The sequence below is a fragment of the Rhinopithecus roxellana genome, chromosome 9, assembly GCF_007565055.1.
Source record: "Rhinopithecus roxellana isolate Shanxi Qingling chromosome 9, ASM756505v1, whole genome shotgun sequence".
Taxonomy (NCBI): domain Eukaryota; kingdom Metazoa; phylum Chordata; class Mammalia; order Primates; family Cercopithecidae; genus Rhinopithecus; species Rhinopithecus roxellana.
In genome coordinates, this window is record NC_044557.1 from 49,791,149 (window position 1) to 49,863,237 (window position 72,089).

At 39.6% G+C, this 72,089-nt stretch overlaps 1 protein-coding gene across 2 annotated transcripts; it reads left to right on the top strand.

Moving 5' to 3' along the window:
* The first annotated feature begins 3,695 nt into the window (after window positions 1-3,695).
* ATP6V0D2 (ATPase H+ transporting V0 subunit d2) lies at window positions 3,696-59,375 on the top strand. Of its 2 annotated transcripts, XM_010375395.2 has the most exons (8): window positions 3,696-3,961; window positions 19,058-19,229; window positions 44,620-44,798; window positions 46,618-46,697; window positions 48,069-48,146; window positions 55,096-55,272; window positions 56,450-56,524; window positions 57,963-59,375. In XM_010375395.2, the coding sequence occupies exons 1-8, from the start codon at window positions 3,832-3,834 to the stop codon at window positions 58,122-58,124; spliced, it is 1,053 nt and encodes a 350-aa protein (XP_010373697.1). In that variant the 5' UTR covers window positions 3,696-3,831; the 3' UTR covers window positions 58,125-59,375. The 2 variants fall into 2 exon arrangements, with proteins under 2 accessions (XP_010373697.1, XP_010373698.1); XM_010375396.1 differs by lacking the exon at window positions 48,069-48,146 and having other exon boundaries at window positions 57,963-58,448.
* Window positions 59,376-72,089: the final 12,714 nt, after the last annotated feature.

Consider the following 72,089-nt stretch of genomic DNA (forward strand, 5'->3'; position numbering starts at 1 on the left):
GAGTGAGACTCCTTCTCAAAAAATAAATAAATAAATAAAAGTGATTACAGTGGTTTTTGTACAATAGTCCCTCCTAATCCACCCCAATGGATGCCAAACTCTTTATATACTATGTTTTTTCCTGTACATACATACCTGCGTAATTTAAAGTTTATCTATAAATTACATGCACTATTCTTGCACGCTGAGTTCATTAAGTAAAATAAGTGTTACGTGAACACAAAACAAATGTCTTGACACTTGGTTTGATAATTGAGATGGTTACTAAGTGACTCACAATCAGGGGGTGCCTATAGCCTGGAGGACAAAGGGAGGATTCATGTTCCGGCTGGGGCATAGAGGGCTGGCGAGAGAGAGATTTCAGCACATTGTTCAGAATGACACCAAGTTTAAAATATATGAATTGTTTATTTCTGGAATTTTCCATTTAATATTTTCAGAACATCATTAATCATGGATAACTAAAACTGTAGCTTCCTTTCACCAAGTACTTAGCACACATGCCCACTTGTGCTAAGCATGTTAAAGATTTTATCTTATTTAGTTTTGGCAACAACCTATGAGGCAGGTGTTATTATTTCCATTTTACACATGAAAACACTGGCTATTAGAGAGACGGAGTCACAAACCCATGCCCATCACACTCCAAAGCCCACTCTCCTGAACATCACTGGTAGTTTAAACACTGGAATGACAATTTTGTTATGTTTTCGCCGTAAGGACCCATTTATAAAGAAACTCCAGATCTTGTCATTCTTTTCGGTTTCCTCTCATCTCTTATGAGCTTGATGGCATTTATGACAAGTACCTTTAGCAGGAGTGAGACATTTTTACTTCTGCCAGGCGAGAAGGACAATGTGAAGGGAAAGGGGAACAGTTTGCTGCCTTAATTTCATAATAGCAAAAAATGTGGGTGACTATTATTTTAAAGATGCATCGAAACTTGTGGTCTACATATAAATGTAAAATATGGCAAATTGGAAAGTTGTTTTGCACACATACAACAACAAAATCCCTCTTTTTTTTTTTTTTTTTTTTTTTTTTTTTTTGAGCATGTTGACCTGCAGGACTGGATCTAGGCAAGACTGTGAAGATGTTGTGGTGTGCATGTGTAACAACTAGCTGTCCATAAAAATGTATGGCATGTTTATTTTCAATTTTATTGATGCAAAGAATGTGTATCACCCAATTTATAAGTAACAATAAAATAATACTTTTTCTTTGAAATGGGGTCTCACTGTGTCACCCGGGCTGGAGTGCAGTGGTGTGATCTTGGCTCACTGCAACCTATGCCTAGCCAGCTCAAGTGATACTCCCACCTCAGCCTCCCAAGTAGCTAGGACCACACGTGTGCACCACCATGCCTGGTTAATTTTTTAAAATTTTTTTATGGACACTAGGTCTCACTATGTTGCCTAGGCTGGTCTCAGACTCCTGACCTTATTAAGCAATCCACCTGCCCCAGCCTCCCAAAGTGCTGAGATTACAGGCATGAGCCACTGCGCCCAGCCAAAAAAATACTCTTCATTGTAAATTCCAATTCAATAGTGAATTGATTTTCACAGAACGTTTTCATTGATTTTTTTGTTTGTTCAATTCTTCTAACTGTACCCAACCTATACTTGCAATTGACAAATAAGTGAATATCCAACATAAATGCTGGCTAATATTTCTATTTACATTAATGAATAACATGAAAGTGAAACAACGAAGACATATGTCAAAACTTCTCTTGTTCTTCATAAAGTGAGTGGCTTCCTTGCTGAATCAGATAACAGTTTTTAAATACTAATAGAACATTTCCTCAAATTTGTTGCAATTTACAATATAATGACTATAAACGTTACATACTTTTACTTTGTTTTATTAACATTTTCTCCATCTTTTTCTCAAGACCGGACAATTAACCAAACAATGAATCAAGCCCTGATTTGCAACATTTGCCTATTTTCAAATGGCAAATGGTATAAATACGTCATTCCTGCTACGGTCTGCTGCAAGCTACCATCATTATGCTATTAAACTCGGAGTTGAGAAGAGACACATGACAGCATGTCATTATATAGAATATCTACCTTACAAATACAATAGCCATAATCACCTCAAGTGCACAAATAATAGTAAAACATAGTAAAATAATTAGGAAAAGATAAGCGTGGTGTTTATAATTTATTTAAGTTGTATTAGTTTGAACTCTGTAAAACTGAGGATATGTAACTGTCTTTAGACCACAGAAGTGATAAAGAAGTGATTGATTCAACATAAAACACACTCAGGGTGTTTAAGGATGGTGGAATTGTGGTGGGTGAATAGAGAATGATAACATAATGAGAGCCTCTACTATTTATTGAATACTTTCAAAGTCTGGGCACTGCGTAAAGGTAAGTTTGATTCTCTGTGATTTTCAACAATCAAAGCAGAATTTACATTGATTCCATTTTATCTAGCTTCTCCCAAACAGTTTGGAAATACCATGATAGAGACTGGAGAATTTCTGGGACTTTAGTTCCAATTAAAGATTTGACACAATATATATGAAACACTCTATATGTAAATAGCATTCAGGATATTTGACATAATTTTTTAACTAAATACAATATATGGGAGAACAAGCACTCCTTTTGGAGCATGAAACTCAACATAAGTCCCAGCTTCATTAAATACTTACTGTATTGCCAGCTATGCGTTTGAGCTGCCTCACAGCTTCTGAGGACTGGTTCCTTATTTGTGATTTTAGTAATAATATTGTCTGTGCAGATCCACATCGCAGAGTAATCATGAGATTCAAGTAGGAAAAAGAAAATAGGGTGTCTTATAAACAGTCCAATTTTGCAGAGGTAGTGGCTTATTATTATAGAATCATAGCCTTGTGTATCTGCTTCCAGGACTGTTTTCTGGGCTGTGCCCTTTGACTGGCTAGGAGGCAGCTACGAGCCTTTGGCAATTTTAGGACATTTCTGACCATTTGTCTTACAATGGTGTGGCAGAATTAGGTTCTCATGACTCTTCTGCCTAGTCACATTTGATTTACTTATATAATTATAATAATAATAATTATTATTATTATTATTTTGAGACAGAGTCTCACTCTGTCCCCCAGGCTGGAGAGGAGTGGCATGATCTCAGCTCATTGCAACTTCCGCCTCTCAGGTTCAATCAATTCTCATGCCTCACTCAGCCTCCCAAGTAGCTGGAATTACAGGCATGCACCACAAAGCTTGGCTAATGTTTGTATTTTTGGTAGAGACGGGGTTTCACCATGCTGGCCAAGCTGGTCTTCACCTCAGGTGATCTGCCCCCTTAAGCCTCCCAAAGTGCTGGGATTACAGGTGAGCCACCATGCCAGCCTAAATTAAACTATTTTTATTAAAAGACCTTCTCTTTGTTCATATTGATAGTCTTCAAAAAATTTTGGGTTAGTGTAAATTACAGTTGAAAGCTCAGCTGGTGGTAGGAATGTTTACAAAACATTCAGGTGTTTGAAGCCTCCCAATAGCAATTCTGGGAAGGGTCCTATCTGTGGGAGAGTAAGATTTGAGCCTGGATCCTCCCCTAACTCTCATATCTTTTTTTCCCAATGGTGGTTTGTTGCCTGGGTTTACTTGGGTCATCTGGCTGATTCATTCTTGCTGTAAAAACAGGGCTGAGTGTGCTTTGTTGAAAGCCACTGAAACCAGAGGAAACTAGTCACACAAACCCCGACTATCACCTGACAGATTGCTTGTGCTGCCTGATAATTACTCGCACTTTTCCCAGGCTAGTGCACGTCTTCAGGGGCCGTCCAGGACTACAGAGCTGTTTCACCCTACCTTGGCTTTGATCTCTTCCCCCATGCTCGAAGGTGCGGAGCTGTACTTCAACGTGGACCATGGCTACCTGGAGGGCCTGGTTCGAGGATGCAAGGCCAGTCTCCTGACCCAGCAAGACTATATCAACCTGGTCCAGTGTGAGACCCTAGAAGGTAAGTGTAACTCTTCTCACCCTTTAAAAAGAAAAAAAAAAAAAAAAAAAAAGGAAATGATGACGCTTTCCAGAAGCATGGAGAAAAAAAATCCCATAATCCTGTGGTTTGAGAGTTCTGAGCAGATCCTTATTCCTGCAGTCCAGATTTCTGGGGTCCATAAACTTGAATGAGGAAAAAAAATACATCTCTATTTTTAATCTCTAAGTGAAATATAACATCTTTGATTACGAATGTAGGCAACAAATCACAGTGGTTAAGATAAGTAGTATCTGTGACACTGTCACCAACAAAAATTCAATGTTTTCATATCCCTTTAAAGTTCTTGCAGATACCTTGAAATGTCATGTACGTTTTCTCTATTTTGAAGTTAGATATTACATGCATCCTTTATTATTTATTTATTTATTGAGATGGAGTTTCACTCTTGTTGCATAGACTGAAGTATAGTGGCATGATCTTGGCTCACTGCAACCTCTGCCTCCTGGGTTCAAGCGATTCTCCTGCTTCAGTCTCCCAAGTAACTGGGATTACAGGTGCCCACCACCTGGCCCGACTAATTTTTGTACTTTTTAAAGAGATGGGGTGTCACCATGTTGGCCAGGCTGGTCTCGAACTCCTGACCTCAGGTGATCTGCTGCCTTGGCCTCCCAAAGTGCTGGAATTACAGGGGTGAGCCACCGTGCCCGGCCAGATTCTTATACATTTTAAAGACATTTTGATAACTATGTCTAAAAATATTTGGTTTCCTTTGTAATCCTGTGTATTTTCATTCTATATATTTATAAACATTATTTGGAGAAGGACTTCTCCAAACTGCCAAGGGATCTATGGCAAAGAAAATATATATATATTTAAAACCTTGTTCTATAGAATTTTTATTCTATCACATTTCTCAGTATCTATTAATTTGAGAGTTTGAAGTTTACCTTTAACTGAAGTTTAAAAAAAAAAAAAAATCAAGAGACGTTACTGGTGGGGCCAGCCCTGGATTCAATAGTCCTGGATTTGACTTCTGTCGTGCCTGGGTAGGTGACCTGTGGCTCCAAGCCTCTGAGTCACAGTGTTCTCAGTTATAATAAATAAGTACTCAACAAGTGGAAACTGTCTCTAAACCACAATTTTTTTCCAAAACATTACCAAAGATTCCACATCTGTAAAAGTATTTTTATTATTAAAAACAGCTACACTCACTCATTTTGAAACATACTTATAAAACCCATATAGGTCAATAATAAGGTGGTTTAACGCTTCCAGGTTATTCTAGAAAAGACAAGAAAGCGGTAAGAATAAAGCCTCCTAGGAAGGGCATTAAAAGACAAAAACGAACCAATGAATCTTCTAAAGGTGACTTTGCAGCCTCCTCAAGTAGGGCTGAAGGGTCCTGAGGCCACTTGTTTATAGTTCTGACCAGTTAAAGCCAGCGTTCAGACAGAACCACCCAAGTTAGGACAAACCCTGCTCTTTCATTAGCATTGGAAACAGCAAGAACCTTTCAGATAACTAACTCTGTTGGCTACAAATAATTACAGTAAAACCCCAAATCTTAAGTCACTTCAGCGTATGAAAATAGGAGTTTGGTGACTGGAGAACGTTAATCATCTATAGAAAATCTGCATAAAATAAAGAATACAGGGCTGACTAAGTGTTTCTGAGAGAAGCCATTTTAATGAATTATATTTAGTTTTCAGTCAAGTTCTTAAATGAGCTAAGGAATGCAAATTTAAATTCAAGGAATACCTAAAATATCTTTGTGATACAAAAAGAAAGAAAGAAAAGAAAGGAAGGAAGGAAGGAAGGAAGGAAGGAAGGAAGGAAGGAAGGAAGGAAGGAAGGAAGGAAGGAAGGAAGGAAGGGTTCAGAGATAAATCAAGGGAAGCCGTATCTAAAGCCATGTAAAGAATTCTAGGCCTTGAGAGGTGGCTCACACCTGTAAAACCCCATGTCTACTAGAAATAGAAAGAATTAGTTGGGTGTGGTGGCAGACACCTGTAATCCCAGCTACTTGGGAGACTGAGGCAGGATAATTTCTTGAACCTGAGAGGCAGAGGTTGCAGTGAGTTAAGATTACGCCACTGCACTCCAGCCTGGGCGACAGAGTGAAACTCTGTCTCAAAAAAACAAAACAAAAAAAAAGAATTCTAGAAAATAGGTCGGGTGTAGTGGCTCATGCCTGTAATCCCAGCATTTTGAAAGGCCTAGGTGGGAGGATTGCTTGAGGACAGGAGTTCAAGACCAGCCTGAGCAACATAGCAAGACCTCATCTCTACTAAAAATTTTAAAAATAGACCGGGCATGGTGGTGCATGCCTGTAGTCCCAGCTACTTGGGAGGCTGTGGCAGGATGATGGCTTGAGCCTAAAAGGTTGAGGCTGCAGTGAGCTGTAACTGCACCACTGTGCTCCAGCCTGGGTGACAGAGTGAGATCCTGTCTTGGAAAAAAAAAAAAAAAAAGATTTCTAGAAAGTAAAAAGATAAAAATGAGGAATTTAAAAACTGCTCCCTATATTTTCTGCCAAAGTCCCTTTTAATCAAAAGACTTGTTGAGGGAAGGGGATAGATAGAAGGAGGAAGAAATGAGATTAACAGATCTATCCTCTACGTAGACAGTAAGCTGAATCTGGTATCTTCATTTTCAGTTTGGGAGAGAAGAAAAGGTTTCAAACCCTCTCAAAGATCTCAAAAATAAAGCTTGTGTTTAGAAAAACACATATAATCAGGCATATGCAGAATTTTCTATACAACGTCAGGGGATGGGAAACCACCTGAAGCCACCCCACCTGTGCTCTATTGCTTTGTTGTCCTTGTGTCTCATGATTTCTACCTCTCTCTCCTCCCAATTCTCAACTACATTTGAATCTGTGTGCCAGTCTACTGTTCAGAGACTCCCAGAAATATCAAGGGTGAATCATCAAACCATGTTTAGGTTATCATGACTGCTGAGAAAACAAATCTAAACAAGAATTTCATGTCCTCTGTTAGTTGAGGACACTGGGACTTAGAATGGCTGTAACCACCTAACAGGCTGTCAGTGATGGAGGATGGATAGAGCTATCTGTGTCTCCTTTTCCACAAAAATATGCCATTGCCTCCTGAGTATAAATTGAAGATATATGAATAGGTCTGTGTTGAGTTGATGTCGACTCCATTTTGAAATAGAAAATAATGAGTGTTCTACCTGATTATTTTATAGAACGTTGAGAAATAAAGAGTGTGTGAACAGCAATGCAACGGTTGCATCCGTGAATGTACTTAGGGAGACTCAGTCCACCCGGAGCTAGATTCAGAGTTGAGAAGAATCAGAGGCACTTGTTGGAATAGAATTCTAAGGGCTTAAGGATTTTAGTTTACTTTTGCGCAAAATATACACCATACAAACTATAGATAAAGAACATGTTACACTGTGCCATTCCAATACCATATGTTGAAGCAGGCACTTTCTGTAAAAGAAAAACTAACTTGGCCAAGATTAAATTTGCTTTTAGTCTTTTTAAGTCATCTGGTCTTTAAAAGGAAAGTGTTCTGATAGCAACAAATTGTTTTAGAACAACTTGCAAGGAACGTATAAGGTTTTGGGTAAATTTAGAAGAGAGAAAATAAAGATCATCTAGCAAAGCTTTGAAAAGTGTTAGTATTCATAATTGTGCTTAATTGTGTGCATAATTGGGTTGAGTGCAGTAAGAAATACTCATGTATTCCGAGGCCTGCCCCTGACTAATTGTGACTTGATTCAGATCTCTGGATCCTCTGTGACTCAGCCTTTCCTAGGTACAGAAGAAGGAAATTAGTTCCCATTGCCTTTGTCACTGGTATTTCTTTAAAGTTGTATCTATAAAGAAACTTTAGGGTCTTTAAAAGCGACTTTGAACCAAAACAATAACTTTAAAAGAGCATAGGATATTCTTTTAAAAAATAACACTACTGTTATTTTGAAAGGACTCCCAATAGCAAAGGGCTCCCAAAGCCTCCCAATAGCAAAGCTGGGAGGAGTTCCATCTGTGGGAGAGTAAGAATTGAGCTTGGATCCTCCCCTGACTCTCATATCTTTTTTTCCCAATGGTGGTTTATTGCCTGGGTCTACCTGGGTCGTCTGGCTGATTCATTGTTGCTGTAAAAACAGGGCTGAGTGTGCTGCGTTGAAAGTCACTGAAACCAGAGGAAACTAGTCACACAAACCCTGACTATCACCTGACAGATTGCTTGTGCTGCCTGATAATTACTCGCACTTTTCCCAGGCTAGTGCACGTCTTCAGGGGCCGTCCAGAACTACAAAGCTGTCCAGAACTACAATAGCAACAGAATTTTTAAAAATTACAAATAAGACTTTTGGAAATATTCTTCCCTTCTCAAAAAAGACAAAATAGTAAATTAATACTTGAAGTTTAGTAGTAAATAGTCTTTTCTAAAACATATGATAACAGTGTCCACTGGCTCTCAAGATGTGGGAGGTCATTCTGTATTAAGCCTTTTTTTTTTTTTTTTTTTTTTTTTTCTGAGACGCAGTTTAGCTCCTGTCACCCAGGCTGGTGTCGAACAGCATGATCTTGACTCACCGCAACCTCTGCCTCCCAGGTTCAAGCGATTCTTCTCCCTCAGCCTCCCAAGTAGCTAGAATTATGGGCATGCACCACCATGCCTGGCTAATTTTTTTTTTTCTAGTAGAGATGGGATTTCACCATGTTGGCCAGGCTGGTCTCAAACTCCTTACCTCAGGTGATCCGCCCGCCTTGGCCTCCTAAAGCCCTGGAATTACAGACGTGAGCTGCCGGCCTGGATTAAGTCTTTACTTTGTCCTTGCCACAATTTGTTTAGAAGGGAATTAGGAAAGCTGATTATATCTCACCAACAATGGTGCCCCTGTCAAGGGGCTTGAGCTTCAGAGTTTCTCCAACTGTGTCTTCAGGTAGGAATTAATTCAACACCATCTAGTAAGTACTTTCTAGCTAGGGCCAAGAGAGTAAAGATGAATAAGATAGAGTCCCTGCCCTAAAAAGCATCCCATCTGGAGAATAAAAATATTAGAAAAATGAGAACCCCTTAAGGATGGCAATTGTGTAGTACCTACCGAAATTCCAAATGCTTATACATTTTGTCTAGGAATTCCAAGTCTCATAGACAAACTTGCACACATGTGAGATGACAGCTGTACAAGGCTCTTTATGTGGCATAGTTTATTGTTGTTGTTGTTGAGATGGAGTCTTGCTATGTCACCCTGGCTGGAGTGTAATGGCGCAATCTCGGCTCATTGCAACCTCTGCTTCCTGGGTTCAAGTGATTCTTGTGTCTCTGCCTCCTGAGTAGCTAGGACTACAGGAGTGCACCACCATGCCTGGCTAATTTTTTGTATTTTTAGTAGAGATGAGGTCTCACCATGTTGGCCATGGCAGGTCTCAAACTCCTAACCTCAAGTGATCCACCCACCTCAGCCTCCCAAAGTGCTGGGATTACAGGCATGACCTGCCGTGGCTGGCCTTTTATGTGGCATAGTTTGGAATAGCAAACGATGGTAACAAATTAAGTGTCCCTCTGCAGGAAACACGTTTTCATTTTTTTAAATTTATTTTTTGGTAGAGACAGGGTCTTATGTTGCCCAGGCTACTCTCGAACTCCTGGGCTCAAGCAATCCTCCCACCTTGGCCTTCCAACATGCTGGGATTATAGGCCTGAGCCACCACAACCAGCCAGGAATAAGTTAAGTAAGTTATGGAACATTCATATAATGGAATATTCTGCATATAAAAGGAAAAACACATGAGGAAGCAGTCTAAAATGAGACATATGGAAAGATTACCAAGATACATTAAGTCAGAAAAGCAAGGGGAAGAACCAGGTGTGGCATGGCACTCTTTAGTAAAAAGGGGGATAAATTTTAAAAATATACTTCCTATATGATTGCCTAGATACAAAGAAACTGTGAAAGGATTAAAAAGAAACTAAAAATAGAGGTTACATGAAGCTAGGAATGAGTGGCAGGGGGTGGTGGGTAAGTGAGTTACAAGCATAGGGACCTGTCACTGTTTACCCGTATATACACCTATTACTTATTTTTAATTTCAAAATAACATATAGGAGGATGACTAATTTCAAAGAGCTTTTCCTTTGCTTCCTTAGACATTATTTGTACCTCTAATTATAGCGTTTTTTCTGCCTTATATTAAAGAGACATATCCAATTCTCTTTCCTATTTAAAACACACACACACACACACACACTCATCAATAGCTCCCATCAGGCAAGATAAATGACACTGTGCTTAAAAAGCTGATCTACCTTGTAAGCCCTTCCCCAGAATGCTTTGCCTTTTCTACAGCTGCTCCTTCAATCACAAATTCCATCCCTTATCCCGTGTCCCTGGAAAGCAACCATCTCCCTTTAAAGTCTCCATTTAAGCCACTTCCTCTGTAAGCCCTCTTCTATAGTATCTATGATGGGATGGAATTGACAAGCTTCAACTTTATGCTCCACGGTGCCTTGTAATGAACCTATCCTATATAACATCTGTGACATTTGCATAGATGTGTCATCCTGAGGCAGAACATTTGCCTCATTTGTCTGTCTAGCTCTAGAGGCTGCTGCAGTTACAGGCTTAACCGATAAATAAATGCATAGCTCTATCTGCTTTATTGCAAGCTTTTTAATTTTTTTTTAAGACAGGGTCTGGCTCTGGCACCCAGGCTGGAGTGCAGTAGCATGATCTCAGTTACTGCAACCTCTACCTCTCCTGGACTTAAGTGACCCTCCCACCTCAGCCTCCTGAGTAGCTGGGACTACAGGCATGGACCACTGTTCCTGGCTAATTTTTGTAGAGACAGGGTTTTGTCATGTTGCCCAGGCTGGTCTTGAACTCCTGAGCTCAAGTGATCTGCCCACCTCAGCCTCCCAAAGTACTGAGATTACAGGCGTAAGCCACCAAGTGCCCAGCCTGTAAACTTCTTTTTCTTTCTTTCTTTTTTTTTTTTTTTGAGATGGAGTCTCTGTCGCCCAGGCTGGAGTACAGTGGCGCTATCTCGGCTCACTGCAAGCTCTGCCTCCCGGGTTCATGCCATTCTCCTGCCTCAGTCTCCCAAGTAGCTGGGACTACAGGCGCCCACCACCACGCCCTGCTAATTTTTTGTATTTTTAGTAGGGACGGGGTTTCACGGTGTTAGCCAGGATAGTCTCGATCTCCTGATTTCGTGATCCGCTCACCTCGGCTTCCCAAAGCCCTGAGATTACAGGCGTGAGCCACTGTGCCCGGTTGCCTGTAAACCTCTTAAGGGCAGAAAGCACACCTTAAACTTTTCTCTCTTCTACCTCTCTAAGCCTGAGAGTGTATTTTGCATGTAGTAAGAATCTGAAAATACACGCTGGGAATATCTGCATGTTGGGTTCAAGTCCTGGATCTTCTGCTTTATGGTTCTGGGATTCTAAGCAAGCTGCTTAACCTTTAACATGGTGCTTTTTTTTTTTTTTTTTACTTTAATTTGTTTTGAGACAGGGTCTCATTCTGTTGCCCAAGCCAGGCAATGCAGTAGCTTGTAGCGTGATCATGGCTCAATGCAGCCTCAACCTCCTAAGCTCAAGTGATCCTCCCACCTTAACCTTTCAAGTATCTGGGACCACAGGTATATGCCACCAAGCCTGGCTAATTTTTTTATCATTTGCAAAGACAAGGTCTCACTTTGTTGCCCAGGGTGATCTCAAACTCCTGGCCTCAAACAATCCTCCTGCTTCAGCCTCCCAAAATGCTGGGATTACAAGCGTGAGCACTGATAAGTGCTTTCTTATCTCATCTTTAGATGGTATCTCCCTGGCCTAACTCCCAGTTCACTGGGAGGATCCAAAATATTTGAAGATGTTTTGTAAATTGTAAATCTTAAAAATACACCCCTGCACTGTAGTTTACATACAACAAGAATTTGTTTTCCCTCTTCTGCTAGACTTTGGAATTCCTGAAATAGTTCTTTCCATTTTATGGTTTTGGATAATGGCATTTGGATATGACTCCATTTAGTTTATTCTGTTCTCCTTCAGAAAGCACCAGTTTTGAAAATATTTATTTTGGTAAATAAAAATTAAAATGAAGATTTTCAACCCCAGTAAGATTTACTGGACTGCATAATGAAGTTCTGTGGGGTCACTGCTATAAGATCTTAAGTTTTAATCACAAATTAAATCTAATATTTGAGGCTCATTTATATGGCAAAAAAAAAATGCATTTGGAGTTGTAGAGAGTACAAAAAAGAACAGGCTGGATGCAGTGGCTCATGTTTGTAATCCCAGCACTTTGGGAGGCCGAGGCAAGAGGATTGCTAGAGGGCAGGAGTTCAAGGTTGCAGTGAGCTATGATTATGCCACTGTACTTTAGCCTGGGTGACAAAGCAAGAATCTGTCTAAAAAAAAAAAGACACCATTTACTACCTAGACAACTGTGTAGTTGATAGGATGTCACAAATAAGTAAAGTGAGATAAAAATTCAAACTCCAAAAATGGTTCAAACCTATTGATAGCAGATATACTTGAAGGTGAACCAAGTCTTGAATAATAGGTTGATAAAAGGCCAATGAAATGGGTTTTCAGGAGGAGAAGAATTGAGATGTCAAGACATTCTAGCAGGCAGAGAAAACAAATGAATTAAAAAAGGGAAAAAATAAAAGCCTGTGGATGGGGAATAAACCAGTTAGGTTGCAATACTAGAATACTTGGAGATAAGGCTGGAATTCAGGTTGGGAAAACTCTGAAAAACCTTGAAGGTTTGATTTGAAGTTTCAAGATCCTGAAGCTAACACTGAATGAGGGCAAGAGTCAGGTATGACCTCAGTCAACTACTTGGCAGCGTGGAAAACAGGAACAAGTTACTTCTCTGAGCCTCAGTTTCTTCATCTATGAAACAGGATTATTGCTAAAGTTAAGAGATTATGTATACTAAAACCATTCTGGCAATGGTAAAACACTCTACAAATGTTATAAAAGTTGTTTTTAATCTGCCTAAAACTTTTCAGTGGCTCCGAGCTATTTTTAGGATCATTACAGGACCAAAACAATTCTTAGGAAAGATTAAACTTGAAGCGGGGAGCACATGAGGAGAAACGAACCTAGGAAAATCAATTCAAAGATTGCTGCAGTAATCGAAGTGCCAGATGTCATTCAAAACAGGAGTAAGGAGCAGAAATCAGGGAAGAAATGCAGGGCATTTGGAGTGATAAAGCACCAAAGAGGACTTTGAAGTTTCAACACCCTGAGAATAGCAGCACATTAGTAAAAATGGAGAAATAAGTGTCCGGTTGTACATGTTCTGGTGTATTTATTAAAAGTCTGAGTAATTATCAGATTTGATGGTTGATTCCAATAGGTTGGTTGGAAAAATTCTGGTTTAGAGAATAAAAGCTGAATTCCCTAGCAGTTTATTTTGGAGATAGGTGGGTACAATTGAAAAAATAATATTTTGTGGTGGATTTTCTATGCTGGCTCTTTACCGACCTGCATCATCTTTTTTTGTTTGTTTGTTTTCTTTTTTGAGACAGGGTCTCACTCTATTGCCTGAACCAGAGTGCAGTTGCTTGAACACGGCTCACTCCACCTCCCAGGCTCAAGCAATTCTCCCACCTCAGCTTCCTGAGTAGGAGGACCACAGGCATGTGCCACCACGCCCAGCTAACTTTTTTTTTCTTTTGTAGAGATGGAGTTTTGCTATGTTGCCCAGTCTAGTCTGAAACTCCTGGCCTCAAGCAGTCCTCCCACCTCGGCCTTCCAAAGTCCTGGGATTACAGGCATGAGCCACTGTACCAGACAACCTTGTTTAATCCCCAAAACAGCCTAAAGCATAGACTGTATCCATTTTGTAGATGAGGAAACTGAGCTCAGAAAAGTCAGATAATTTCCCTAAGTTCAGCAACAGCAGAGTGTGGGGAAAGGCAGGAGGCTGCTTGGATAGTATAGTAGATAATCACTTATCCTTATTTTTAGTAGAGATAGGGTCTCCCTATGTTATCCAGACTGGTCTCAAACTCCTGGGCTCAGCAAACCTCCCACCTCAGCCTCCAGAGTAGTTGGGGTTACAAGCATCAGTCACCACACCCAGTAAAAAGGAATTTTCTAAAAATAGTCTGCCAACAAATTAGTAGACAATAATCATGAAGTCTAACTTCCCTATCCTGACTCATTCGCTAGCCTTGTGATCTCAGATAATTCCCTTCATGCAGTGACTGCAACCCACACAAAACGCATGTTTATATTATGACTGAGTGCATACATGCAGGCACACATTCACACTATGTATAGACTCTATTTGTTAAAATGGTGTAATCTGTTTTTTTAATTCTATTGCTGTGTGACACCTATTAAATTGATTTAGTTGGTGGTGATCCTATAGTTTGGAATACATTCTTTTGTCCTTATTTTAATAAAAAGGAAAAAACACCATTTGCCACGCTATCTTTCTAGATAAAAAATAGTGTAATTTTCCCAAGTGTGCTCTGTGGGCAGCCCATTGTTTTTTAGTGGCTTGGGAGGTTCTGTCCCATACTCTTTTCGAAGAAATCACTTTCATGTAGTAAAGGCTTTCAACTCCTACAGTAAAGAAGCTCGTGCCTTCCAAATTTATTTTACCACAAAGTCTTATTACTCACATACCTGTTTAGATAAGCATTTAGGGAAATGCAGGAACAAAAATTAAGTGAACTCATTTTGAAAACTAAAACTGTGAGTACTGTTGTTATTATTGACAATCTATCATCATCCCAGAGTGCATTTCAGACCCTAAGATTCTCTTAGAATCTGAAAGCAAGCATCCCTTGGATCATTTTAGTGCTGGGAAAGAGAGATTCCTTCTATTCCATTTGCCTTTTCACTGACTACAGTATTGTAAGATTCCTACAGGGTCTGAAACACTGAGATATTTAATTTCAGGATGTCCCTGGCAGCTGAAAGGTTTGAAAGTTATTTTGCTTGAAAGAAACATATGTCACATGAGCAAAATATCATGGTTTTGAAAGAAATACCATTTGTGTCACTTCTGTTGGCAAATATTCCTTGGTGCTGAGGATTCAAACTGTCAAATTGCATAAAAATCTGAAATGCCAAAATGAAAGCCAAATAAGGCATGGCAACAAAGTAGAATTGTTTTAAGTTAATTAAATAGGTAATTGAGCAAATAAATTCTGCCATCAGATAAACAGCATTTCCGACGCAAAATCTACTCCAGACACTGAGGAAGACTGTAAGAACCACATTGTCCCTAATTGCAGATCCACCCTCCCCCAGCTACCAGAGCAGTCAACTCATAGCTCGCAGTAGTGGTTTTCTGTTATCTCTGGATAAACATGGCATACCAAACCCTCCTTAGGACAGTCCTGCTTATTTCTTTGGCTTCAATTCTTACCTGCCCTTCTCTACCGCTCCTTTGAAATCGACACACAAAAATTGCATATATTTATCATATGCAACATGATGTTTTATTTTATTTTATATATTTTGAGACAGTCTCTCATTCCTTTGCCCAGAGTGGAGTGCAGTGGCACAATCTCAGCCCACTGCAACTTCTGCCTCCCGGCTTCAAGCAATTCTCATGCCTCAGCCTCCTGAGTAGCTGGGATTACAGGCGCCCACCACTATACCCAACTAATTTTTGTATTTTCAGTAGAGACGGAGTTTCACCATGTTGGCCAGGCTGATCTGGATGGAATTCCTGATCTCAAGTGATACACCCGCCTCAGCCTCCCAAAGTGCTGAGACTACAGGCGTGAGCCACCACACCCAGCCTACATTGTTTTAATATATGTATTAGTTGTTGTATCAACTGAAATTAAGTCTGTTAAGGCAGAAATAGTTCAACAAAGGTTTATTCGAAGCCAAGTGTGAGGACCGATCAAGGAAGACACAGCAACAAAGCTGAGTGTGTCCCAGAGTCTGCTGTGAGTTGGAAGACTTTTAAGGGAAAGTTTAGAAGAACAGAGGAGGACTCTTCATACTAGAGTCGTTCTTTTCATTGGAGGTCACAATATAGAGGTTACAATCACTGGCTACAGATGAGATATAGGCTACAATGTCTACATGCAAGATAATCAGTAAACTTCATGATGCAGAAACCAATCACCAAAATTTGATGATTCAGAAACAAATCAATGTCCTTTTAAGTGCCAGTAGGTTATGTATTAATCAGTACATCAACAATTTGAGGGACTCACAGTAAGATTCTTTACTCTGGGATAGGACGGGACAGGACAGGACAGGACAGGACAGGATAGGCATCATAAGAACTCTGCCAGGCAGGTTAATTTGGAAGCCTGCCCAATGTGACCTATATGTTATCAATCAAGTGAATTAACATATATGTTAATTCACATACCAAATTTTGTGGGGAGAACACAAAATCTACTATTTACATGATTTTAGAAATATAATACATTGTTATTTACTATAGTCACCATTTTGTACCATAGGTCTCTTGAAGTTATTCCTCTTATCTAACTGAATCTAACTGAATTTTGTATCCTTTGACATCTTTCCGATCCCTCACCCTCTCACCTGTCCCCCACTGTCTTTTTTTTTCTTTTTTTCTTTTTCTTTTCTTTCTTTCTTTTTTTTTTTTTTAATGTAGAGACAGGATCTTGTTTTGTCACCCAGGCTAAAATACAGTGGCGTGATCATAGCTCACTGCAGCCTTGAGCCCCTGGGCTCAAGGGATCTTCCCACCTCTGCCTCCCAAAGTGCTGGAATTACAGGCATAAGCCACCACTCCTGGCCCACTCCTCACCCTTTGATGACCACTACTTTACTCTCTACTTCTCAGTTGTCACAAATGACAGGATTTCTTTCTTTGTGAAGGTTGAGCAGTATCCTATGGTATATTCATACCACCTTTCCTTTGTCCATGCATCCATTGATGGGCACTTAGCTTGATTCTATGTCTTTGCTACCGTGAGCAATGTTGTAATGAATGTAGGAGTACAGATATCTCTTCAACACACTGATTTCATTTCCTTTGGATATATATCCAGTAGTATATATCCAAATAGCTAGATCATATGGGAGTTCTATTTTCAATTTATTTCTCTCCCACTTAATGCTTCAGCAACACTGAACTGCTTTGAGCTCCTTGCACACACCACACCTGTACTAAGTCATTGAATGCCTGCCCCTATTCTTATCCTTTCTCCCCTCTTCCTCCACTCTTAACATAGTATTCTAAGGCTCATCTCCTTCAAGACACTTTCCTAGGCTTCTTGCTCCTATCCTTATGGATCTGGGTCTCATTTTCTATGTTCCCATAAGTCAAGGACCTTATCTTTATCACTGAATTAACACATTGTTTGAATCATCTGTGGCTGCCTCCTCCTTTACCAAACAGTGAGTTTCCTTGGGAATGAGGAATATGTCTGGTCTATCTTTGGGTCTCCTGTAGTTGGCAGCATGTAATAGATGCTTAATAAATGTTTGAATGAAGATCCAATAAGCTCCATATGTGTGCTGGATGTTGCCAAGGACATTTTAGACACTCAGATATGCAATAACACTTACATGTTGGGTTCTGCACAAGCAGTCACAGATAAAAGATTTAACTAAGATAGTGTGACTGCCTTCTGGGTTAACATGCTTAAGACTATATAATATCCTATAATAGATGTTATGCTAGAGGTTTTATCAAAGTACTTTCAAATTCAGATGAGTGAGAGTGAATAATTCTGCCTGAGGTAATTAAATCTTTACAGAGCAAGTGATAATCTAATTGAATTGGTTGGCAATAAAATAAAGTTTTAAGTGACTTTGAAGCCAGGTATACCTGGTTTTGAATCACAGTTTACCTACGTGAGATTTTTTAATTTTTTAATCTATGTGATCTTGAACAAGTTACTAACCTCTCTGAACTTCAGTGTTCTTATCTGCACAAAGGCATAGAAATCATTTTTACCTCATAAAATTGCCTTGAGGATTAAATGAGATAATATAAGTTCAGTATAGTACCTAGTACCTAATAAGCACTCAATCACTGGCAGCTATTATTTTAATGTTATAACCAGACCTTGAAGGGTAGATTATGATAAGCCAATCTGAAAAGGGGTGTGGGAAAAAATTCTAGAGTGGGGTTGGGTCAGCATTTACTGAAGTATGGATTCTAGAAAACACATGGTTTGTTCAGGAGGAAGTGACAATCAACAAAGCTGAAATTCAGTTCAATCCAATTACCTGGCACAAAATAGATGACATTTAATGGATGCATGGCATGGTCTGGTGAAATCGATGCTGGATTATAAGAATAAGGGGACTAATCTCCTACTTCAATCTCTTTAGATAACTCCACCATTTAGTCCCACTGAGCTTCAATTTCTTCATCTGTAATAAAAGGATACTGAAACAGAGCAGCGATGACTGCCCATGCCACCTGCCCCCACACCCATGGTAGCTACTACTAATACATTTATCTTTTTCATCAAGCTGGGATGGAGCATTAGTATCCTCAACAGTTTCCCAGGTAGCTATTTCCAAATGACTAAAACCTGTTTGCCATCTGTGGATTAGGTGTTTGTTAGTTTTTTTTTGTTTGTTTGTTTGTTTTCAGACCTTCTAAATAATACCAGACTTCTTAGGTAATTGAAATATTTTGTGAGGGTCAGGGACAGTGGTTTCTGCCTGTAATCCCAGCACTTTGGGAGGCTGAGGTGGACAGATCACTTGAGGTCAGGAGTTCGAGACCAGCCTGGCCAACATGGTGAAACCCTGTCTCTACTTAAAAAAATACAAAAATTAGCTGGGCATAGTGGCATGCGCCTGTGGTCCCAGCAACATGGGAGACTGAGGCAGGAGAATTGCATGAACCCAGGAGGCAGAGGTTGCAGTGAGCTGAGATCGCACCACTGTACTCCTGCCTGGGCTACAGAGGGAGACACCCTCTCAAAACAAAAGAAAAACACATTTTGTGGTGTGCTGGATTATCCATATTCACATTACATTTTCTGTTGCTTTAGAGATCAAGTTTAAATCATATTTAGACCTCATATTAAAATCTAATAAGATAATACATATGTATGTACCATAAAATTAGCATGAATTCAACTAATGTTGAAAAAGCTATTTGTGTATGCTCAAAATTTAACCTGAATTGGGTTTTATTTAATTTCAGACCTGAAAATTCATCTCCAGACTACTGACTATGGTAACTTTTTGGCTAATCAAACAAATCCTCTTACTGTTTCCAAAATTGACACCGAGATGAGGAAAAGACTATGTGGAGAATTTGAGTATTTCCGGAATCATTCCCTGGAGCCCCTTAGCACATTTCTCACCTATATGACGTAAGTGACGACAGAAAGCCCCAATAAGCCCCAATGTACTCATGCGGATGACCCCTAACAGTACTCGTGTGGATGACCCCTAACAGTTACAGGGTTGGGGGGTATTAAGCCAGAGTGAGACTTAAGACCTTTTCCATTGTTTGTAAGTTTAAATTCATTCAAATTTTAGCAACCGATCCGCTCACAGAGCCACATTTTTGCATTAGAAAATGGATTTCATTGATTTATAAACATGACTGTATCAGTGGTGGTAGCCTCCATCTAAAGGAATATTTTCAGTTTTCATTTAATAAAAAAAAAAAAAGTGTTGCTGGTGTTTAAGGTGTTAGCGCTGAAGGTAAATGTTACGTGACATTTTTAGATCACTTTTGAGGATGGGGTTGACAATATCTCAAAGTATTCATAAGGTCACATATACCGTGGCTAATTCCCTTTGTAACAGTATAAGTAACTGTTGTGAAAGTTATATGTGTTTTATTTTTATCCATCACCCACAGTTCCAATTGTGCAATACGTGAGCTCCTCATTCTAAAAAATATCTAGTGCTAGGAGCGGTGGCTCACGCCTGTAATCCCAGCATTTTGGAAGGCCGAGGCGGGTGGATCATGAGGTCAGGAGATTGAGACCAACCTGCCCAATATGGTGAAACCCTGTCTCTACTAAAAATACAAAAATTAGCCAGGTGTAGTGGCGCTCCTCTGTAGTCCCAGCTACTTGGGAGGCTGAGGCAGAATTGCTTGAAGCCGGGAGGTAGAGGTTGCAGTGAGCTGATATCGTGCTGCTGCACTCCAGCCAGGGCGACAGAGTGAGATTCTATCTAAAAAAAAAAATAAAAAAAAAAAAAAAAAAAAAAAAAAAAAAAAATTGAACTCCCACATAATAGTAAACTGCACTTTTGTGACACCAATTAATAAATCTTACTTAGTGCTGAAATGGACCATTTGAAATAGGTTTGTGCCTTTCCAGTTCTCCTAGCTGAAAAACAGAACAAAGACCCACAAATGGATGAGCTGTGTGTTATGCAGATAAAATTTAGATGTAAAGCACAAAGTTCTGAAGACTAGGTCCTAGCCCAGGTCTAGTGCCTGGCACTCAGGCGTCAATATATTTGTGGAAAGAAAATATCAAAAAACAAAAAAATGCTGGATAATATAAGCCAAAGATTAGTCTAAGGGGAACAAAAGAACAGGACTTCATGTCAAACACTGCTCAGTACTAGAAAAAGGAAATTAGAGACATGCTGTATGTATAAAGGAAACTGGGCATTGGCTGTGTGAAGACATGGCTTTGGGAGACAACCTAAGATTTTTAGAGTCAGATTCCAAGAAAATATCACAAGAGAAAGCCTGGAAAGGTAGAAGGCAGAGACTCCTTCTGAAAGAGCAGTTTCAGCATCTGTCTGGTTGAACGATAAAATGACAGTGTTGCCTCAAGGACCAGGGAATGAAATGAATCCACTTATCTGACCAGGAAGATACTCCCTCTATCCTTCTATTCTTTCTTTGTCCTTCCATATCTCCATCATCCATTCTTTTTTTATTTTTCTTGAGACTGAGTCTCACTCCGTCGCTCAGGCTGGAGTACACTGGCATGACCTTGACTCACTGTAACCTCTGCCTCCAGGGTTCAAGCGATTCTCCTGCATCAGCCTCAGTTTTGGCTGGAGTGGGTGTGCCAAATGGGAAGGAGGCATGCAGGCATGTGCCACCATGCCCGGCTAATTTTTTATTTTTAGTAGAGACAGGGGTTTCACCATGTTGTCTGGGCTGGTCTCGAACTTCCAACCTCAGGTGATCCACCCGCCTCGGCCTTCCAAAGTGCTGGGATTACAGGTGAGCCACCATGCTCCATCATCCATTCTTCCACTTTACAAATAACAGTATCTCTGCCCTTGAGTCCTGCAAACAAGAGACTGGAACTAAGAATATCCAAATGTACTTGCTGAGCTGAGCGAAGTTAAGTGGACCTTAATTTCTACACATGCCTTTAATTTCAGGGGAAAATAATATATCAGTCAGCAAGATTTCTCACACTGTAGCAGATATTCCTTGGCATCTAAATATGACAACCAGAAAATATTCCATGAAAACAGAACTGCATTCCTAGGCCTTTGGCACAAAGGAAAATCAATGCAAATTTCCTATTATTGACAGCAGGCAAGAGCAGAAGTAAAGGAAGTCTCTTCCGTTTGGAATTTCACATCACATCATACAATCTGAGGATCAACTTTACTTAATGAATAATATCTTTAAGAAAAAAGAAAAGTAATTAAGGGACATAATTACAATCTTTCAAGAGTTCAGAAAAGCATAACATAAAAATATCACTCTGTGTCTACATGTCCCCTTCTTCCTCCACTCAGTTTCTCTCCCAAAAGTAACCACTTCTCAGTTTCTTATGTGTTATTCCAGAAAAATACTTACATGTATGTGTGTCTATTGCTACACACTCTCCCACCCACACATTTTGAATTTATACAAATGGAAACATATTCCTTCTGTACTTTTTTCCCACTTAATATTTCTTAGAAATATGCTTGCGAATGTCATTCTTTTTAATGTATTATTTATTTCTGTTTTTACAGACAGAGTCTCACTATATTGCCCAGGGTGGTCTTGAACTCCTGGGCTCAAGCTATCCTCTCACCTTGGCCTCCCAAACTGCTGGGATTATAGATGTCTGCCATCATGCCTGGAAAACATCATAATTTTTAAATAACTGCATAGAATTGACTATATGTGTCATGATTCCATTTACCAATCATCTATTGACAAGTAGTTAAATTATTTTTATTTTTTCCCATTACAAAAAATTTTGCAATTAGCTTATTTATTCTGAGATTAGATGAGATCAGGTGCGTTCAGGGTGGTATGGCCGTAGACCAATTAGCTTATTTCCATGCAGGTCTTGAACTTATTTCTAAGCTCAGTTTTTAGCAGTGGAAGTGGTGAGTCAAAGGAATGTGCATTTTCGTATTTTAGTAAATATTTCTAAGTACTCAACAAAGGTAGCACCAGTTTGAATCCCCTAAAACAGCCTGTGAAAAGGCCTGTGTCCTTATACCATTATCGACACTGGATATTTTCTTTTTAACTTTTGTCAGCCCAATAGGTTAAAAAAATAGTATCTCTTTACTTCAATTTCTATTTCTTCATAAGTGAAATTGATCATTTCATATTTATTATTTATGTGGAATTGATACATGACCTAATTGCCTATATTTATTAGAGTTTTCAGCAGTTTTTGATGACGTAAAACAGCTCTTTGTAAATTAAGAAAGTTTCAGCCCTTCATAATATATGTTGCAAAACTATTTTCTTGGTATGATATAATTTAATTTTTATGTTTGTTTTTTTTTTTTTTTTTTTTTTTTTTTTTTTTTTTTTTTTTTTTTTTTTTTTGCTGTGGAAACATTGAATGCTTTAAATTAGCTATACTCATCAATGTTTTTATTCACTGGCTTCTGGGTGTTTTACTGTACCCTGTTTAGAAAGACCTTCTCCACTCCAAATTCATGAATAAATTCACTTGTCTTTTCTTCTATTTATTTGTTGTTACAGATGTTGTTTCATTTTTTTACATTTAAAACTTTGGTCCATCTTAGAATTTATTTTCATGTAAAGAATTAGACTACAGATCTAGCTGAAATTGTTTTTCCCAAATAGCTCTCCATTTCTATAAGTAAGTAAGTAGAAGAAATGACCATAGGTCAAGTAAGGAAGGAATTGTGGATATACCTGAGACATGGCGTTAGTGCCAATGTTTCTTGTTTGCCCTTCTCAGTCCTCCTATCAGCGCTATGGGTTAGGATAATTCCTTCCATATTACTTACAAGCAAGACACAGATGCTGATGTTTTCAAAGAATTCACAAATATACAGCTAGTCAGGGGTAGAGATTAGATATGAACTTACATAGGACTCGGTTCCGCGATTCTGGAAAGCCTTTCAGAAGGGCTGATGTTGTTGAGCCTGGAAACAGTGTAGAATTCGATAATACGGGAGAAGCCTCAGCATCCGGGGCTGAAACATGTAGATGGGAAGGTTGTTCCATGCGTGAGGAACAGTTCAGTTTTGGCTGGAGTGTGTGTGCCAAATGGGAAGGAGGAAGTGAGGAAAGGAGGCTGGAGACGCAAACTCCAGTCACGTTACGGAAAGTCTTTGATGCCAGGCTAAGGAAGTTGAGCTTTATCACATCAGAGTGTCTCCTCTCCTCTCCCCTCCTCTCCTCTCCTCTCCTCTCCTCTCCTCTCCTCTCCTCTCCTCTCCTCTCCTCTCCTCTCCTCTCCTCTCCTCTCTCCCCTCCTCTCCTCTCCCCTCCCCTCCTCTCCTCTCCTCTCCCCTCCCCACCCCTCCCCTCCCCTCCCCTCCCCTCCCCTCCCCTCCCCTCCTCTCCTCTCCCCTCCCCTCCCCTCCCCTCCTCTCCTCTCCTCTCCTCTCCTCTCTCCCCTCCCCTCCCCACCCCCCCTCCCCTCCCCTCCCCTCCTTTTCTTCCTTCTCTTTCTTTCTTTTCTCTCTCTGTCTCTTTCTCTCTCTCTGTCTCTCTCTCTCTGTGTCTCTCTCTCTCTTTCTCTGTCTCTCTCTCTCTCTCTCTCTCTCTCTGTCTCTCTCTCTCTCTCTCTCTCTCTTTTGAGACGGAGTTTCACTCTTGTTGCCCAGGCTGGAGTGCAGTGGCGTGATCTTGGCTCACTGCAACCTCCGCCTCCCGGGTTCAAGTGATTCTCGTGCCTCGGCCTCCAGAGTAGTTGGGATTGCAGGCGCACGCCACCACGCCCAGCTAAATTTTATATATATATATATATTTTAGTAGAGATGGGGTTTCCCCATGTTGGTCAGGCTGGTCTTCAACTCCTGACCTCAAGTGATCTACCGGCCTCAGCCTTTCAAAGTGCTGAGATTGCAGGCGTGAGCCACCGCACCCGTTCGCAGAGTATTTTTCAAGGTTGTGTGTGTATGTGGTGTATTTTGTTGGTATCTGCAAGGCCCTTCCTAAAAAGTAAAAACCTTAAGGAGAAACCCAAAATGTAAAAGAGATGAAAGAAGATGCCGGGATTGCTCACAGAACATTTTCCTCCTCCCAGTGATGGTTGGGAGGAAGCAGAAAGTGCTTAGGCTTTGGGCTGAGTCAGATCCAAATTCATGTCTAATCTTCAATAGCTGCCGGGAGAGAGGCTCTGCAAGCAGTGGTGCCTCCTGCAAGAATGCCTGGCATGGATAATTATGGAAAACAGTAAAGATTCCTGAGCTGAAAGACAAAATGGTCCTAGTTGTGTGGAAGAAAAATAATAATCAACATACTAGACAACATTTACAGAATGTTACTATATGCCGGGGACTTTATTGGGTTGGAAAGTTAAGTGCTTTACAAACATTCTCTCATTTAACCCTCCTGACAAGTCTTACTCAATTCTTACCATCACCATTCTAAGGATGAGGAACCTAGAACTTAAGTGCAATAATTTGCCCTGATCACAGATCTAATGAGTGGTGGCTTCGTGCTTTGAAATAACTGTTAGCAGTAGGCTTCATTAAATTATTTTGCTCAGATTTTCATTGAGTTCAGAAAATCTGACCATGACAGTGACAGAGGGCAGCCCAATTTTATCTGAGTCAGAAAGCTGCCAGGGTTTGTACTTTGGGGTTGGGAAACAAATCTCATATAAAGGAAATGTGCCCAGAATACACTGGGAAATGCTCTAGTTCTAAAAACAGCTGTGAGTCCTTTGATCAAAGGTTCCTCTCACTGATGATCCCACAGATTTTTTGTTTCCTAATCACAGGATCTTTTTTCTTTTCTCTTTTGAAATGGAGTCTCGCGCTGTCACCCAGGCTAGAGTGCAGTGGTGCAACCTCAGCTCACTGCAACCGCTGCCTCCCAGGTTCAAGCAATTCTCCTGCCTCAGCCTCCCAATAGCGGGGATTACAGGTGCACACAACCGCACCTGGCTAATTTTTGTATTTTTAGTAGAGATGGGGTTTCGCCATGTTGGCCAGGCTGGTCTCGAACTCCTGATCTCAGGTGATCTATGCCCCTCAGTCTCCCAAAGTGCTGGGATTACAGGCATGAGCCACTATGCCTGGCCCTAATCATAGAATCTTAGACATGGAAGGAAACTTAACATTCATTAATTAAGCAAGTATCCTTATTTCACAACAAATTACTGTGTTAAACTATACTGTTTATAAAACAAAAATAATTACTTAAAATTTTAAATATTTTTAGTTATAAGCAGTATTTTTTTAATTGTTTACAAAAATACAGACAGTCACAAAGCCCTGGGTAGAATGTTAATGCAAAATTAAAATTGGAAAGGTGGTTTTGGTAGTATTAGTATTGTTACTAAAGGATATATTTTAATGTATCTACTCTTCCTATTGGCCATACATGCTTTGAATTCGTGCTTTTAGTATCTCTGTCTGGACTCGCTATTACCTAATGGGCATTGAATATTTGTTGAATCAATATAGAATCCTGCATTCAGCAGTATGTTACACAGAGCTAGAAAAATATATCCAGATAACTCAGCAGTTTATATTTTATATAGCAGTTGAGAATTGGTTTTTTATTGACCATTATGTTAGGGGTAAAACTGGATGTCATGCCTGCAGATACATTTTGTGAGGCCAGCTCAGTGTTTCAGAAAATAACTTTCAAAAAATACACTTTGAGCCAGGCACAGCAGCTCATGTCTGTAACCCCAGCACTTTGGGAGGCCAAGGCAAAAGGATCACTTGAGGCCAAGAGTTTCAAAAGCCTGGCAAACATAGTGAGACCCTGTCTCTACAAGAGAAAAAATTAAAAATTAACCCAGTGTGGTGGTGCATACCTGTAGTCCCAGTTACTGGGGAGTCTGAGGCAGGAGGATTGCTTGAATCTAGGAGATTTAGGCTGCAGAGCCATGATCATGCCACTGTACCTCGGCTTGAGTGTCAGAGTGAGACCCTGTCTCCAAAAAAAAAAAAAAAAAAAGCACAAAACAAAAACAAAAGCAAACATACAAAAAACACTTTGAAGTCAGGTGTGGTGGCTTGCACCTGTAGCTGGGCAACAAAGCAAGACCCTGTCTCTTTAAATAAATAAATAAATAAATAAATAAATAAATAAATAAATAAACCATTTTGTCAAGGCTACATTCTTCCATTAGCCACAGTCTCCAACACTCTTGTATTTAAGCTACTTACCAGACCCCTGAACATATTTACTCTGACCTAGATGTTTTACCTTCACTTCTACACAAGAACCCTGCAAAGCAGGTATTTATATCACCACTTTTAAAATTATGGAAATGAAGGGTCAATGAATTAATGCATTTTTCAAAGTCACAAAGGCAAGAGACATGAAAGGATTCCATTCCAGGTCTATCAGTCTAGCAAGCTAATGATCTTGCCACTGTCCAGGTAATTTATAATAAGGCAAGCAAATCAGAAATATCTGTGGGTCTTCAAAAACCACTTATATTCTTGACCCCTACTTCAGGAGATTCTGATCTAATTGGCCTTGGAGTGGGGCCCATCTATATTTTGGAAGGCACCCAGGTTATACTGAGGTCCACCTCTGATTAAAAATGTTTCATCAGGGTGCCTCAGCTTGATTACTTGGAGGTGACTTTCACAAACACTTTCATGAGCTTCTCTTGACAGTTACCTATACAGACAGCATTATCTCCCTGTCGGAAACTAGATAGCATCAAAGCCTAGGTCTTCTGAATCTCCATCCATGATCTGCCCCATCATGTCATGTAATATCTTGTGACTTGCAACCCTGGCAGCATTCAGCTGCTCTCTGTGGAGCTTAGAGATTTATTACAATAAGAAACGGTAATGGTTGGGCACAGTGGCTCATGCCTGTAATCCCAGTACTTTGGGAGGCCGAGATGGGTAGATCACTTGAGGTCAGGAGTTTGAGACCAGCATAGCCAATATGATGAAACTCTGTCTCTGCTAAAAATACAAAAATTAGCCAGGTGTGGTGGCACACACCTGTAGTCCTAGCTACTTAGTAGGCTGAGGCATGAGAATTGCTTGAACCTGGGAGGTGGAGGTTGCAGTGAGCTGAGATCATGCCACTGCACTCCAGCCTGGATGACAGAGTAAGGCTCCACTATTTCAGGAAGAAGGAGAGGAAGAAGGAGAGGAGGAGGAGGAGGAGGAGGAGGAGGAGGAGGAAGAAGAAGAAGAAGAAGAAGAAGAAGAGAAGAAGAAGAAGAAGAGAAGAAGAGGAGGAAGAGGGAGGAGCAGGAGGAGGAGAAGAAAGAAAGAAAGAAAGAAAGAAAGAAAGAAAGAAAGAAAGAAAGAAAGAAAGAAAGAAAGAAAGAAAGAAAGAAAGAAAGAGAAAAAGAGAGAAAGAAGAGAGAGAGAGAAATAAAGGGGAGAAAGGGTATACAAATGGTGGAAAGGTATCCCACAGTTCTGAAACCCTTTCTCTTATCTCTCTCCAAAATGTCTTCCAAAGTCAAGGGTCTCTCTAGCACCCATGAAATTCCATCAAATGAAGTAACTTCCTGTCCTATTAGGAAATGCCCAAGACAACACTATACAAATGATTAAATCAATTTTAATAGAGACAGTCTAAATTTAAGTTGGAATAATAAATATAATCTTAAGCATTGCACATTTTATGAGATATAATTACTGTACATGTGAAACTTATTTTGAAAATCTGGAATGGATATTTTTAAATACTTAATAGCAGGAAGATCTGCTGGAGGGTTTGTATACTATAATTATACACAGTTGTGTGAAACAAAGGAATGAATCCAATAACATTTTGATGAAGGGACCATTTAATATAGGCCTTGGTTGTTTTATTTTTCTTCCTTCCTATCCAACATTTTCCATCAGCATTTCAACTTCTCATCTCTTTTAAAACTAGACATTTAAAAAATAAATCTCTCAAGCATTCAAAGTATCCCACCTCAGAGGCTGTAAAATTTCTGAATAGAGGATGACCAAGGAAATATCATCTTCGGTACTTAAACAGTAATGAGTAATCCTAGGTTAAAGTCCTAATTCTCAGATTACTGAGAATCTGAGGTTAAGGACCATACACTGAAGAAATCTTTAAAAATTCATTCCCAAAGGCTAATCAAAGTTTTAAAATATCCCAATGACACATAATACACCATCTACAGCCTTTGTGGTGTGCTGTAAATTAGGGTACTGAACACCTTAGTTTACCCAAAGTGTTTTCCAGGACTCAGAACTTGGAGTGTTGATGCCAGGAAAGTCCTTGGAAAACCAGATGAGTTGATCACCCTATCACCAGAGAGTCAAAAAACGAATAACATAACTCTAGCTCAGTAAGAGCTTACATTCTAATGCAGCAAGCAAGTCCACAAATGGTGTAAAAGTAAGACAAAATTAAACCACAGCTATAATAGAAGCTTGAACATTCAATGAGAGGAACCTAGAGGACTGGAACAATGAATTTTGACTTTAAACAATTTCATAGAGAAAGTAGAATTTTGGCCATTGTTTAAAATTGGCATAGATTGAAAGAATAAGTGAGGCATGAAAGGATTTTGTGTTTGGAGATGACATGGCAACTCAGATGTTGCTGGAACCTAGACATGAGTAGGGAGAATAGATACTTGGACAAGAGAGTAAAGAGTTTGACTGGGTGAAGGGCTTTGCCGCTAAGTCTCTGAAGGCTTTCAGAAAGTGCTATCAATTATGTGCTTCTTGTGTGCTGCAGACGATACCCCCTCACTTAATGGTCACCACCCTGTAAGGGGAGAAGTATTTTCCCCCTGGGTGGCCATGTGATAGAGTGGTTGAACACTTCCTCTGCCTCTGGCTGTGTGGCCAAAGGCGGTTTGACATCTAAGCATTAATTTCTCATCTAGCCAATGGGAGAGTACCTGTTCTTAGGATTACTGTGCACGTAGTACTTGTTCAATAACTGGCGATTGCTATTATTATGCTGATTTCCTGGGGCATATTTAAAAATAAAGTGTCCAAGTCCTTATAGCTGGTTAAGTAAAGAGCCTAAGATGCGATATCAAGTCACTCCAAGTAGCATTCCAAAAGTGATCATTTTTTTCTTTTTTGCTTATTTGCATGTTTTTACTTTTTAACTCCTCCTGCTTCACAAAGTGAGGGGGCTGATCTGATGTATATCTTAGGAAAATAATTTTGTTAGTATTATAAAAGATGCATGGAGGGGATGGAACTCAAAGCAGAGAAACAATAGAGGAAGCTATTTTAAAAGCTTAGATTGGAACTTTGAAGGGTAGAGACAGGAAGGTGGGGAATATGATTAGATTCATTTGAGAGATAGACTTAACAGGATTTAGTATCTTGATTTATGAGGCATGAGGGAAAGCAGACAATAATTCCTGGGAATTCTAAGTTAAAGAAAGAAAGGATTTGCAAGTCAGATAAGTGGATTTTATTTTTAGTTCTTACCAAAGAGACTAGGAAGACCATTGTAAATTAGAGGAAATTAGAGAAGTAAATAAATCACCCTAAATCTCACCATCAATTGACATATCCCTATACTCTTTTTCTATACATTTTTAAAGAACTAACATTATTATCACTTTAATTTTGAATCTTGGCTTTTCTCTGTATATTATCGGCATTTTCCCTGCATCTTAGGTGAGTATACAGCCTTCCATCTGGTCATGAACACAGATGTGTTGAGTTTTGTGTCTTTCTTTCCCCAAATTCTGCATAGTATTTAATTTGTTGAATTCTAACTTCAACAATCAAATTTCCAATAATATGAAATTGGCTTTTTGACACCACCATGCCCTTGTGATCCTGGGTCTCTGGTCGGAAAAGTTCTTCTGTGGTCTTATAGATTGCACTGTCTTAAAGGCTTTGCACTCAGAGATTCAATGGGAATAGTGAAAGGGGAGCAAGTGCAGGGCAAACATGTCCCTACTATAGTTGCTGATAAGACCTTCAGTGTTTAAAACTCTCAAGCATTCTGTGAGCTGAAAAACACTGGCGCTATTCTGCCAAAGCTATACTTGGTCTCTCTGAAACTGAATGATATTCATTTAATCAGCATAACAGTAAGTGGCTATGAGTAAAGGCTTATGAGACTCTAAGATTAGAAATGAATTGAATATAGACTTTGTTCATTAACCAATGGAAGAGTTAATTAAGATGCAGTTTCTAAGACCATGCTTTTAAAAATTATGATTTACTAGGTTCTGGAATGCAGTCAATAAATTTGCTCTTCTAGAAGCCCTCCAGGTGACCCTGATACAGGTGGGAAATTCTTATAACCAGTAGGTAGACTCTAAACTGGGTCTGCAATATACCAACTGTAGGATCTCAAAAAAAGTCCCTTAGTCACTCAAAACCTTGGTTTCCTCATCTGTAGTACAGGGATCATAATTATATACAATATAGAGTTGTGAGTTTAATTTAAAAACAGAACCAGCTACATATTTTGTGAGGCCCGGTGCAAAATATAGAGCTCCTTGTTTAAAATATGTTCAATGATTTCAAGAGAACAGCAGCAGAGAATTAAACCAAGCATGGAGTCCTGTGTGACTATACAGATCACAATCCCCTGAAACCGACTGATTGAAAAAATGTATACTTATACAGTATGTAAATATACCCCAAACATCCATACACATGCTCAACAAATGTAGCTAATTTTATGTGTGTATTTGAGTATAATGTTCACCTGTGTGAGTGAGAAAAGGTGGCATGAGGGAGGTGATGCCCAAGCTCAGGCTTGAAAGGCTAAGCGTTTGTAGGTGGACATGGCTGGAGAGAGGCAAACAGCAGAAAGAACAGAAAATACAGGACCCATCACTACTGTTGTTGGGTTGCTGATGCCACATGTCAGCAAAATTAGTGTCTGAGGTTGAGGATGTTAAGGTAATGGATGTGAAAGAGCTTAGGATGCCATCGCTACAACAGTTCTGAGTGGGATACAAATCAGGACCAAGGTGGGCGTAGTCTTTGCCTTGTGCTTGGGCAACTGTCTGGCAAGGCATCAATCAACCACCAGGGGGCGATACTGATCCCAGTACCCTGTTTTCCAAAATACTCCTTTTAGTTTAAGAGATTTGAAACTGTCCCATAACCTTCATTTTCAGGCTGGAGACTGAAATCCACACTTATCCATTGTCCTAGTTTTATTTTATCTTATTTTTTAATTGAAAATAATCAGGTGTGTTTAAAAAAACGAGAGATTTTTTTTTACTAAAATGTATTTTGTGCTCACTACACAAGTTAGTACCTTTATAATCACTTTCCTGTATTAAATTTAACCAATTTTCACAGCAACTCTATGGAGTGGTACTAATATTGTTGGCTTTTTAGAAATAAGGAAACGGATTGAGTAAAGACTATACTTCAGAATTCATGTCACAGAGTCCAGAGGTAACCACTCAAAACTTTCATGCATATCTTTCTAAATTTTTTCCTTGTGAAAAATGTTTTTTTATATATGCATGTGAGTATATGTAAACACAAATATAAATATACACAGTTGGGCTTATTGTTTGTTTTAGAACAGTGAGATCATATATGTATTGTCTACAATTTGTCCTTTTAAAATGTAATCTATTATCATTTTTGCATAAATATATACAGATATATTTTATTTAATACATTTTTAATTGATGCATTATTTACTTAATTAAATTACTTTATTTATTTGTTTTTCTGTGTGCGATCTTGGTTCACTGCAACCTCCACCTCCTGAGTTTTAGTGATTCTCCTGCCTCAGCCTCCTGAGTAGCTGGGATTACAGGCACACACCACCATGCCCAGCTAATTTTGTATTTTTAGTAGAGACTGGGTTTTGCCATGTTGGCAAGACTGGTCTCGAACTCCTGACCTCAAGTGATCTGCCTGTCTCAGCCTCCCAAAGAGCTGGGATTATAGGCATGAGCCACCATGCTCTATATATACACATATATATATATGTATGTATACAGTATAAAGTTCAGGTGTACATGTGCAGGATGTGCAGGTTTATTACTTAAGTAAATGTGTGCCTTGGTGGTTTGCTGCACAGATCATCCCATCACGTAGGTATTAAGCCCAGCATCCATTAGCTATTCTTCCTGATGCGCTCCCTCTCCCACTCCCCCACAGTTATTTATTCTCTGTAAATAACTATGTTTGAAATGAACATGTAAAATGACTTACTCAAGAACACACAGCTCTATAGTGGCAGAATTAGTACTGGAATCCAAGCCTTACGTCACACTAAATATGTAATAAATATTTGTGAATGAATGAGCTAACTATTCCTTATGTTTATCACTGCTACTGCCAATGTATATAGAAAATTAATTTCACTCCAGGATAAATATAGAAAGAAAAAAGAAATCTAGAAAGAAAAAAGATATCACCTCTAGCTGGAGACATTTTAAAAGCTTCCGGAAGAATATGATACTTGAATATGGCCTTAAAGGATGCGGAGGATTTTAACTTTTAACAATTGGTAAGGAAGGGAAATTATACATCTAGATAAGAGTAGGAACCAAGACATTAATCTAGAAAAGGACAAGTTAAGTTTGAGGAATTTTTAATCTAAACAGTTGGGTTAGACCAAGATTATAGAGAATCTTAAATACTGAAGAGGTTTCTTAAAATTCCAGAGCCACCAAGGGCTTGGGAAATGCAAAGTGATCAGCATTCTTGTTCTAAAATATGCTATTATGGCAATGCTGACGTCTAAGTAATTTTTCCGTATTTTTTTTTTTTTTTTTTTTTTTGCTATAAGGAAAAACAAGTGTGACAGCAAAATTGTTTGCTTTTTCAAATTATTTTAATTTTCACTTCCTCTATTTAAAATAGGGAAGCTTCAGAGAAGGAAGAAATGTTACCAAAAATGTCAAATTTTAAGAGACAGAAGAATGTTTATGGGGATATTCTAAATTCAGCTGACTAGCAAATCATGCAATATGACAGGATTGCCCCACGTAAGCATATGTGGTTAGTGCTGGATTGAACAAATCCACGGTATAACAAAAAATGTTTACCAATGTAATCAAGGAAAACTTTCATTTGAAAATTCATATATTGAAAAATTGTGAAATATATTTGGTGTACTTTTATAAATTATTTAATTCCTCAATGAAACTCCTAAATGAAAGATGCCTTTCACACACACACCCCGGTCCTTTTCATGAACAATGACCCCTGAAATGCTTTTTTTTCTTTTTTTTAATTGAGACAGGGTCTCATTCTGTTGCCCAGGCTGCAGTGCAGTGGCGTGATCATGGCTCACTGCAACCTCAGCCTCCTGAGTAGCTGAAACTACAGGCGTGCAGCAGCACGCCCAGCTAATTTCTGTATTTTTTGTAGAGAGGGGATTTTGCCATGTTGGCCAGGCTGGTCTCAAACTCCTGAGCTCAAGCGATCCTCCTTCCTTGGCTTTCCAAAGAGATAAAATTACACGAATGAGCCACAGTTCCCAGTCTGAGCATGCATTTTATGTCCCTATCCCTGTACATTCTCTATGTATAATTGTTACCTAGCCAACATCTCACATAGTTCTGGTCACCTAAAACAAAATGGTTGTCATTAAGAATTTGATTACATGTTGCAGATGAAGGATGTGGATGCGGCCTTCTAGGTAGAAAGGAAACCTGTAGCAATCAAGGCCTGATACAAGGATGTGGCTTTCTGGGCCAGGCATGGTGGCTCATGCCTATAATCTCAGCACTTTGGAAGGCCATGGTGGAAGGATCACTTGAGCCTAGCAATTAGAAGTTGTTGTGAGCTATGATTGTGCCACTTGGGTTTGGATGACAGAGAAAGACCCTGCCTCTAAAAAAATAAAATAAGGCCAGGCAGTGGCTCACGCCTGTAATCCCAGCACTTTGGGAGGCTGAGGTGGGTGGAGACCAGTCTGACCAAGGTGAAACCCTCATTTCTATGAAAAAATCAAAAAATTAGCTGGGTATGGTGGTGGGTGCCTGTAATCTCAGCTACTCAGGAGGCTGAGGCAGGAGAATCACTTGAACCCAGGAGGTGGAGGTTGCAGTGAGCCAAGATCACGCCATTGCATTCCGGCCTGGGCAACAAGAGTGAAACTCCAACTCAAAACAAACAAACAAACAAACAAACAAACAAACAATAAAGGGGATGTGGCTCCTGTGATCAAGTCAAATATTAGTCACAATGTGTGTAGACAGTGAAGCTATTGTCATCACCAAGTTAAATGTTCCCTCAGGTCCAAAGGACAAAGTTCAGACTGAGTCTTGAAGTGCCTCCAACTAGCAAAGGAGGTCAGGTCTCTTTATATGAACGCTGTTACCAGTTTTGACAAACAGCTGGCAAGCATTGTTTTGAGATTAGTGATTACATTTGCAAAGAGGTAACATTGAACTTTTTGAAGTTCAGATAACTTAAAGGAAACATCATATAAAATAATGACCACACAAAGACAGCTCTGGGGTTACAAGACACAAAACAAGATGATAACAGGTTTTTTCTACTTTTTTTTTTGAGATGGAGCCTGTATCTGTCGCCCAGACTGGAGCGAGTGGTGCGATCTCGACTCGCTGCAACCTCCACCTTCTGGGTTCACTCCATTCTCCTGCCGCGTAGCTGGGACTACAGGTGCCTGCCACAACGCCCGGCTAAGTTTTTGTGTTTTTGGTAGAGACAGGGTTTCACCGTGTTAGCCAGGATGGTCTCGATCTCCTGATCTCGTTATCCACCCGCCTTGGCCTCCCAAAGTGCTGGAATTACAGGCGTGAGCCACTGCACCCGGCCGGTAACAGGTTTTATGAAATACGTATAAATCAGATTTGAGGGCTAGTATCTCAACACTATTGAGTAATACGATTTATGATCTTTTTTGGTGTCCCAGCCTTCCAAATGATTGTACCACTCAGCTTCTGTCTTCACACCACAGCTGACATGATAATCTCTTATTATCTAAGAGCAATAGGTAAATTTAGAAAGAACTCTCTTAGCTAAAACTAAATCCAAAACTACGGAGATGAAGACAGCTCAGGCTTACCTCAACTAAACTTTTCTCAGATGTTTTACATTAAAGATGATGTGGTTTATAATTTCCTGCAAAGTCCACTTTACAGGAAAATATCTTCTTCTAACAGTGTATGTCCTCCTTTAACCAAGGCACTCTACAAGTGCTTTCATATGTAAGCCTGATACCAACCATTCAATGTTGAATAAATATTTTAATTTCAAAACTGAAGAAATGGAACTTTTAGGGTTTTTAAGTTGCAGAGCTGGGCTTAAATCAGGTTTATCTGTTTCAAAGCCTGCGCTCCTTCTATTGTGACAATTTATTTATGATTTACAAACTGCTTTCCTATATGTAATTTGATTTAGTTTACAGTGACCCTGTGAAGACAGTAGTTGTCTACCTCTTCTCACCCTGTGATGCCAAGTTTGTTGAAAAGAATAATCTGGTCAGCATGGTGGCTCATGCCTGTAATCCCAGTACTTTGGGAGGCTGAGGTGGGAGGATTGCCTGAGCCCAGGAGTTTGAGACCAGCCCAGGCAACACAGGGAGACCCTGTCTCTATAAAAAAGGAAAAAAGAAAATGGCCGGGTGCTTGTCTCACGCCTGTAATCCCTGCACTTTGGGTGGCCAAGACCTGCGGATCACCTGAGCTCAGGAATTCAAGGCCAGCCTGGCCAACATGGTGAAACCCCATCTCTACTAAAAATACAAAAATTAGCTGGGCACGGTCGTGCGTGCCTGTAATCCCAGCTACTCAGGAGAATGAGGCAGAAGAACTGCTTGAACCCGGGAGGTGGAGAATGCAGTGAGCCGAGATGGCACCACTGCACTCCAGCCTGGGTGACAGAGTGAGACTCTGTCTCAGAAAAAAAAAAAAAAAAAAAAGGAAAAAATTGACCAGGCATGATGGTGCATGCCTGTAGCCGCAGTTACTCTGGAGACTGAGGTGGGAGGATTGCTTGAGCCCAGGAGGTCAAGGCTGCAGTGATCTGTGATTGTACCTCAGCACTCCAGCCTGGGTCACAAAGAGAGACCCTGTTTCAAAAAAACAAAAAAGGAAAGAAAACGAAAGATTAATCTATACTTCTCTATTTTCTCACTTATTTCCTCATTCCACTTCAGTCTTACTTCCTTCCCCATCAAGTCACCAAAAGCCATTCTAACAGCTAAGTCGAATGGATACTTTTCAGCTCTTTCCTAATTCACCATGTCATTTACCGTTGTTGAAGTCCTTGTCCCATTCTGTGACAACCCTTTGTGCTCTTTTTTTTTCTTTTTTTACCATTTTCACTCTTTCTCCTTCTTCCTTGCAAAAATCTCCTTCCTATCCCTTAAGAACCAAGGAAATAATACAGTATGGAGTTTAATTAATAACAATATGTTAATATTGATTCATTAATTATAACTAATGTGCCAAATTATTTTAAGATGTTAATAAGAAGAAACTGGGTATGGGGTATACGGAAACTCTCTGTTACCATCATCCCAATTTTTTCCGTGAATCTAAACTTATTCTAAAAATTAAGTTATGTTAAAAATAATTTTACAAAACAGAATTTTTCTAATCTCAGGGTGTGCAATGCTTAAGAGACAGACAGGAAAAACAAAACAACAAATGAGCTAAAAAGAAAAAGAAAATGACAGGCCTGAGAGATAGGGCAATCATAAGACAAATTATCACAGAATTCAAGTTCCAGGAATGAGAAGGAAGGTGTCCTGGAGGGGTGTTTACACTCATCAAATACCATTGCAAATCCTGGCAGACGCAGCCTGAAAAGCACTCTCTCCCCAGAGTGAAGCCCTCCTTCTTGCTGGTACTTGACAGGAAGAATAATATGCCCAGCTGCCTGCCTCTGTCCTCCTCCCCATGTGCCCTACGGGGAAGCCTCGGAGCATTTCGGCTGGCATAATGACCCCTCACCCCAGTTTTTCCCCTTTCGATTCTGTTCTCAAGGTCTGGGTTTATCTCCATCTCTGCTCACTCTGACTCAGTACTCGTAAGTACATCAGAAATCTTAACTCTCCCCTTCTCTACCTCAGAGACCCTTTTGGATTTTATCTTAGAGACAAATAACAGTGTGGCTAGCAGTTCTTCGTTATACAGTGTCCAATGTCCCTTCTGTCCCCTTAGATCAGTGATCACCATCCTTTAATCATATACCTCAATCATTAAAACACAAGACCAACATAATATGCTAACATACTTAATTATATATTATATGCATTTTTCTAATATATTATGTCCATTTTATATTTATTTATTTATTTATTTATTTATTTATTTATTTATTTTGTGTGGCAGGGGGACGAAGTCTCACTCTGTCACCAGGCTGGAGTGCAGTGGCGCAATCTCAGCTCACTGCAACCTCTGCCTCCTGGGTTCAAGCGATTCTCCTGCTTCAACCTCCCAAGTAGCTGGAACTACAGGTGCACACTAACACGCCAAGCTAATTTTTGTATTTTTTAGTAGAGACACAGTTTCACCATGTTGGCCAGGATGGTCTTGATCTCTTGACCTCATGATCTGCCCGCCTCAGCCTCCCAAAATGCTGGGATTACAGGTGTGAGCCACTGCACCCAGTCATTTTTATTTATTTTATTTTTTGAGATGGAATTTCACTTTGTCACCCAGACTGGAGTGCAGTGGTGCGATCTCAGCTCACTGCAACCTCTGCCTCCCGGGTTCAAGCGATTCTCCTGCCTCAGCCTCCTGAGTAGCTGGGATTACTGGCACCTGGCACCATGCCTGGCTAATTTTTGTATTTTTAGTGGAGATGGGGTTTTACCATGTTGGCCAGGCTGGTCTCGAACTCCTGACCTCAGGTGATTTGCCTGCCTCGGCCTCCCAAAGTGCTGAGATTACAGGTGTGAGCCACTGCACCCAGTCTTACGTCCATTTAAAAACATATGCAAAAATTGAAATTTAAAAAAGAAATTAAAACCTATATTAGTGAATAATTTTGAACATTCTATAGGACAGCAATCTTTCCTCTATTGTATGTGTCCCCCTAGGTCTAAAGGATGCTTTCCAAGGGTTATGGAGACAGGAGTGATTACAAGATGACCAGTTTCCAGATCCTGAGTGCCTATATGTATATGTACTAAAACTACCTAAGAGTACTTGAAGCCAGAACACTGTGCTGGGTTCCCATTATCACCTCCTTATCACAACTCTTCTTTTTCCACCATCCTTTTACACCATACTATGATGTATAGCCCTGAGGTATAAAAAACTTTAGGACACTAAACAAACCACAAGACTATTTGAAGTATTAGAGTGTTTTTTTTTAATTGATACATAACCTTTTCTATATTTATGGGGTCCATGCGATGTTTTGGTACAGTTATAGAATGTGTAATGATCAGGTTGGGGTATTTGAAGACTCTATTACTTTGAGTATTGGTCATTTCTGTGTTGGGAGCCATCAGTCTATTTTGAAATATGTCATAACATTGTTAACTATAGTCACTCTGCTCTTGTCTATAGATTCATACCTTTTATCTAACTGTATATTTGTACCTCTTAATGTACTTCTCCTCATCTCCCCCCCACCCACCCTTTCTAGCCTCTATTTTCTGTCATTCTATTCATTACCTTTATGAGATCAACTTTCTTTAGTTCCCACACATGAGTGAGTGCATACGATATTTGGCTTTCTCTGCCTGGTTTATTTTACTTAACATAATGACCTCCAATTTCATCCATGTGGCTGCAAATGACATATTATTCTTCTTATGGCAGAATAGTATTCTATTGTGTATCTATACCATACTTTCTTTACCCATTCATCTGTTGATGGATGCTTAGGTTAATTCCATTTCTTTGTTATCGTGAATCGTGCTGCAATAAACATGTGCATGCAGGTATCCCTTTGACATACTGATTTATTTTCCTTAGTATAGATACCCAGTAGTGGGATTGCTGCATTGCATGGTGTTTCTGTTTTTAGTTTTTTGAGATATCTTCATACTGTTTTCCACAGTGGCTGTGCTAATTGAAATTTCTACCAATGGTGTATAAGAGTCTCATTTTCTCCACATCCTCTCTCCAGTATATTTTATTGTTTGTCTTTTTAATACTGTCCATTCTAAATGGGGTAAGATGCTATCTTATTGCGGTTGAAGTATTGGCATCTTGGAGGACACTAATGACTAAAGGGTAGAGAGAAGACCGATTGGCTAAGAAACTTGAGACCCAGGAAATGGCTTGGTTTTGAGTTTCTTGGGTTTTCCTTTTGTCTCATACACTCCCAGCTGGATGCTAGAGAATCTTACAGCCCAGAAAGCCAACAGGCACATACAAAAAAACCCCAAGAAAAGCCTGTTCTCTCTAGCCAAAGGACCAGGAAAAGCGCAACCTCACAAGCAGAAAGTCTTTTTTTTTTTTTTTTTTTTTTTTTGAGACGGAGTCTCGCTCCGTCGCCCAGGCTAGAGTGCAATGGTGCAATCTTGGCTCACTGCAACCTCCGCCTTCCGGGTTCAAGCGACTCTCCTGCCTCGGCCTCCTGAGTAGCTAGGACTACAGGCGCCCTGCCACCATGCCCAGCTAATTTTTGTATTATTAGTAGAGACGGGGTTTCACCATATTGGCCAGGCTGGTCTCGAACTCCTGACCTTGTGATCTACCAGCCTTGGCCTCCCAAAGTCCTGGGATTATAGGCGTGAGCCACCACGCCCGGCCACAACAAGAATATCTTTAGATAATAATGGCTCTACTCTAACCAAGTGCCACGGGAAAAACTGCAACACCACCCCTTTAAGCAAAGGCTCAGTGGGGGCCCAGATGTCTACCCTCACCTGGCTGTAACTGGGGTCAGAGAGGGCCAAGCGGGAAGCTGGGCCTTTGACCACCTCCCAGCAGTAATAAGCCCTCTTTTACCTTGATGTCAATAGAGGCCACATGCAGAGTAGTAATAAACCCAGAATGAGAGGAGAAAAAAAGAAAGGTTGAAAAAGTATTCAAAGAAATAATGACTGAAAATTCCCCCCATTTGGCAAAAGACACACACCCACTGATTCAAGAACCTAAGTGAAAGCCCAAACAGGAAAAATCCAGTGAAATCCAGGCCAAGACATGTCATAATCAAACTTTTGAAAGAAAAAAAGATAAAACAAATCTTGAAAGCTATGGGAAATGACTCCTTACTGATAAGAGAGAAGCAATTTGAACCATAGATTTCTCATTAGGCACCACGGAGCCAGAAGCAAGCAGTGTAGTATTTTTCAAGCACTAAAGACAAGAAAAAAAATAGCATTTTGTAGTCAGTGAAAATATTCTTCAGGAATGAAGGGAAAATCAAGACATTCTAAGATGAAGGAAAACTAAGAGATTTTGTCACCAGCAGACCTACACTAAAAGAATGGCTAAACAAAGCATTTGAAACATAAGGGAAATGATAAAAAGAGTAATTTTGAAACAACAGGAAAAAAGAAAGAACAGAGAGGAGAAAAATGTGGGTAAATACAACACACTCTTTCTCCTCCTGAGTTTTCTAAATTGTATTTGACAGTTGAAGCAAAATCATTACACTGTCTGATGTGGTTCTCGATGTATATAGAGGAAATATTTATAACAGTTATAAACAGGGAAAGAAAAGACACTTAAAAAGAAGTAAAGTTTTTAACACTCCGCTAAAATTGAGACAGCTACTCTAAAAAATAGTCTTGCAGTTTCTTAAAAATCTAAACATACTCTTACTATGACATTTAGCAACTGCACTTCAGGGCATTTATCCAAGAATAATAAAAACTTATTTTAATATAAACACCAGCACACAGATATTCTTAACAGTTTTTATTTGTAATAGCCAAAAACTAGAAAAAAATACAAATGTCCATCAATAGGTGAATGCTTAAATACATTGTGGTATATCAACACCATGGAATACTACTCACCAATAAAAGGGAACAAACTGTTTACATGCAACAGCTTGAATGTATTACATGTATCTCAAGAACACCGAGCAGGGCTAAAATAGCCAGTCTCAAAATGTTACTTATTATCCACTGCCAGTTACATATTATTCAGAAAATAGCAAAATTATAGAGTGGGAGAACTGATTCGCATTTTCTAGGCATTGGGGGTGGTGGGTGGGAAAGGGTGGGTGTGACAATGAAGAGGTAATACCCTGGAGAGCTTCTTCACTGAACTGTGTTTTTCTTAGAAGGCGTTTCTCTTTTTCTATCTCATGCCAGAGTGCTTTGTGAATGACAGTCATTTCTCAGCTATTGCTAATGACACTGAAGTACTAAAATTTTTATTCAAAGAGCAATTCCTCTAACTTACCAAATTATGGCTCTATATTATTTGACCTCTTAGCAACTGTTACAGCAGCAGAATGTGGTAGTTATCATACAGAAAATATATTACAGTTATCTTTGAGATCCTTAAATAAGCTAGGGAGCAGGAGGAGAAAGAATAGCTCTAAGATCAAATGGAAATGTTAAAATATCATCTGGCTTGAGCTCTTTTATCTGAACCTACTAGGGAGAGCCAGCACTTTGATTTTAGGGACCCAACTCTGCTGCTTGCCAGCACTGTGATCTTGGGCAAGATATTTAGTACTGCTAAGACTCGGTTTTCCTTAATAATGGTTCTTACAGCATTGAGTTGTTGTGAAGCTTGTGTGAGAGTGTGCACATAATTACTGCCACATAGTAAAAACCTCAAAAAGAATCAGCATTTAAAAAATTTTTAATATCCTAAAATTTTTGAAATTGAGTAATTTGCTCATTACAGTTTTAGGTGACTATGATTTTACAGGTATCAAAGGACATTTGTCTAGACCATGAGTAGGAGAAAAATTAACCTAACTGAATGGGTGGCTCTGTCACTACTTATGAGGATAACTACCTAAAACAGGGGTTTGAATTAGGTAAACACCCTGGTGTCTTTTTGTTCAAAAATTATTCAGGTAATGTCAGCAATTATTTGCTTCACAACCATTGCATGCATGACCCCCTGGAGATCTACAAAGATTATAGTCTGGAGAAAGTAAACTGTCTTCTGGTTACACTATGTCCCTGTCACCCCAACAGCCAATGATAATTATATACCTGGTACCTATGTGTGATGGAGATGAGAAAGGGGACAGGACACCCCTGCCCCTCATCGTAGGCCAAGTCCTGGGTTCTCAGTGTTTCTGAGCAACACTGCAAGAACTGGTGTTATTGTTCCATTTTAGAAACAAGGCCACTCAGTAAGAGTTGAAATAAAATTGAACCCAATCTATAAAGCTCTTGCACATTGCCATATAGGGCTTAGCCTGTCTATTAGTAAAAAAGTAAAAATAAAAATACTTAATACACACACGCACATATTGTAGAGGCACATATGGGTGTTATAGGCAGGCTGCATCCTACTCACACCATTGACGTTGGTCGCCTGTCAACGTTGCTCTAACAGTCCTCTGCTAATTGGGAATATTCGCAGCTCGGATGCTTTTACATTGCAGGGGGGTTGTGGGGAACAATTAAATGTCTGGAGTCTGCTAAGGATTATTAAGTGCTAGCAATTGCCCTCTCAGGTAATTGCTTTTGAGCCATAAAGGGACAGTTAAATAAGCACTTCCATTTTAATATCATTTTGAAGAGATAAAAAGGATTCTAAAATTCCATAGTGTCTAAATTTGGTACTGCTGTTCAGGAGGTGAAGAAACTTTATAGTCATGTGCTTTTTATAAAGGGATAATTGCCTGCTTCAAAAACTTCTTTAGTTAGAATTTTTGGGGGTAAGCTGTAGAAGCTCCACAATGAAGGAGACCCCCTTTTCCAGCCAGAAATGAATTCCCTGCCCAGGAATTCTGTCCCCCATGCAGCCAGACTCTAGAAAGGGGCTGGGAACTGGGGAAAAGCACGTTTCAAGGCAGAAGGAGGAACATTTGAAAAGCCCCAGAGATGAGAACACAAGGACACTCGGAGTTTCCTTTGCCTGGGCCGAGCACTGGAGCTGGGGCTGGAGCTGAGCATGTGGGTCCCAAAAGACAAGATGAGGAACTTGGATGTTAAGGGCAGCGGAGGATACTGACTGCCCTTACTGTATAGGTGTTTGTTTACCTCTTCTCCTGTTTTAATATTTACATAGGTCATAATGTTCCCTTCAGTGTAAGGGCAGTCAGTATCCTCCGTTGCTCGGCCCAGGCAAAGGAAACTCCCTGAGTGTCCTTGTGTTCTCATCTCTGGGGCTTTTCAAACGTTCTTCCTTCTGCCTTGAAACGTGCTTTCCCCCAGTTCCCGGCCCCTTTTGGCTGGCCAGCTCCTACTAATTCTTCAAGTTTCTACTTGACTGTCATTTCTCTAGCAAGTCTAATTCCAGGACTGGTTTAGTGTCCAGCTATGATTCTCCACACCACCCTAGAATTTATTTTGCATAGCCTGTATGCCCTGTTGTGATTTATTGTAAATGATTCTGTGTCCAGTTCCTCACTTAAGCTGTATTCTCTGTAAAGGAATGCCCTAGGTCTCATTTACTTCTCAACCTCATTGCTTGGAATATCCTAGGTGCTGAGTACATGAGTGAACCAGGACATGCACCCAGGATATCCTGAGCAGACCTTATATCAAATAAAGAAATCACATTCAAATGATTAAAATATGAATTAATATGAATTAATAAACTCATGGGGATGTGGGGAAGGTGGCCTAGAAAATTCGCAATGTGATCTCATATGAGGACAGAATTACACAGTATTTTTTAGCATTAAATTTTGAATCCTCAGTGATAGGCTTCATTGCAGATTCAAATATAGTAGTCACTTTTTAAAGCAGAGTAAGATGCTTCAGGTCTGTGGTTTTCAACTTTTCAAGCCCTTTGTCCATTCTGATAAACCAAACAAGTTCACACCCTTACCCCCGCCCCATCGCATTTGACAGTGACTATGGAGGGGCTGCTTCTGCATATTCCCACCAGCCAAGGTTTTATTTAGTTAGTTGTTAGAATATTGAATATGCTTTTTCATCGCCAGGCACAGACACAGTGGCTTACGCCTATAATTCCAGAATTTTGGGAAGCCAAGGTGGGCAGATCACGTGATGTCAGGAGTTTGAGACCAGCTTGGCCAACATGCTGAAACCCTGTACCTACTAAAAATACAAAAATTAGCTGGACATGGTGGCGAGAGTTTGTAATCCCAGCTACTTGGGAAGCTGAGGCAGGAGAATCACTTGAACCCGGGAGGCAGAGGTTGCAGTAAGCCAAGATTGGGCCACTGCATTCCAGTCAGGGTGACAGAGAGAGACTCTGTCTCCAAAAAAAAAAAGAGTATTGAATATGCCTTTTCAATTTATGACAGTCTCAGAGGTCATATATTTTTCTCCACATCTCGTAAACTCCAGTGTTTAAAATAAAAAGAGACTCATGTATTTTCTGAATGAAAGTGTGTACCTCAAAGGTGTGTATTTTTTACTTGTAGGATTCTTCTTATCCTTTTGCAGTTGTCCTCTAATGATTGAGTTGTCTTCTAAACCAGGTGCAGTTACATGATAGACAATGTGATTCTGCTGATGAATGGTGCATTGCAGAAAAAATCTGTGAAAGAAATTCTGGGGAAGTGCCACCCCTTGGGCCGTTTCACAGAAATGGAAGCTGTCAACATTGCAGAGACACCTTCAGATCTCTTTAATGCCATTCTGATCGAAACGCCATTAGGTAGGAACACTTAGGTAATTTGGTAGCTGCTTGTGTATGTTATCACAGTCATTAGAAAATGTACAATTTTTTCTTCCCTGTGGTCCAAAAGAAAATGTACTTTGATTTCACAAATTTTTTTCCATGTATACAGTAGCATACTATGCAGATTCCCAGAAGTGGCAGAGACGTTAAGGAATCATCTAGTTCAGCTCCCTCATTTTTCAGATGAGGACAAATGAAACAACCTGCTCAGATCACATGTGAACCATTTGTAGTAGAGAAGGAATTGGGGCTCATCTCTCAACCTTCAAACCCTTCACTTTATACCAGGTCATAGCAAATAAATAATAGAACTTGTCATTCTCCAAAAAAATGTAATTTTCTAGCTTGGTTTTATAGGATTAGTTTCTTGTCCTTCCATTTAAACTTCTGTCTAGATAAGGTTGCATATAGGAAGCATTTTGTTTCGGGAAGTTTAAAAATGTCATTTTTCTGAGATGCTCAAGAGCATGACTGAGATGTCAAGTCATCAGAAGCAATGATGAAATTATTGTTAATTTCATTATAATTTGGCACTAACAAGAGTTGTAGTATTCAAAATGCTAAAGAGATAATTGTATAAGCATCATTATCTAATATTGTCAGGAAATCTGGATAGTAGCAATTCACTATTGATCATTTGTCAAAATAGTTGCTGTTTAAAATAGATATTTTAAAAAGGAAAAAAAATATTTGTGTCATCATTAAGCACCTGATGCTGAAATAGCATAGGCTAGTCAAGAGAGGTTGAGACCGCAATCAGACAGCCATGAGCATGAAGCCAGGCTCTGCCCAGTCCCAACAAGGTGACTAGGAGCAATTCAATTCACCCCAGTTTCCTCATTTTGGAAATAATCGTGTCTTTTTATAACAGAGTTTTAAAAATAAAACACAATTTAAGTACAACTCCATGCTTGGCACATACTAAAGTTGCAAATAATAAATATTATCATTAGATAGTAGAGGAGGGGGGACTTCCAAAAAAGCCTTAAGTGAATAGCTCCAAGGTGTTGTGAAGATTAAGTGAAAGTATATTCAGTGTGTAGTGTAGTGAGTGAGGTTTAGGGCAGTAGTCCCCAACCTCTTGGGCACCAGGGTCTGGTTTCGTGGAAGACAACTTTTCCAACATGGGAGAGAGGGGATGGTTTCAGGATGATTCAGACACATTACATTTATTGTGCACATTATTTGTATAATTACTACATTGTAATATCTAATGAAATAATGATACAACCCACCATAATGTAAAACCAGTGGGAGCCCTGAGCTTGTTTTCCTGCAATTAGACAGTCCCATCTGTGGGTGATGGGAGACAGTGACAGATCATCAGGCATTAGACTCTCATAAGTAGTGTGCAACCTAGATCTCTCACATGCACGGTTCACAATAGGGTTTGCTCTCCTATGAGAATCTAATGCTGCCACTGATCCGACAGGAGGCGGAGCTCAGGTGGTAATGCAAGCTATGGGGAATGGTTATAATTACAGTTGAAGCCATTCTCTGGCCCACTGTTCACCTCAGCTGTGTGGCTCAATTCCTAACAGGCCACGGACCGGTGTTGGTCTGTGGCCTGCGGGTTGGGGACCCCTGATTTAGGGCTTACACATGATAAATGCTTAAAAAGTAATAACTGTTTTCATCCTCATTACTATTAGCCTTATTTAGTTGAGTGTATGGATTGCAACTCTGCAGTGTTCTTGTCAGGAGTGAGCAGAGGGTGGTGTGTTCAGGATACATTTTCTACAGTTTATAATCTTGCTTAAGATTCATTTTTTGGTATGGCAATTTCTGCTTTCAGCTCCGTTCTTCCAAGACTGTATGTCTGAAAATGCTCTGGATGAACTGAATATTGAATTGCTGCGCAATAAACTGTACAAGGTAATGGTTTTCCCAAACATTGTGTTTTTCTTGATTACACAATATATTGTGACTAGTGTTCTCTAATAAAACTTACGTTGCTCATTAACCAACTTCTGCAATTATGAAACTGTGCATATTTGGAATATAACTTTTATAGTTCTGGCCTGTTCTCTAGTTAAATGCATGCATATCAGCTTCCCCTAGCCAGCAAGATATTTGAGAGGAAATAACATGCCCTATTCTTCCATATTCTCAGCTCCTTGCGTGGTATCTGGAACATAAAAGGTGTTTGGATGGTGGTAGGTGAATAAGTGGGATGAACAATATCAATCCATTTAAAGCAACCAGCACACATAGTAAACCTTCTGTTATGCAGTGTTCATCTCTGACCTCAATCCTGTTAGTATCCCTGAATCTCACAACTAATCTGCCCACATAATTTTAATCTACAGTGTGCAGCATACCAGAATGAACAATTTGTGTACACTGCATCATAGGTACCACTTTGCATAATCTGATTGTCTATCTGGACTGTGCTGCCACCATTTGAGTAGCTGTATATACTATAGACTGAGCAAAATCTGTCCATTTTTACTCAAATAACCATAGCCTCTTTAGACACTCACATAGAGTAACTGAATATATACGGCCATGCCATATATATGGCATGCTGTGTTCAAACATGTGGTCCTTTCAAAAGCATATTGCAGGCAGTGTTCCTTTTGGAAAAGTGACTTATGGGCCTAGAGGAGGCATCTTTGAGATATAACTAACAGAAGGCACTGTTCTAAGTAATTTATAGGCCTTAACTCACTTAATCCACCTGGCAAAAATATGATGTTTATGCTATCTCCATTCCTCAGAGGAGAAAACTGAGGCTTGGAGAGCCAAGGTTTCTTTGGAAGAAGTCAGTTAGCTAAAACGTATTAGAGTTGGGATCCAAACTCAGGCAGTCTGACCCTGCAACCTTTCCCATATAGCTCCATGCTCAAAGCCGTCGTCCCAAATGTGCCTCTATAAGAGATTAAATGTCAGCATAGGGCTGAATCTAAAATTATTAGCTGATCTCAGAAAAGAACTTGGCACTCTTATTAAAATAGCAGGAATTAGCCATATGAAATAATCCAAAACCATGCAAAAAAAAGTGCTTGTTAAGTAATTATAAGTTACGATAAATGCAGTTTTGTCCTTTTCTGGATTTCTTTTTTAGTCTGTGCAACATGCTGCAATATGAAAGCTTCTACCAAATTTATTATAAAATATCTCACTATGGGAGATGTAATTCAATTTCCATTGAAGCATTTAATAAACCACTGAAAAGCTGATCTAGAAATTTTCAAAAGGAATATATATTCATTATATCACTTTATGATCTGTTTTCTTTTTAAGTCTTACCTTGAGGCATTCTATAAATTCTGTAAGAATCATGGTGATGTCACAGCAGACGTTATGTGTCCCATTCTTGAGGTAAGAAAGAGTCCTTGAATTTTGTTATGCCATATAAGGTGCTTATGTATTTTTTATTGTTTTAACCTTACTTAGATTTCCTTATCTTTGAAGTTTTTTTTTAATCTAGAAATAAGACAAGCAGTACATTTTACTATATATATTATTTGATGTATTTGGTTAAGAGTTGTATTTTCCAACTCTTTAAGTTGGAGCCTGGAAGTTTTCTAGATGGAAAAGTTATCTTGGAATTAGAAAATAATAATGCTTACACAGATTTGGCTGTGATTCATTTTGATGTAGTGTGTAAAAAATAGATTATAAACAATAAAAATTTAGTATACTGTTGTTACTGGAAAAGAGTCCCAATCCAGACCCCGAGAGAGGGTTCTTGAATCTCAGCAAGAAAGAATTTGGGTCCATAAAGTGAAAGTAAGTTTATTAAGAAAGTAAAGGGGTAAAAGCATGGCTACTTCATAGGCAGAGCAGCCCTGAGGGCTGCTGGTTACTCGTTTTTATGGTTATTTCTTGATTATATGTTGAACAAAGGGTAGATTACTCATGTCTACCCTTTTTAGACCATATAGGGTAACTTCCTGACATTGTCATGGCATTTGTAAACTGTCATGGTGCTGGTGGGAGTGTAGCAGTGAGGAGGACCATGGTCACTCTTGGTTTTGTAGGTTTTAGCAGGCTTCTTTACTGCAACCTGTTTTACCAGCAAAGTGTTTATGACCTGTATCTTGTGCCAACCTCCTATCTCATCGTGTGACTTAGAATGCCTAGCCATCTAGGAATGTAGCCCAGTAGGTCTCAGCCTTATTTTACCCAGCTCCTATTCAAGATGGAGTTGCTCTGGTTCAAATGCCTCTGACACTATGAGTAATAAATGGACTATAGACACTCAATAATGACCCAGATTCCCTCTGGTGAGGGAACATTGGGCAGCTGGGAACCCCCACAACTTGGCACCAAAAGTCCACTATAACTTCATCCACAGGGACATTGTACCTTATAAATCCTAAAATAAAGGCTGCCCCAAGCATCTCATGAGCATTCCAGCTTTTGGCAGGAAGACCCCTTGGCTATGTGATTCACAGTGGGTAAGCTCATTTAATTACATGTCAAACGCCACCATTGGTGTCTACCTCTCTAGGTGATGTGACACTCTTGTTAATTCCTCTTAAGGACTACAGATTTCATCTATGCTTAGGAGTCCTCTTGCATAAGAATATTGACCTGCAAATGCATGGGAGATTCAGGGCAGAGATCAGAAGGATTTGTGAGGCATCCTGCACATAATTTGCACTGAGTATTTTACATCCATTCCTCTTGCTAGTAAATAATTTCCTAATTCACTTAAAAAGAAAAAAATATCACTTTGCGCTTTATAAGCCCTTACTTTGCCCTGTGAAACTAAATTTTATCTAAAGAATATTTTTCATCATTACATTACTGGTACAGTGACTTCACTGGTGGGTGGAATTCTGATTTCAAGAAAAGCCTAATAAGCATTACCCTTTAGGTAAAAAGAAAAAAATTAACTTCATTTGCAAATATTTCAACCTAATGCTCTGAAACCACATATGATAAAATTAACTCCCCTCAAAACATCTAATCATTAAAATTTTACTTGCTTGATGACTGGTGATATAGAAAAAAGAAACAAAAAGTTTTATAGTTGAAGATATTTTGCTATTCCTTATTGAGATTTTGTTTGTTGTTTTTGAGATGCAGCCTCACTCTGTTGCCCAAACTGGAGGAGTGCAGTGGCATGATCATGGCTCACTGCAGCCTCGACCTCTTGGGCTCAAATGATCCTCCCGCCTCAGCCTCCTGAGTAGCTGGGACCACATGCCCATGCCACCATGCCCAGTTAAGTTTTTAATTTTTTTGAAAAGACCAGGTGTTGGCTGGGCACGGTGTCTCATACCTATAATCCCAGCACTCTGGGAGGCCAAGGTGGGTATAGCACCTGAGGTTGGGAGTTTGAGACCAGCCTGACCAACGTGGTGAAACCCTGTCTCTAATAACAAAACAAAACAAAAATTAGCCAGATGTGGTGGTGCACGTATGTAATCCCAGATTCTTGGGAGACTGAGGCACAGGAGGCATGAAGGTTGAACCCGGGAGGCGGAGGTTGCAGTGAGCCGAGATTACGCCACTGCATTCCAACCTGGGCAACAGAGTGAGACTCCATCAGAAAAAAAAAAGAATGAAAGAAAGAAAAGAAAGAAGAAAGAAAAAGAAAGAAAGAGAGAGAGAGAGAAGAAAGAAAGAAAGAAAGAAAGAAAGAAAGAAAGAAAGAAAGAAAGAAAGAAAGAAAGAAAGAAAGAAAGAAAGAAAGAGAGAGAGAAAGAGAGAGAGAAAGAAAAAAAGATGAGGTCTATGTTGTCCCAGCTTGAAATTCTTAAAATAAAGCCTAAATAGTTATGAAGTGAAAATCTTATCATTAAAGATCTCCAAAAAATATTTTTGTCCTTATCTATATTGTACAGAAAGTGGATATCGAATAAATAACATTTTTAAGGCATAGTAAATGACAGAATGAAAAATAGTCTCTCTCAGTCATGCTAATCATGCAACATGAGTAACTAGTGACCCTATGAAGCCTTACCCTTTCTTTTCATAAATTCAGCTACTAGCCACACTATAAGAATCTGTATTATCTATGGCTCAAAAGTAGACTTTCTACTCAGCATAATTCTTGTGGTCTAGAAATGGTTTGTGTACTTTCTACCTGTGAAATATGTGAAATAAAAGTTATATCAAGACTCATAACCTTATCAAAGGTATACAATAGCACTATTCCTGAGTGCTTTATATACATGAATTCACTTAGACTTCAAAACCACACAGAATGGGTAGTCTAGTATCTGTTTTTCAGAAGGAGCAACTGAGGCACAGAGAAGGCTAGTAACTTACCTTATGTCTCACAGCTAGTAAGTCAGGATTGGAATGCAGGCAGTTGGCTCTGGTACTTATGTGCTTATCCACTCTGCCATAGTGCCTCTGCATTAAATTCACCATTCACAGTTATTTTATATAAACATAAGTGCTAATTCATAAGCAAGATCATACTGTGTACTATAAAAATTGGTAAATAGGTAAGGTAAGAATTATGTCTTTGAATAGGTAAGAATTATGTCTTTGTAATCCTCAGTAATGTAAAAAAAAAAAAAGATAGTATCAGAAAAATGCTTATCACTGGGATGATATGATCAAATTATGATATGCCCAGTGTTCTCATTGTACTTTTCCAATCTTCGTGGTATCAGATTAGATTAGTTGTTTGTTTGTTTGTTTCAAACAGCGTTAAAAAAGAATGCAGCTAGGCATGGTAGTTTATGCCTGTAATCCCAGCACCTTGGGAGACCTATGCAGAAGAATCACTTGAAGCCAGAAGTTTGAGACCAGCCTGGGCAACATAGCAAAATCCTACCTCTACAAAAATACAGAAATTAACCAGGCCTGGTGGAACACACCTATAGTCCTGGCTACTCAGGAGGCTGAGGTGGGAAGATCACCGCAGCCCAGAAGTTCCAGGTTACAGTGAGCCATAAACCACCTCACTCCAGGCTGGGTGACAGAGTGAGATCCTGCCTCTAAAAAATAAAAATAAAAATAAAAATCCATTGAACCATTTTTATTTGTATAGAAATATCAGCTACACAGGGCATGGAGTTATAACATTTATAATTATATGATCAAAGGGTGTTTGTCAGTTTACATAAATACTTTCGATCATGTAATTACCTCCCTTTTATTTTTGTAACTATAGAGCACTTACTATTTATAAATTCCATGTGTATTCTCATTTACTCTCATTTGGCCGGAGACCTAATATGGTAGAAGAGACCATTAACCTCAGCTTACATGTGAAAATTTGACCTAATTACAAGATTATAACTTCATATGAAAAAAATGAAATTGACTTATGTTCAAGACAAATGCACTGTAGTATATATAATATTTGCCTTTTACTCCTACTCTTCAATCTTATGGTTAATAGGGCAGTGAAAAACAAGCATAAAATATGTTTGTTCGATCTCTACTGGTCAGTGTATGTGCTGATAATGCTGGGCTCCATTCCAGTTCACTTTACTCTTTTCCATTGCCACTGACATCTCCGCCCACTGCCTCCTGCCAGATGTGCCCTTCTTCCCAACAGTAAATTGCTATCTTTGCAATAACAACAAAAAATGAGGTCTAGTTTTAACATAAGTACGTTTTTATAGGGAAGAGTAAAAGAAAAGGCACAGAACTGCCAACATACAGCATACCACACAGCATGCCAACTCTCTGCAAGAAACAGGAGCTAAGTCACACTAACACCAGCCCATTCGGTCTCCTCTAATCAAATGTGTGTCAAACTCTGCTTGGGGATGGTCAAAGAACAGTCCTTTTCCAATTCTAAAATGATGGGTTTTTTCCCTAAGAGGATAATACACACACTTACCCAAAAGAGCCTCTAGACTAGAAGAGTAAGGTAGATATATAGTCAGTTATGATAAAAGGAAAATGGAATGTAATCAGGGTTCAAAGGGAATCATATCCAATTAGAGAAGAAATGGAAGGACTTCTTATGAAAAAGATGACAATTGATGGGACGCGAATGCAGGGAGGATTTCAGCATGAAGAGTTATGGAGCAGAGCACATGTGTGGTAGGCTAAGAGAAGAAGTGGTAACAAGGACAAGGAAGTAGTGAGAAGATGGAGGGCTCTGATAACCTGTATCAGCCAAAGCCCTTTCTTCTTGTATTCATATTCTCTCCCCAGCTAGCTGTCCTTCCCACTTCTCCAATTGCTTTTCCAATGATTGAGCGATGACAATTCCTCCAAAACATCCTGTTTTACTTCCTGCAGCTCCCTCCTCCAACCTGGCCTCTGCTGTTTGCATGTCTGCAATGCTGCATACCTTGCCCTAATTGTCTTTGTAAGATCATAACATTTTAGAATCAGAGAGCACATTAAAGAACATCTGGGACAATTACCTCCATTGTTGCTCTTGCTGCCCTAATTTTTGTCTGAAGTTTTCTTATTGCCATGAAATCTTCCTCTTGCATTTCTTCTCTTATCCCTAGAAGGTCTAAAATTACTGACAGGACTGGTTATATTCAGTAGCCAGAGACAGCTGCCTTTGCTTCCAAATAAAGCCACTCCCTACTTTTCAGCTCACCCATAATCTCCATGAGAGCAATCAAAAGGATCAGATGGGACTAACTCGCACTCTCCTGATAGAAAACACCTGTTCTTACGTAAGAGTTCCGGTGAAATCTGTTGCAAGTTCGGTTTTGTTATCGGTTAGCCAGTCAAAAGCTGATTAGAGGATAGCACACAGCAATTCTTTTCAGCTTTCATGTGCATACAGATAGCCTGGGAATCCTGTGAAAATGCAGATTCTGGTTGAGTAGGGCTGGACTGTGGCCTGAGACTCTGCACTTCTAAGGAGCTTCCAGGTGACGTCAAAGCTACTGAGCCACAAAATACTGCTTTGAATAGCAACATTATGGAGAATGTTGGAGAATTTTCAAAGTATTAGGGGATCACGCATCACTCTGTTGGATTCACTAAGTACTTAAGACTTTCTTATGTGTCAGGCACTGGCTATTAGAAAAGGAACAAAAGGCTGGGCATGGTGGCTCATGCCTGTAATCCTAACACTTAGAAGGCCCAGGAGGGAGGATTTCTTGAGCCTAGGAGTTCATGACCAGCCTGGGCATTATGGGAAAATCCCATCTCTACAAGAAAAATTAGCCAGGCATGGTGTCACATGCCTGTAGTCCCTGCCACTTGGGAGGCTGAGGTGGGAGGATCACCTGAGCCCTGGGAGGTTGAGGTTGCAGTGACTCCTGACCCCACCACTGCACTCCAGACTGGATGAGAGAGTGAGACCCAATCTCAAAAGAAAAAAAAGAAAAGAACAATGAACAAGTGAGACATGGTTCTTAAAAGATTTTAGTGTGTAGTGGGGAGAAACACAGGCACAGATTTCAAAATGAAGTGGTAAGTACTGGACATTTGGAGTACCTAGAGAATTGCTGCTTAGCCCAAGGAAACCATGGCAAGCCCCCACAGTAGGTAGAGGAGGAGTCCCTGAAGGAGAGACTGAGATGGAATGGCCAGAGTTGATAGGAGGAGAACGAAGAGACAGTAGAAACATGGAGCTCAAAGGAATATAAATGAAATTTCAAGAAAGACTTGAGGGGTCAGATGAAATAGGAATGATGGAGGGATGGGAGCCCAGGTGCCTAGTGGTGTTCAGCACAGAGAAGACAGGCCATGAGTATGTGTTGACCTACCTTGAAGATCATTAGCCACACTCCAGCATCTTACAAAGAAGAAAACTTCTTGAGAGAAAGATGACTTGTCCCACCCCACATAGTTCTTAGCTAGTCTTAGATTTATTAATACCTCACCTAGGACACTAACAAAGAAAACCAAAGGCATGAAAGTATAAACAAATGGTAGGTAGCACAAAATTTCATTATGTAAAAAGTTATGCTGACATTGACAACTAGGAAGGGATATTAACATGTATGGCATGCACTTTTTGTTCCAAACATCATTCTAAGCACTTCCACTTATATTACCTGGTTCTGTCCCTGAATGAACCCTAAGAAATAGGTATTATTCTCCTTTTTATAGGAGAGACACTTGCGATGCTGGTGGCCTAATGTGACAGAGACACATGAGGAATTCATTGCAGGGTGCCCGGGAAATAAAGCTTACTGGGGTTTCAGGAGTCATAGGTCATCATTGCTGCTGTGTGATCCTTCTCTGGCAAGCAGAGTTACTCCATTATAAGAAAAGACTAGGGGAACACTAATAACACATGTCTGGAGTATAATTAGACATAGATCCAGAAAGGAAAGCAAATCATTTCAGAAATGAATTTGTGTAGTTAAGAGTCTGTTTATAGCATTTAGCAGTTTATTAAATTTTACTGGTTTTTGTCTTGCAAATTCAGTTTGAGGCCGACAGACGTGCTTTTATCATCACTCTTAACTCCTTTGGTACTGAATTGAGCAAAGAAGACCGGGAGACCCTCTATCCAACCTTCGGCAAGCTCTATCCTGAGGGGTTGCGGCTGTTGGCTCAAGCAGAAGACTTTGACCAGATGAAGAACGTAGCAGATCATTACGGAGTATGTGATGACACTGGCTTCCCTAAGTCCCTTGTGTTAATTCATTTCCATGTGCTTTAGAAGCTCACACATCAAATGTCCACTTACACTCAAAAGAAGTAATAACATTTGTAAGGTAGTAAGCAGTGCTGAAGCAAGCTTCAGCAAGAGACACGTTAAGTTTCTAGCCCAAGCTGCTAATTTTTAAGGTTCCTGCCAAGCAAGTACTTGTTTAAATCTCCAGGGAATGGTCATCTGAGCACTCCTTTTGAAGTGTTTGATAAAGCAAGTTCCCCCAGGAGACTGGTGGAGTGTTCTGGAAATGTGAGCTTATATCAACGTTATGTAAAATAGTCTGACCCAGCAGCCCTTTCAGGTACCCACTAAGGAAACAAGGTTAGGCACAGAACATCTAGGTGGACTGCAAGGAAGAATATGGATGTATTAGTTTTTCCACTCACCTTGCTGAGTGGCCAGATATCAGGAGAGGAAAGACAGCTGCTTGTGTCCTTCCCCCACTCCAGCATCCAGTTGCTCTTGGAGCACCTAAAGCTCCTCAGCTTAAGGTTGTACACATTGGCTCAGCTTCCATTCCCTCTGACTTGCACAGAGTTACATAACCTCCAGGTAACTTTTCCAGAGCTAGAATGACACTCATCTTTTCCTGTGGATTTCTGAAGCACTCCAGGAAAGACGAAAGTCAGCAAATGCATAAACCTTGTGACATCTCATATGTAATTGCGTGAGACTCTTTAGCACAATATGAAAATTTGAATTTCTCCCACATTCCACCCCTTCCACACTGGAAATCGCAGGTGAATTTTATCAATTTTCATCTCAAAGAATCTATGAGCCCATACTGATCAAATCATGAGCATTCACTGAGCTTCTATAATGTACCTAGCTAGGCCCAAGACCCTGAGTGAGAAAATGAGTTCAAACACTGTATACTGAGAGTTGAATTGCCTTGTAGCCCTGAACAAGCCAGTAGGCTAGAATTTCATCCACACTCTTGTTATTTGGATTTTTTGTTGTTTCTTTGGGAGGCCAAAATCCTATAAAAAAAAAACCTTCAGTCCTCCTGGTATAGCTTTTTTTCTTAAATATGTGCGCAATTTCTATAATGCTAGGAAAAATATACTTCCATACATTTATAAGAAATGAAAATGTATTTAAAATTAATGTTTTTGTTTTTAAGGTATACAAACCTTTATTTGAAGCTGTAGGTGGCAGTGGGGGAAAGACATTGGAGGACGTGTTTTACGAGCGTGAGGTATGATAAGTGGAAATGCTATTAGCTTATTTTTCTCTTACTGTGGATTTTATATATTTTCTTACTTTGGATTTTCTTTTTACAACTGATCATGTCAATTGATTAGGCACATTCATAGCCTGATAGGCAATATTACTGTATTATTAATACAAAGGCTCACACACACCTAGGAATCTTCATGCCAGCAGTGCTGCTAAAGTTTGGAGCTTTTCTTTTTTCTTTTTTTTTCCTTCTAAAAGAATTTACTAAAAATACAAAAACTAGCCGGGCGAGGTGGCGGGCGCCTGTAGTCCCAGCTACTCGGGAGGCTGAGGCGGGAGAATGGCGCAAACCCGGGAGGCGGAGCTTGCAGTGAGCTGAGATCGGGCCACTGCACTCCAGTCCGGGCGACAGAGCGAGACTCCGCCTCAAAAAAAAAAAAAAAAAAAAAACCACGGGAATTAATGGAAGTACATTCCATTCCTCGTGGAATTTGCTGAAGAACATTATTACAAATGCTACAAATTTTAGTGTAAAATTTTGGTTAATCATATGAGATAATGTTTCTTCTTTTAAAAAAAAATATTATACTTTAAGTTCTGGGATACATGTGCACAACGTGCAGGTTTGTTACACAGGTATACATTTGCCATGGTGGTTTGCTGCACCCCTCGACCCATCATCGACATTAGGTATTTCTCCTAATGCTATCCCCCCCATACTGCCCCCTGCCCCCGCCAGCAACAGGCCCCAATGTGTGATGTTCCCCTCCTTGTGCTCGCATGTTCTCATTGTTCATCTCCCACTTATGAGTGAGAACGTGTGGTGTTTGGTGTTCTGTTCCTGTGTTAGTTTGCTGAGAATGATGGTTTCCAGCTTCATCCATGTCCCTGCAAAAGACATGAACTCATCATTTTTTATGGCTGCATAGTATTCCACTGTGTATATGTGCCACATTTTCTTTATCCTGTCTATCATTGATGGGCATTTGGGTTGGTTCCAAGTCTTTGCTATTAGAAACAGTACCGCAATAAACATGTGCACATGTATCTTTATAATAGAATGATTTATAATCCTTTGGGTGTATACCCAGTAATGGGATTGCTGGGTCAAATGGTGGTGTTGGTTCTAGATCCTTGAAGAATTGCCACACTATGTTCCACAATGGTTGAACTAATTTACACTCCCACTAACAGTGTAAAAGTGTTCCTATTTCAATTTGGAGCTTTTCTTGTGATTCTACTTTAATAACTTCCATTGTCTACATTTATCTGCAGAGTGACACTCTCCATTTAGAACTTTCTGACTTGTCGCCATACTCCTCTATTTGGCCCAATTTAGAGATTGCCTATTTAAACACAAATAAGCACTGCACACATACAAGCCAGTCAGCAGCTTAATGTTATTTTATTATGTTCCAAACAAGTTGATGGTCTGTGTTACTTTTTTCTTTCCTCAGGTACAAATGAATGTGCTGGCATTCAACAGACAGTTCCACTACGGTGTGTTTTATGCATATGTAAAGCTGAAGGAACAGGAAATGAGAAATATTGTGTGGATAGCAGAATGTATTTCACAGAGGCATCGAACTAAAATCAACAGTTACATTCCAATTTTATAACCCTAGTGAAGTTCTCAAATGCAGAAAATTATAAATGTTGAAAGGAAGTTATTGAAGAAAATAAAAGAAATTATGTTATATTATCTAGACTACACAAAAGTAAGCCACACTATATCTTCTTGAGCTGCAAATCCATGGAAACACAGTAAACCAGCCCTGAAACAAAGCATTTCCTTATTCTCAGTGGCATTAGATCTTGTTTCCACATGTCTGTCTCATTCTTCACTGGGTCTTACAGGTTAATTTTAATTAACCCTATGGTATTTTTCTTATTCTTGTTTGATCATGTTAAAAATTGGACCTAATGAAAGTATTTTATTCATGCTTTCCCATGCTTTGCTACAGGTCCAAATACTAAATGTCTCCTTTACTTATTCTCTTTTAAATTTTTTTCTAGACAAGGTCTCACTCTATCACCTAGACTATAGTGCAGTGGTGTGATCACAGCTCACTGCAGCCGCCACTTCCCAGGCTCAAGTGATCCTCTCACTTCTCAGCCTCCCAAGTAGCTGGGACTACAAGTGCACACCACCACACGAGGCTAATTTTTGTATTTTTTGTAGAGACAGGGTTTCTACATATTACCCAGGCTAGTGTTGAATTCCTGGGCTCAAGGTATCCACAATCCCCCTTGGCCTCCCAAAGTGTTGGGATTACATGCATGAGCCACTGTGCTGGGCTTCATTGGCATTTTAACTGTCTGTTCCTTGCCTAGAGTCACAGAAATCCAAAGCTGTATGTAGCCAACATGGTTCACATTTGTTGGAAAATGTATTTTTTGTTTGTTTTGCTTTTTTTTTTTTTTTTTTTTTTCCGAGACAGAGTTTCTCTCTGTCGCCCAGGTTGGAGTGCAGTGGCACGATCTTGGCTCACTGCAACCTCTGCCTCCTGGATTCAAGCAATTCTCTGCCTAAGCCTCCCAAGTAGCTGGGATTACAGGCGCCCACCACCACACCTGGCTAATTTTTTGTATTTTTAGTAGAGCCGGGGTTTCACCATCTTGGCCAGGCTGATCTTGAGCTCCTGACGTCATGATCCACCCTCCTCGGCCTCCCAAAGTGCTGGGATTACAGGCCCCTTGTTCAGCCACCGCACCTGGCCCCTTATTTTGTTTTTCTAATATACTTTGATCCAATCAGCTTGAGAAAGCAACACAACTCCAAGTCCTATCTTCTAGATGCAAGTAGTGTTCAGTTTGTTAATAAATTTGCTTTTCACACCTTTCTCTAAATAAAAGGTATATCTCTCTTTCTTGTGGTTTCTTCCTTCTTTACATGAGAAGAAAATGACCTCCTTAATTATAGTTTACTCATTCAAAAATTGCAACTTCAGTTTGCAGGGTATGGATTCTCTATTAAAATCTCAGTAGCAATGGTGCATAGAGCTACCAGGAAAACAAAGGCAACACAGCACTGCTCAAGTCCTTCCTTTAAATATAAAAGATATTCTTAAATTCTTAAATCCACATTTGCTATGTTTTAAAAAATAAACCCATATATATTTGAAAATTCTTCAAATCAGAATATTTACAGAGAGTATACAAATATTGATATCTAGAATTAGATGCATAGAACAAGGAGTAAATCAAATTTTCTGCAAAAATCCAGCTTTTTTAGTTAAATATTTTAGTAATTTTAGTGATAGGAACCTTTTTGTTGTTGTTGAAACAGGGTCTTGCTCCATCACCCAGGCTGGAATGCAGTGGTGGGATCACAGCTCACTGGAGCCTCAACCTCGCAGGCTCAAGTGATCCTCCTGCCTCTCAGCCTCCCAAGTAGCTGGAACTAGAGGTGTGTGCCACCACAACTGGCTAATTCTTTTTCTTTTTTAAGGTAGAGGCAGTGTCTCTACATGTTACCCAGGCAGATCTCAAACTCCTGGGCTCAGGCAATCCTCCCACCTCAGCTTCCCAAAGTGCTAGGAATACAGCCACCACACCCAGCCAATGGAACTTGTAAGCATACAGTAAAGTAGTGGCTCATAGAACCAGGAAGAAAGTCAAGTGCCCAGCCTCACATCTATGCAGGAGGCCCAGCCCACACTGGGGTCCTGATGGTATCTGAGGTGCCCCCTGGAGGACTCCAGTGCAGACCCATCAGCTGGAACCAAAGCAGCCACTGACCAAGTGGGGCCCCTGGTCTGGAAAGCATCTTCCTCGCCTTTCTCAGGATGCCGTCCTTCACGGTGGGGGACTTGGACCCAGAGACACCTCTGTTGTTCATTTTAACTTGTGGTTTTTGATGATGGATTTAAGGCTTAGGGCTCCCTTAAAGATTGGGAGAAAAGACACTGATGGGAAAGGGGTAGCTTAAAGAAAGACTCCAAGGTGATTCTCAGACTATCCCCTTCCCACCCCACCTCTCTGTGGTATGGGTAGGGCCCTTAATGTGCCACAAGGCTGCAGGCTGACGTTAAATTCCCTTTCCCTGGATATAAACAGAAGATTCCAATCCTTCTAACCCCTTCCTCAGCCACCCAAGAGTCCAACCATTATGTGAATATAGAAGAAAGGAACTTCCCTAATCCCTTGAGGCAAGTAGAAAGTGTGCCCCTGGCATGGATAAGGATATATACGTTGCGATTTGAAGAATTTACCTTGAAGTTTCATAACTTTTCAGTGGCTGAGCAGGGATCTGACTGCTTCATCATGCCTCAGGGAACTGAGCTGTAATGGAAAACATGAACCTTTGAAAAACATCTTACAAAATGAGGCCCAAAAGTTCAGGTACTGTATATGGAACACGGAAAACAGTGAAGCAAAAACTAATTTCTTGGGCAGGGTGCAGTGGCTCACACCTGTAATCCCAGCATTTCGGGAGGCCAAGGCAAGTGAATCACTTGAGGTCAGGCATTTGAGACCATCCCGGCCAACATGGTAAAACCCCGTCTCTGCTAAAAACACAAAAACTAGCCAGATGTGGTGACACATGCCTGTAGTCCCAGCTACTCAGGAGGCTGAGGTGGGAGGATTGCTTGAGCCTGAGAGGTGGAGGTTGCAGTAAGTCAAGATTGGACCACGACAGCCCAGTCCGGGCCACACAGCAAGACTCCATCTCAAAAAAAAAAAAAAAAAAAAAAAAATCTTGTTCTTAGTGACTGAAGCTGAGGCACCCCACCATCCCTTCTCTACTCTCCTCCTGAACATTTCATCAGTCCCTCAAATTCCTCCTCTATCTGCTGTAGTTAGTGTTAGAACATTATATTCCAATTAAACTCTAGACAGAATTCTTGGTGGTCTGCAGCCAGTCCTGTCTGTATTCTGAGGGTCTCCAGTCTTCTGCTCCCATCCATTACTCTCAGAGGTTCACAGGTCCTCTATCAGCCTATCTGAGGGCAGAATTTGCTAGTCCTCTAATGAGATTTTGCAGTTGCAGAATTGTGTTGCTCTATGGGATACAAATGTAGCAGCTGCAATTCTCAGGACATTTGGAGAACATTTCAGAAGAAATGCAGTCATTTTGGTTGTTCGGATGCTTTAGGAAAAAGGAACACTGACTGAGGGCTGGTGGAGATACTGAATTTGAGTTTGGCCCAAAAGCTAAGTATTACTGAACAATGACAGAATTCCATTAAGCACCCTGGAGGGCCCCCCATCCCCTCCACAGCATGGCAACAGTGTAATAGGGCATTGGGAGGCTAAAAGAAATATTTATAGGCCTGGCTCACTCCTGTACTCCCAGAACTTTGTGAGGCTGAGGCGGGCAGATCACTTGAGGTCAGGAATTTGAGATCAGCCTGGCCAACACGGCGAAATCCCATTTCTACTAAAAATACAAAAATTAGCCAGGCGTGGTGGCACACGCCTGTAATCCCAGCTACTCGGGGGTTGAGGCAGGAGAACCGCTTGAACCCAGGAGGCGGAGGTTGCAGTGAGCCGAGATCGCACCACTGCACTCCAGCCTGGCGACAGAGCAAGACTCCAACTCAAATAACAAAACAAATTGTAAAGTGAAGAAAGTCTTGGTGATGATCAGATCTTTGGTGCTTGATTAATAGTAATTTTTAAGTCTACCACTTAAAAATGCTGTTAATAATGTCTTAGATCTCACAGACAAGACACAGGAAAGATGCAATTACAGTTTCATTCTGTTTTGTCTTAGTTACTCTCAGAAGCAGACAAAATTCTCCCTATTGTATGATTCATTTTATTCACTTTGAGTCATTTTCTCTTCACTTCAGCAAATGGAAACACTAGTACTTATATATGCTATATATACTGAATAAAAATTGCTGAGGAATATATGTGGCATTATCAGAGGGCATTATTCTCAGCAATTTCATCCCTTATGTCTCACAATAGCTGAGCCCAAGAGTTTTGATGTCATCTTGGATGATTGCATAGTCATAAGATGTATAAGTTTTATACATGCAAAAACATAGGATGTGGAAACTCGAATAATGCCCCAACTACTTTACCTAAGTAATCCCTCTCTCCAGCATCTTCATTATTCCATCTGGCTTTTCCACTGACTCCCCCTTTCTCCTCAGTCAGCTGTGCTGCAGTTTTCAACTTCCACCACTTACTGAACATTTGGTCAGTAATTGAAATCCAACTCATTACAGCCCTACTCAACATGAATGACATCTGGCTCCTTATGTAAGCAAGGCCAGGTTAGAGTTATCTTGGAATGAAAGCAGAATAAGTAAAGAAGATGCACATAGAGACCATTGCGAGTATCAATATATTAGAAAGGAATTGTTCCCTGAGAATTACCATTCTAACTAGATCCACAAACGCCATTCAAAAGCTAGGCTTACTGACAAAATATAAACCTACATCAGTAGCTCTACAGCAATAGCAGACTGCTGGTATCCCTGAGACTGGTGGTACTTGCTAGTGGGATGGATCTCTTATCGATGGTCAGATGGCAGCACCAGATTCGCTGACACTGAGTCAAACTCTTCAGTGGTGAATGTCATTATTACCTTTATCTTTTAAGCAAATAGCAATTCTAGATTTTAAATAATTTATACATTTTCTGATTCTACTTTTGTAGATTTTAAAAAATTAAAGCATTTATTTAGCTACTTAGTTGTTAATGCTGAGATGTACATTTCATTGTGTAAGATGCTCACTGTTTCACATTTTGGGTTTATTTCAACTTGGGTTTTAAATTTTGTTTTTCATATAAATGTAAGAGTGGATACCAATATATTTCCGGTTATTTCTACAACATCAGGAATTTTTAAAAATTAAAAGATTATTTTGAAAATAGAAAACAAACTTAGAACTCAGATTTAATATCTTGATTATTCGATTTTTTAAAATTCAGTAATGTATTTATTAAGATCAGCTTGGATGGGTGGGTGACCAAAATCCCAGATCCCAGTGTCCAGATCATGTATTTGTACACAAGGATTCACCATGGTTGTATAATGACAGTTGTATATGCTGAATAAATCCTTCGGAGCCCCAAATGCTTTTCAGTAGGTGGATCATAAGGAAGTTCTGTAGGATCCAGATATGCAAAAAAATAAACAAACATAAATTATGTCATAGGGAATTAACACTTCATAGTTTAACTGTGTCTTATACTGGATATAACTCCATGAAACATCAAGATTATTTTATTTATAGAATTTAATAAGTCCTTAACAATGAATTTAATCCATGGATATGTTTCTTCAGAATAATAGACATTTGTACATCCTCCCCAAAGTTTGCATAATGCATGAAAGGGCTATGGATGCTCTAAACTCCATTCATGAGCAACCTAGACATAGACCTCTATAGAGGTCTATAGAGTCCAGGATAGACACCTCCATTGCATAAGTTGGGGAATGGAAGAAATGACAAGTTAGAAAGCAATAAATGGAAAATAATTTTAATTTGAAAAATAAAGTATATGTACACACATACCTTTCCCATCTCTTAGAAGGACATCCTGTTGTGCTGAGCAAGTAGCTTCAGGATGGAGGCAACCTCTTAGGTGGAGAAGGGCTCCCTACCTGCCTAACCAAGTCAATCATGTCAATCACGGAGAAGGTGAAGAGACCAAGGTCACAAGTAGTTTGCTTATATAACAAATTGAAATTATACTCCAAAGCATCCATATTCTACTTCTTTTTTTTTTTTTTTTTTTTTTTTTGAGACGGAGTCTCGCTCTGTTGCCATATTCTACTTCTTAAAACTATTAATGTTCTTATCCATTAAATGCATTACCCAATGCTACTGGTTTTTGCAAGAACAGTAGGTGAAAATTTGTGAGTTTTTTTTTTTTTTAATTGTGCAGAGATCATGTTGTAGGAAAATAAAAGATAAAGTAAAATAAAAGTAAATGCTGACCAGCTGATGTTTCTTGAAGCACACTCCAGGACTAAATGATCAAATGGAAAAAACAAAACAAAACAAAAAAAACTACTTTTAAGCCTTTACCTTTCGTGAAATGGAAGGAAATTGCACTCTCACATTTCCTCGTGTCACCTAGAAATGAATCATTTCTATCTTTTTAGTCAACTTTTATTGCTTAAAGTCAAATAAAAGTAAGCCAAGTGGAAGAGTAAATAGTGAGCAGGACAGACGCATAACCTCCTCAGTAAATACTATAAATCCCGGAAGAGCAGGTGGAAATTTAAATCAGTATATTTCCCAGGGGGAAGCATATATCTTTATATTCAGGAAGTAGCCTCTGCTATCCTCCATTGATGAGGCCATTTTCAGGCAAGACTGTGGAGAGAATGAGTGTGTATAAATCAAAAACAGCTGGGCACACTGCTCACCCCTCCAAAGCCACATGGAAAACATAAATTGACTCAAGACAGGAGTAATTTTAAAATATGGGAAGGCAGCAGCAAGGAGAAATGAAATGCCTCTGTAAAAAAAATAAATAAATAAAGCCAAAATCAACAGTCAATGCAGAAAAAACCTCAACAGGGAGTAGGACTTTTTTGAAAATTCACTCTGGGTTGGAGCCATGAGAGTAGCCTGCTTTGAGAGATAACTTACCTGAGGAAAACGAACTAAAAGCATATGAATGAGAAGCACATTCTTTTTAGATCAAGCTAATGCTTTAACATTTTTCCACCTAAGTTGTTTAGGTTTTCCCTATGTATTTTACCAATTTTAACTATTGTAAACACTAAATTTATAAAGAATAGACTCAGAATAAGAAAACAAATGCTAGCTTTAAACTCATAGACACTGTGGAAGCAAAGCATTTAACCTCTCACAGACCAAGAGAAGGCAGTATGGCAGCTTTTGCTGGACAGCCAAAGGACCCACCTGCACAGCTGCCAAAGGGCTCTATGTATATTTTTAAGAAGGCTCATCTCAAATTCAACAAATACTTAATAGAGAGTGATCCCTCATCCAGGCATTCTGTTAATGTGGTTGTTGCAGACACAAGGGGAAAGCTCCCTTTTTATTAAATAGGAATTATGAAGTAGTCTGCTTATTGCATAAAGTTTATGTAGATCAAGAGTATTTCTTTACAGGCTTATAAAAGGGCTAGCACCTCTGTTATATTAAGTTTTAGGGACTAAATGACACTGCCAACTGACGCAAATCCAAGGTCAGAATTTAAGGAAGGGAGGTTTTGTTTGTTTGTTTGTTTGTTTTTTGAAATGGAGTCTCTCTCTGTTGCCTAGGCTGGAGTTTAGTGACGCAATCTCGGCTTCCTGCAACCTCCACCTCCCGGGTTCAAGCGATTCTCCTGCCTCAGCCTCCCGAGTAGCCGCGATTACAGACATCCACCAGCTAATTTTTGTATTTTTGTATTTTTAATAGAGATGGGATTTCACCACATTGGCCAGGCTGGTCTCAAACTCCTGACCTCGTGATCCACCCACCTCGACCTCCCAAAGTGTTGGGATTACAAATGTGAGCCACCGCGCCTGGCCAGGAAGGGAGTTTTTGAGCGTTCATTTGGGGAAAAAAAAAAAAAAATTAATGGGAACATCTATGTCACCTTTACGTTTTTAAGCCAGAGTTTCTCAGCCAGTATGTCAAAGCACACATGCACCTCATGTGAATTACAGGACTGTACAAACGTTCATTCTCACAGTCTCAGGATGTCTGTGGCTTCCAGTATTCTTGGCCCAACATCAGTCTTCTCTTCCAAAGGGAAGCATACACCTGTTATCATTTTATTTTTTAATTTTTATTTCATATTGATTGATTGATTGGTTGATTTTAGATTCAGATTTTCACTTTGTCCCCCAGGCTGGAGGGTAGTGGTATGATCATAGCTCACTGCAGCCTTGAACTCCTGGGCTCAAATAATCCTCCTACCTCAGCCTCCTCGGTAGCTAGGACTACAGGTGTACCATGCTTGGCTAATTTATATATATATAATTTCTGGTAGAGAGAGGGTCTTGCTTTGTTTGTCTTGAGATCCTGGCCTCAAACAATCCTCCTGCCTTGGCCTCCCAAAGTGCTGGGATTACAGGTGTGGGCCACTGAACCCAGCCTCTGTTATCATTTTGTATGCACTCAGTGATGTGGAAAATAAAGGAAACAGTTTTAACCAAGCCAGAGAACAGATGTATAACCCATAGTTTCTCCAAAGAGATACAAGCCAATACTAGGAGAGCCCATTTTTATATTTTTATGATACCTTTTATGGACCTCAAACCACCTGGTCAGCACAATTCGTTTTGTATGTTGCTAAGAGATTAGCATTCTCTACGTTATCTGTAGCTAAGTCTTTATCTTACAAAAAAATTCAAGCTAAATGTCAACATAATATCTCCATAAATAAATTTACATACATGTATGACCCATTAATTTTTCTACAGTAAATCAATCTACTTTTATGGTCATATCTTGATCTGACAACTTTAGTACATTAAGCTGAATACTCCTTGGTTTTCTTATTCAATTTAGCCTTCTAAGAAACACATCTTTATTTCCTTACAGCTCTGTCTTTCCTAAAGAGACACACACACACACAAAAGGATGTATGATTTAAGTAAGATTCTAAAATACAGACATAAAATAGGTCCTTAGAAATATAGAATTTCAGGGCTAGAATGGATACTAGTTTTCCAAATAAGAAAACTAAAGTCAGAAAACCTAAGAGTAGAAGAGTCAAAATTAGATGTCAAGTGTCCTGATTCTTAATGTTGGCTTCATTTTTTCCCTTCTCCTTAAGTTATAGCCTCTAGTTTGAGCCTAAGATCCTTGCTTGCTCAGAATACATTCTGTCAAGAAATGACAGAAATCCTATCACACTAGTTTAAAATACAAAAAGTAAATTTATCACATCGCATCATTGGAAAGCTGAAGAGCTCATGGAACTGTACCCAGGGCTTCAAAAATGTCATGAAGAACTGTCTGTCTGTCTGTCTTTCCCCAGGTAGTGACAAAGGGAGCAGCAGCAGCTCAGGCTCCCATCTCACCAACTACCCAGCCCAGCAGAAAGAGTCCCTCCTGTACAACAGCAACAAAAATGTTCTGGGTTTGCCAGTGACTGGTCTGCCAAGGCACTCCAGGTAAACCTTTTCAGTCCTAATATTTATTATTTCACTAATATTTGAGAAATCTGTAAAAATGATAAAAATAATGTAGTGTTAATTTACTTTCATAAGTTGTTAGAATGGGCAAAATTCTACTTACTTTACCAAGTTATTTGTTAAATATATATTTGCTTATTTACTGAGTACCAGATTCTGTCATGCTCAGTGTAATTTGAGACTTCTATTTGGAAGTAATTTTGTCATTGTTCAACCTTAAAACTATTTAAAATGCTAGTTATTAAAGCTTTGGTTTATTAAGATTTTAAATTTAAAATGTCAATAATGAAGTTATATTATGAGATCTTAATCTTTCTCACCTATCATATGCAACCCATCAATAAATTCTCCCAATTATATTCCTTTAACCCATCTCCTAAATCCAATCCTTATCATCTTTTGTTGAGATTAGGGCTATAAACCTCTAACTTGTCTCTATTCTGTCTCTTTCAACCTATTACTCCTTCTACAACTGAGAGAGCTTTAAAAACCTAAGACCATGTCACCCTCTTATTAAGACTCTCCATTGTGTCTCATTAGATTGGAAGCAAACTCAAAAGCTTTACCGTGACTTACAAGGCCCATAATGGTCGGGTCTTTGCCTACCTTTCCATTCTCTTCTCCTATTGGCTTCTTGCTGTCTGCTAACCTATTCTCACTGGCCTTTTTTGAGGTTGCCAATACACCTAGTTTTTATACTCATTTTGGGGCCATTATACATGTTCTCTCTACATAGAGGCTTTTCCCAATGGATTGTCACATGACTGGCTCTTTCTTCCCTTCAGGTTTCCAAATCACCACATTGCCAGGTTGCCCAACTCCAGTGACCACCTCCCATAACTTTGGAATTGTGCAAACCACCAGTACATGACAATATCTCGTATCACCCCCTAAAAGAGATCTTCCAATCATAAGGAGTTTCCTTATATTATTCTCTCTCAAAGCTCCCTGTTTGATTGCTTGGTTTTAGAGGCAGAGTCTCACTCTGTCACCCAGGTTGGAGTCCAGGGGCATGATCTTAGCTCACTGCAGCCCCAAACTACTGGGCTCAAGTGACTCTCCTGCCTCAGCCTCCCCATCAGGTATGTACCTGTAGTGAGACTACAGATGCATACCACCACACTTAGCTATTCTTTTTTTCTTTTTGGAGATGGGATCTCACTATGTTGAGTGAGTGTCTAAAACTCCTGTCCTCAAGCAATCCTCCTGCCTCAGCCTCTTAAAATGTTGGGATTGCAAGCATGAGCTACCACTCCCAGCGAAGCACCCTGTTTTTAAGCTCATAATTCTTATCACAATTTGTAATCATAAATGTATCTGTTTCTTTGTTTTGCGATGTTGGTCTTCCCATCCAAATACACACTGTGAAAGTAAGGAACTTATCTTTTTGATCACTGCTGTTTAGTCAATGCTCGGCATAGGGTCTGGCATATATGGCAGTACTAAATATATAATTGTTTAGTGAATAAATGAACAAATTCTTCTACCTGTAAATTCTGATTCAAATTACAGAAAGAAATGTCAAAACATAATTAGGCCAATGGATTCATAGATTTTCACTGAAGGCAGACATTTTAGTGCCCAGAAATGGAAACGGTGAAGACACTTAATTTGAAAAGGTGTCACTGCCTCACTCAGAAAACACAGAGCAACACTTTAAAAAGGACCCCTGCTGTCCCTTCACTGATGAATCGCTGGAGCATACTGCAATATTCAGCACATAGTAGGCATCCAACATATTTTTTGGATGAATAAATTTGTAGCTGGGGCAAGTACTGCATCAGCACCCACACCTGATCCTTGCAACAAACAAGGATCTGCACCAAGCACAGCATCCACTGAGAGTGGGAGCAGCCAGAACGCCATTCTTTGCCTGCAATAACATTGGGCACAGCATCACCAGAGAGTAGGCAAGCCAGTTCACAGAAATATACCCCTTAACTAAGTAGAGCCTACTTCTCATAGTCTACAAATACAGGTGTCTATGAGGGACAAACCCTAGGGACAGGTAAATTCACAGATTGCTCCATGGTGTCCCCTAATTGCTAAAACAAATCTGCGCAATGATTCTCAATCCAATTTGCCTTTCTGTTCAAATACTTAATATCTATCTTGAAATTCACAGAAACCTAGAATACCTAAAGAACTGGTTAATTTCCTCTAGTATGGGGTGCATTAAAGGAGGAAAAATTAGACTGAATTATCAAGTGAGATTTACTCTGCCATGTACTGTTTGTTTATTCAACTAATTATCTTATTTCTCCTTCAAAGTGTTGAAGGCAAGAAAAAAGCAGAAGCATAGAATATTCCATCTCAGTGATAAAAATTAATGGACATATTAAGGGAAAAAAGACAAATAAAATAAGAAAAAGGAGAAGAATAGAAGTGATTTCAAGCAATTGCAAATGGCATTTAAGGTAATTCCAAAGTCCCTGACATTTTACTGAACCTAGTGTCTGTATACCAGGCACCATGCCACAAATCATTCATCCTATTAAGAACAGAAAAGTTCTCAGATGGGATACTATTAAGCTAGAACAATAAGATCGTCTGAAAAAAATTGTTTTGGGGATTTCATATTTATAACATACTCATAATATGCTCCTCTGATTATTAGGTAGCATTTAGGCATCTGTTCAAACAGTTTCCAACGTCTGTTCAAACAATGATTTTTACTTAAATGTGGAAACCTTGGGGATATGGGGACGGACATTTCACAATGGACTTCTTCAGGAATAGGTTAGGATTAAGAAACAAACCATGTCTAAACACAGACCAAAAGTCACGTGAATGCACAGAGTTTTATGAAACCTCTGTAGTTGTGCAATTTCTTTTGAAGAATGGTGAAAATGCATTCACTGTGGACTGGCATTGTTTCCTCAGTGACACTTGCTCCTCCTAGACATGTAAACAATAAATCTAATCTTGTCAAATGTTTCTTAAATGCATCATTCCAAAATAGAAGTGCTTCAAGGAGACACCTCCTGGTTAAACCAGTTCAATAGTCCTAATACTGTAATATGTATACAGTTAGGAAGACCTATGAAATACTGGCCTGGGTTAAGGAAAGTCCGAAAAGATAAAGTTATTTTACACATACTGGTGATTATTTGTAGCTCTTTTGATCTGTGCTTAAGTCCTTTGACTAGAACCAACTTCATAGTCATGGAGAAATATTTTAAAACAGGGCTACCTCATAGACTATTAGTTGCTTTGGTAATACATGGGCATGAGAGTTTAAAAGGTCAAAATGCCAAATTCAGAGGTGAACTCCATTCTCCATATTCATTCTTTGGGATAATGAAAAGGTTTCCATCCTCCAAGTAGATCTTCCCCTCTTAATCTATTCTTGTTCCACCCTCCAAAACGGATCTCCTTTACCCTGCTCGGCAGTGCCCAGCTGATGAGGGTCTTAGAAATAAATGCTTTGACTCTTGTTGAGAATGAAACAAATAAAATTGACTTTCAGAAATCAACTGGGGGCCCTGCGCTGTGGCTAACACCTGTAATCCCAGCACTTTGGGAGACCCAGGTGGGCAGATCACTTGGGGTCAGGAGTTCGAGACAAGCCTGGCCAACATGGTGAAATCCCATCTCTACTAAAAATATGTGGTGACTCGTGCCTGTAATCCCAGCTACCTGGGAGGCTGAGGCGGGAGAATCGCTTGAACCCAGGAGACGGAGTTTGCAGTGAGTCGAAATCACGCCACTGCAGTCCAGCCTGGGTGGCAGAGTGAGACTTTGTCTAAAAGTGATAATAATAATAATTAGCCAGGCATAATGGAGCATGCCTGTAATCCTAGTTAGTCGGGAGGCTGAGTCATGAGAATCTCTTGAACCCCAGAGTTAAAGGTTGCAGTGAGCCGAGATCACAACACTGCACTCCAGCCTGGGCAACAGAGGGAGACTATGAAAAAAAGAAAAGAAAGAGAGAAAGAAAGAGAAAGGAAGGAAGGAAGAAAGGAAGAAAAGAAGGAGGAAGGAAGGAAGGAAGGAAGGAAGGAAGGAAGGAAGGAAGGAAGGAAGCGAGGGAGGGAAGGAACTGGCTAGACCAGAAAAGAAAACAAGTCTTAAGAGAAGAGTCAGAGGAATTTGAATCCATTTTCTTTAATTTCCAGAACTTTGTGGCCTGAGGCGTGTTACTGAACTTTTAAGATTCAATTTCCACATCTATGAAAGTAGGATAATTGCATCTATTCCTTGAAATTTCTATAGGATTGAAATTATATAGTATGTTTAATATGTTAAATATAATTACTATGTTTAATATATTAATATGCTTAAATGCACAGGCAGTACATAGCTTAGCACAAAGTGCTCAATAAATGTTCTATTCATACCCCCTTCAGATAGACTGGCATTAGAATGACTTGCATGTGTGACTATCCCAGTCACTGGATTGAATGCATCTGGAAAGTGAATACCATGTCTTCATTATCTTTAAAAAAAAAAAAAAGAAAGAAAAACTTGCATTGATTTTTCTTTTCTTTTTTTAATTGTACTTTAAGTTTT

Excerpts from the sequence above, each read along its gene's own strand:
- ATP6V0D2 (XM_010375395.2), top strand. The coding sequence starts at position 3,832 with ATGCTCGAAGGTGCGGAGCTGTACTTCAACGTGGACCATGGCTACCTG. Across the intron at positions 3,962-19,057 it reads CCAGTGTGAGACCCTAGAAG|ACCTGAAAATTCATCTCCAG; the intron begins GTAAGTGTAACT and ends ATTTAATTTCAG. Across the intron at positions 56,525-57,962 it reads ACGTGTTTTACGAGCGTGAG|GTACAAATGAATGTGCTGGC; the intron begins GTATGATAAGTG and ends TTCTTTCCTCAG.